The 72,089-nt window shown below is 33.4% G+C and overlaps 5 protein-coding genes and 2 long non-coding RNA genes across 7 annotated transcripts in view; 4 read left to right on the forward strand and 3 right to left on the reverse strand.

Moving 5' to 3' along the window:
• The first annotated feature begins 14,580 nt into the window (after positions 1 to 14,580).
• Positions 14,581 to 15,330, forward strand: LOC123673307 (secreted RxLR effector protein 161-like). The gene has a single exon (XM_045607794.1). It carries the CDS (start codon positions 14,581 to 14,583, stop codon positions 15,328 to 15,330), a length of 750 nt encoding a protein of 249 aa, XP_045463750.1.
• A 271-nt stretch (positions 15,331 to 15,601) lies between these two features.
• Positions 15,602 to 21,743, forward strand: LOC123672399 (probable serine/threonine-protein kinase cdc7). Its single transcript, XM_045606508.1, has 2 exons — positions 15,602 to 17,082; positions 21,347 to 21,743. Exons 1-2 carry the CDS (start codon positions 16,358 to 16,360, stop codon positions 21,741 to 21,743), a joined length of 1,122 nt encoding a protein of 373 aa, XP_045462464.1. The 5' UTR covers positions 15,602 to 16,357.
• Positions 21,744 to 26,094: 4,351 nt separating this feature from the next.
• LOC123672413 (general transcription factor II-I repeat domain-containing protein 2A-like) lies at positions 26,095 to 26,976 on the forward strand. The gene is made up of 2 exons (XM_045606523.1): positions 26,095 to 26,279; positions 26,673 to 26,976. The coding sequence occupies exons 1-2, from the start codon at positions 26,165 to 26,167 to the stop codon at positions 26,915 to 26,917; spliced, it is 360 nt and encodes a 119-aa protein (XP_045462479.1). The 5' UTR covers positions 26,095 to 26,164; the 3' UTR covers positions 26,918 to 26,976.
• A 3,907-nt stretch (positions 26,977 to 30,883) lies between these two features.
• On the forward strand, positions 30,884 to 31,534 carry LOC123673308 (piggyBac transposable element-derived protein 3-like). The gene has a single exon (XM_045607795.1). It carries the CDS (start codon positions 30,884 to 30,886, stop codon positions 31,532 to 31,534), a length of 651 nt encoding a protein of 216 aa, XP_045463751.1.
• Positions 31,535 to 34,910: 3,376 nt separating this feature from the next.
• On the reverse strand, positions 34,911 to 36,525 carry LOC123672436. Its single transcript, XR_006746296.1, has 3 exons — positions 35,374 to 36,525; positions 35,149 to 35,314; positions 34,911 to 35,089 (listed from the first exon to the last, which is right to left on the reverse strand). It is a non-coding gene; the product is annotated as an uncharacterized LOC123672436 (long non-coding RNA).
• Positions 36,526 to 40,815: 4,290 nt separating this feature from the next.
• LOC123672430 lies at positions 40,816 to 41,251 on the reverse strand. The gene is made up of 2 exons (XR_006746287.1): positions 40,992 to 41,251; positions 40,816 to 40,935 (listed from the first exon to the last, which is right to left on the reverse strand). It is a non-coding gene; the product is annotated as an uncharacterized LOC123672430 (long non-coding RNA).
• Positions 41,252 to 54,465: 13,214 nt separating this feature from the next.
• The window catches only part of LOC123672377 (centrosome-associated protein 350-like), a 73,417-nt gene continuing 55,793 nt past the window's right edge, over positions 54,466 to 72,089 (reverse strand). Inside the window, exons 8-9 of the mRNA XM_045606466.1 lie at positions 63,143 to 65,703; positions 54,466 to 55,336 (exon numbers count right to left, since the gene is read on the reverse strand). Coding sequence (XP_045462422.1) covers positions 54,579 to 55,336; positions 63,143 to 65,703 — 3,319 coding nt within the window. The 3' untranslated portion in view covers positions 54,466 to 54,578. The remainder of the gene's footprint in view (positions 55,337 to 63,142; positions 65,704 to 72,089) is intronic.

Consider the following 72,089-nt stretch of genomic DNA (forward strand, 5'->3'; position numbering starts at 1 on the left):
TCTTTGACTTGTACATATATTTTAACCGAAGATTCTTGAGGTCAAAAGAAACACTTTTTTGTTTACTATATAGAATTAATTTTAATCATGATTCAAAAGTGATGAAATTTTGCTTACTTACTAATTTTGGGTCCTAAATCACGAATCCGGTGACATAAATTCCTCAATCCTGCTAGTTTTTTTTTTTTTTAAATTGTAAACTTGGCCTAATGAAGGTGAGGTTATCCACATTAATAGATAGTTTTCTTGTATTTTATCAACTGATTCCCGTTAGAAATGATTGATTAATCACATTTCAAGCTTTTCCTGAAAAAAATGGCTTTTTTTGGTCAAAAACTACTATTTTATTCATTGTTTATATTCGGTGGCGGTCATTATGTTCAAAACGTAACGTCTGTGAAATGCGAAATAATCAGCAACGTTGCCAGTATGCCAGATCTTGATGCTGATGGGATCGGATTTGTAGCTGAATTGAATGAGATTATGACTTATTAACAGGGATGGAATTTTCGCGGCCTTTTTGCAATTGAAAAATTGGCAAGTGCATTATATGTGAAGATCTTTGTTAATTGGTTCCAACCATATAATAACTTCTGTTAGCATGGGTGGTGCATCCTATAGAAAAATTGCAGAGACTTTAAAAAAGCTCTTATGATATATACATTCTTAAAAAAAAAAGACCACAAATAATTCGGAGATCACCTTCTTCGTTTATTAATTTGTTTACATACTTAATATATAATTTAATAATATGTAATTATTAATTTAATTAATATGTAATATCATGGGAACAATATGGTACAAGCTAAGCGCAACTTATAATTACAGAAAATCAACTCTAATTTCTCCACAGCACTTTTGACCACGAATTTTAAAGAAAGTTCGTTAGTTTGAAATCTAAGAAAGTATCAAAAATGAATTGAAATTGAACACAGAAATGATTTGATCAAGCAAATAACCACGAATCAATCAGATTAACTTAGTGTTTAATTCAGAATGAGAGAAAAATTAGGGTTTATCTGAATGTGTGTTCAATGTTTTGATCATATGATTTTGACGTTGACCCAACAGGCTCTATAGGATACGCTAAAACGGACCAGTAACCTATACTGGGGCCAGAGAGCTAATACATTGATAGACAACCAACCAACAGAAGAAATGGAGATTCGTCGTGGTGTGAGACAGGGATGCATTCTGTCGCCGCTTCTATTTAATCTCTATAGCGAAGCTATTTTTAGGGAAACCTTAGAACAAGAGTCGGCTGGAATAGTCATAAATGGAGAAGTTATAAATAATATGAGGTACGCTGACGACACCGTCTTGTTAACGGGTAGGCTTGAAGACACACAACATCTTCTGGAAAAATTAAACGATCGATGCATTGAATACGGTCTTAAGATCAATTTTAGGAAAACCAAGCTGATGATAGTAACAAAGTGCCCGCAGAAGCTCAATCATGTGAACCTGACGGTAGCGAACACCACAATAGAGAATGTGGCAACATATAAATATCAGGAACTTGGATGGAACAGTCGGGTGACCAAACGAGAGAAATAAGAACGAGGATAGAGATGGCCAGATCGACATTTGTGAAGATGAACAAACTGTTTTCTAGTCGGGATTTGGGTCTGGATCTTAGGATGAGGATGCTGCGTTGCAGTGACGGCTCGTCAGGGTCGGCAGGGTCGGCCGGGCCGACCCAAAAATTATCAGGAAATAGAAAATAGTTCTAGATATTCAATTCATTCAAACTCAATCGGAGTTATCGATTTCGATATCCAAATTCCCTCGGTAATGAATATTTCCACTCAGAACAGGAAAATATAACTTATACCGGCCAATATTTTTTTTGGACCCACCTAATATTCGATTTCCAAAGCATCCAGCGTTGTTATTCCCTTTCATAAATTGTAACAAACCACAATCGTAAATGGTTACTTTTCGTAACATCACCCCAAACAAGTTATTCCAGAATTGTACGTAACACCTTAACATTAGGTCTGAAATGTAACACAAATGTTACAATTATACAATTGCAACTCCTGGAATATCACTGAAAGCATCTCATCACGTTAGGTCGGCCGAGAGCCGATGGCGGAACCAGCGCTACCGAGAGCGCTACGTAAAGGAAAAGATACTACGACATACGCCCAGAATACGACCACTCAGTAGAACGGCACAACAACTCGATGTAAGGTCGCTTCCCAATACACAGGGTCGGCTGGCCGGTTATCCTATTGCAGAGCGTCAAGCAGCAACTTTTTACAGTTTATTTCAAATATTTGATAATTAAATGAATGGTTAATTATGAGACATTATGTTCAATCAGAAAAGAACTTATTTATGCCGTTCGATAGTAGCTATTGATTTTCAGATCATGAAAATATAATAAATATATTCAAATGAATGGTTGATTATGGGATATAACGTCTTAATCAGAAAAAAACTTATTTATGCCGTTCGATAGTAGTTAGGTATTGATTTTCTGATCATGTACTGGGACAATGCTATCTTCGGCAATTCAAATATGCTGAATGGTATTACGGAATTCATTTTCTCAAATAATATTGTTTCCGATGTTCCTGAATTATATAAGTTATTTTGTATGATTTTGTCCCTGCCACCAACATCCGCGTCAGTATAAAGAAGTTTTTCAGCGCTCAAAAGAATAAAATCTTTCAGTAGGAACATGATGTCTCAAGACCGTTTAAATAACCTGGCACTGATATCAATCGAAAGAGGTTTAGTTAAAGAACTAGCCAGAGGAAACATTTTTTTCGAGAAAATAATTGATGACTTCGCGACAAAGAAAGATCGTCGAATTGATTTGATCTATAAAAATGAATAAAGGGTAAGCAAGCTCATACATTTTCGACCAGAATACATGCGGTCATTTCCACAATATTTTTTGTGGTCTTTATAAGATTTTTTTATATTTTATACATTTATTTATATGTTTTCGTGAGAGGTTTTCTCTATGTTTATTCAAATATATATTTGAAGCCTTGAGGCTGGTTGCAAATAAGTGGATATCAAATTTCTCACTATCATCTGTTTTGTTTAACTGCCCATGTCCGCCTTAAATATAGGTTCATTTTGTTCGACTTTAGTGAAATAAACCAGGTTTGACGAATTCTTTATGAATTAGGCTCAGTCATTCTTGATTGTTCGTTCCATGAGGTTATACGCCGAGTTCCCTTCTTTTGAGAATTTTAAATAAATAGTTTTTGTGATAGAAAATCTAAATAAAATTCCAGGTGAGTAAAATAAGATATTAGAGAGAGAGAGAGAGAAATTAAATTAATTGATAAATCAAATGGCTATCGACCACAGTCTTCCAGCCAGTTGCATACATTTTTATATTACATATTATTAATAAGTATTAAAAAATAAAAATAAACATCATCCTAGTGATTCCAAGTGTTCGAAAAGTGGCGAAGCTGGTAACTTTTGCCTTTGGTGTAGTTGCTCTACTGTAATGAAGTGAGGAAATAATAAACTGTAAGACCAGACTCGACTTATTACATGTTTGTAAGACTTTTAATCATGCTTTCATGAAATCTTACAAGGAAGTTAAAAAAGAATATGACGAATTGTTGAGAAAAGATAAAAGCAATAAATTTAAACAGCATATTCTAAATTCTGACAACAAAATGAAAACCCTTTGGAAAACAGTTGCAACAATTAAGAATAATTCTAGTAAAGAGATTCCTGAAAATCCCACTGAAATGGCACAAAAATTCAATCTGCATTTTGCAACAGCAGCTGAAGAGAAAATAAGTCACCAAAAAAATATACCATTTCAACATGACCTCGAAAGAAATGATAATAAATTTAATTTCCACCCAATAACAAAGGAAGAAACATTGAAGTTAATAGGAAGGCTCAAGAATAAAAACAGTTCAGGAATAGATGATATTCCGATGAAAACCGTAAAATTCTGTATGGAAGAGATAGCGACTCCACTAACCTATCTCATTAATAATTCAATGAAATATGGTGTTTTTCCGGAACTTTTGAAGCAAGCCCTCATAAAGCCAATATACAAAAAAGGTGAAGAGGATAAACCTGAAAGCTATAGACCTATCAGCATACTTCCTACCTTCTCAAAAATAATAGAGTTGGCCATCTGTGAACAACTAGTGACTTTTCTCATGCAGGAGAAAATCCTGAAATCATCACAACACGGATATGTGAAGGGGAAATCAACAACTACAGCCGCATTCGAATTCATTCAAAATGTACTTAATAGCTTAGAAGACTCCAAAGTAGTGATTGCCCTGTTACTGGATCTATCTAAGGCCTTCGACACTTTAACCCACGATTATTTATTGACAAAAATGGAATACTATGGCATAAGAGATACAGAAAAAGAATGGTTTAGATCTTACCTATCTAATCGTAAGCAAAGGGTCGCTATCGATGTAAATGGCACAAAAACTATATCTGAAGAAGCATGCATACAACTTGGTGTTCCACAAGGGAGTATCCTTGGTCCTATACTCTTTATCATCTTCATCAATGACTTATACAACAAAGTTGAACATCATATGATAAACTATGCGGATGATTTCAACTTAACGCTGAGTGCATCCAGCTTCCCCGAAATTTCAAATATTGTTCAAAGCACTTTGGAACAAACTATGCAATGGTTCCAATCCAACAGACTATGTATGAACGTAGAAAAAACATGTGCCATTCTTCTGAAGACTGCTCATTCCGGTTTTCTAACACCATCACAGATCCAACTCAATAACAACAAAGTCGTACTGCAAAATTCTGGACGCTTCCTGGGTCTCACAATAGATGAAAATTTAAACTGGAGCGAACATATATCATCGCTATGCACCAAGCTAGCTTCCATCTGCTACTCACTGGGTGTTTTAAGAAGATATTTAGACTTATCATCCATTAAGATAATCTATCAGGCTACATTTGAATCAAAACTAAGGTATGGAATTGTATTTTATGGAAGTGGAAACACTATGGATCGTGTTCTGAAGATGCAGAAGAGAGCTGTTAGAACAATTATGCGAATGAAAAGTAGGGAATCATGCAGAGGAATATTTCGGAAAAATAGCCTGCTAACTGCAATTGCAGTTCACATACAAGAGTGCCTTATATTTGTATTCAAAAATAAAAACTACTTTCAGAGTAAAACTACAACAAGCTATAACACAAGGACAACTAAGTTGAAATATCCACATCATAGACTTACATTAACGGAAAAGGGACCAGAATATAGTTGTATTAGATATTACAATAAAATTATAGATTACACAAAAGAAACAACCACCCTCAAAAGCTTTAAAAAGCAAATTTTTAAGCTTTTAATACAAATCGAACCATACACGGTGGAAGAGTTTTTGATGTATGATGTGAGGAGCTGGAACAGGACCTCTAATCAGTAGATGATTGAAATTTTTTTTTTTGACGCTATTTCATTTCAAGAAGTTATGTATCACATCTCTTCTTTACTTGAAATAAAGCTTGTTATTATTATTATTATTATTAATGTTGTATCAATGGCTCCATTATGTTGATATTATTTTGGTTATTGATGAATTTTTTACTTAGTTTTTGCATTCTTTCCAGTATTAGTTCTATTCCCGTTGTCTGATATAAAAGCTGATTGGATGGATTGTGCAGTGGGTTGTTGGGATGTCTCATTTTTGTAATCTTACGTAAGCAAGTTCTTTCCGCTACCTCAATTGCATTCAGAGCTGTTTTTGTCGAATTTGAGAAGATTATATGTCCATAGTCCAATAAAGGTCTGCATATCATTTTATATATGGTACTAGCTGTTTCAATACTGCTGTACTAGCTGTTTTAATACTGATTCCTGAGATTTAAATCGGTTAAAAACAACACGAAAATATACACAACAACTCATAAATATCCAGATGTCGTGTAAACCCTCTCACAGCTGTTTACTGTTTACGAGATATTGATGCTAAAAAACACATGTACTAATCAGGCGTGTCGGCCTTCTCTTTGCTACACTGCTCAATTTTATTGCTTTATTAGGGTAGCCGGTGGAAGGTATTTTTCTCTACAATTCTTCAACCAGAATGCCTATTCCCAGATGAATGCAAAATATACGAGAAACGTTTCCATTTCATCATTTCCATCTCATCCTTTCTAAGAAATACATATCTGAGAAGTTTATTTTATTTTATACCACGTTCCATATTATATAACAATATTTTTTTGATCGTACTGTATGTGCAAAGTGAGTGTTATATTCTGAATTTTTCGATTCGCCTTTGGATTTAAGGATTTCAAAGTAGATTACTGAAGGCAAGTTCTATAATTTTTTATTTTCATCATTTCCTTATTTTTATCATTTTTCGGCACTGGGAAGTACTACGTTCGAAGCGTCGGATGATGAGATAGACTTAATAGAAAAAATCATATTCATTTATTTCAAAATAAGTATAATGTTCCTAAAGAAATATGATCCGTGTTCCTTTCAGGTACGTTTCCGGGGTGGTAGTAGTGCGCCCCAAAACTGTCCAGGCGCCCCCTGGAGAAAAATTGGGGCGCTTAGATTCAGTTACGATATTCTACTTTATGAACAAAAATTCACATGTTCAAAATGTAAGGTACCGAAAGAGAAAACAAAAATTTCAAGATAATATTTTTCTAAAACGTTCTCATACTTCCCTCGCCCGGAACTTTCAATTGCCCCTTGAAGAACTTTTTCTTAATTAAATACTGAATCAGGGCCCGCTCTGGAGGCTGGCTAATTGGCATTTTGCCGGGGCGGCAAATATTGGAGGGCGGCATTTTCAATTTTTTTCAGAAATCCGAATTCCAAGAAGAAAGTGTTGAATACTTTTTTTTAATTTCAAAGAATTTCACACATGATTTTTTATCAAATTAATTAGTTTTGGGGGTGGGCGCATTCGAATTTGAAATAATGGTTCATCCGTATCATCCGATTGTTACACACTATCATCTTAAAGATAAAAAACAAAATGTTCATGCGTTTTATAAAGTCGGAACTCAGCAGAAGAACCTGAGACCGCAGAGCCTGTTCTAGAGGGGCGGCAGATATTTCGGTAGAAGACCCCGATAACCCAAAATAATTATTTGCATTCTGCAGAGTTGACTGTTAGGGCGGCAATTTGGCTAGCGACGGCCCTGGAAGTGAGTATAGTTAAAGGGTGCACAGTCGATGTCTTCTTTTTGAACCCGAATTGACATGGTGGTATATATTTTTCTATCTCATTGCATATTCTCTCTGCCAATATTTTTTCCCAATGTAGAACTAGGCCTGTAGTTCTCTATGTTAGAATTATCTGTATTCGCCTTGGGGATGGTAATCAAAATGCCTTTTTTCCATTCACTTGGAAAGAGGGAATGAGAGAGACAATAATTATAAATTTTGATTATAATATCGTGAACTAAAGGGTCTAGGTTCCTCAGTATTTTTCTTGGAATGTTGTCATAGCCAGGTGTTGTGTTCTTACCATGGTTGAGTGCCGTATAGTATTCTTCTTCTAGGATAGGTTCAAATGTTATCTCTGATGGAATCTGGGGTAGTTCATTTTTGTACCAATTCTCTATTTGCTTCCTATGCTCCTCATTGAATTCTTTGTTTGCGGATTTTTCAAACAGCTTTTCAAAATGTTTTGCGAAAGCATCAGCAATATCTTTATCCTTAATGAGAGATTCACCATTGACTTGTATTGGATTTGAAAGTTGATGGGTTGTGTACTTTGCAAGTTTTTTAATTGTTCTCCAGTATGTCCTGCCTTTTTGATCTTCGATTTCTTTGCAAGCCTCTAGATATTTATTGGATCTGTATTGCAAGATCATGTTATGAATATCCCTATTCAATTTGTTGAATTTTCGTTTTAAACTTGGATCTTTGTTAGTCTGGTATTCACGAAACAATTGTTTTTTTGTTCTTATCAACTTTATGATGTAGGGAGGAAGGGTTTGGCCGAAGTACCGTTTTTTGAGAGTCGGTGTTTCCTCTGTTATTATTCTTGATAGAGTGTTGTGGAAAAAAGTTATGTACTCAGGGGTCATTTCAATTTGTGGTTCAATCACTTCAAGCATTCTTTTATTCACTTCTTTAATGTTGCATTTTTCATAAAGTAATTTGGTCTCTTGAGTGCATTCTTCAGGCTGTTTTTTTGTATCAATTGAGAATTCAATTCCAAGGTGATCGGATCCTAAGTCTGGGGTAAGAGTTATGTTCTGAATATTATCTTTTATATTTCTTGTACACATTAGCAAGTCTGGTGTGGAGTCTGGGTTGTTTTCCATTAGGAATGTTGGTGGTGTATCCAATTTGATGAAATCTGAGTTTCTGAGGAAGTTGTTAATTTGAGTTTTTTTTCGGTTGTTCACGTTGAAGTCTCCTAGAATAATGGAATATTTATATTGTGATGCTTTCACCAGTAAATTTTCCTCAACAAGTCGGCTGGAGTGGTGTATGTAGACCAGAAACATATGGATTTTTTCGTTATTGAAAGGAACAGTAAAATGCTGAACATCGTTCCATGGGTTATTGAAGTGGGGTGGGTTGTTTCTACCAATTTTCACTCTGTTAGAAGCCTGCACTATCGCACCTCCTCTGGTGTTTTGGTTCAATATACTTCCATGTTTGAACAATGTCCTCCAATCCCTGTATTGAATGTTGGTGGTTGCTTTAGTTTTAGTTTCCACAAACATTGTGCAGTCCACATTGTTATGCACAAGATAATATCGGATCAACTCTTTTTTGTTGATATAGTTGTTAATGTTTGCATACAAAAATTTAAGCATGAATGTCCCCATATAGCTGCACCCCCTCCGCTGGCTCTGTATCCACTGTTTTGTTTTCATTCTCGAGGTCAATCATGAGTACATAAAGTCTGTTGCCAACAAAAGTGGGTACCGTGCTAATATTGTAGCTGTCGATGAAGCGTCTCTGGAGTTTTTGAATCAGTTGTTGTCTTTCAATATTTTTGGGTTTGTTGATTTTGTGTATGTATGTTTCTATGATGTGATCATGTATTGTCATGGGCGCCCGCAGAAATTTTTCTCAGGGGGGGCAAAATGAAAATAATTGAAAAACAATAAGGCATCCATGATTGTCGTAGGCGACATCAGTATTCCGTTTCTTTCTATTTCTGTATTTATATTCATCACCAGCGTCTACTCTGAATTTCAAAAGATCACTAAAAGTGGTACAGGGTGGACAAAAATACAATACTTTCATGTGTGCTCATAAAATAACGCATAATATTCTTTATTAGTTAAATTAACAATATTATCAAAAATACTTATTGTCTAGCGCTAATTGGTTTGAATGTAACACCCTGTAGTTTGTTACATTTTTAGATTAATAAAAATGAACTGTTTCCAAACATGTTCGGTACTTTTGGTCTAGCAGACAGAATATGAAAGAAATTATTTCTTATTTTTATACATTTTTATCAATCTAAAAATGTAACAAACTACAGGGTGTTATATTCAAACCAATTGCCGTATTTTTGATAATATTGTTAATTTAACTAATGAAGAATGTTACGCGTCACTTTATGAGCACACACAAACCTATTGTATTTTTGTCCACCCTTTACCAATTGGAATCAACATGTGATACATTTTTGGAATCTGCTCAGCTAGAGTAATCGGAAAATTGAGTCAAAATGGGGGTATTCCATTAAAAAAAATGACGCTGACGTCATTACTCGAAAGTAATTCACCCTGTATATTAGATTATTATTTTAAAATACTGTAAATTAAAATAAAGAATCGACATGTTTCAGGATTATTCCTTAAAATGGTCTGTTTAGCTGAAAATGAATTTTGTTCCATACTTAACGGTTACGGACGCAGTGTATTAGATGAATTTATAAACAAATTGACACGCATGGAGTGCTTTCGGTTCCATGATTTTTCTCCACCCAAGAAGTGCTCAACGCGCCTAAAAAAGTTTTTAATTCAAAAAATACCTCTGCCGATTATGGATTATATGTATAGTATGTAATTCCATTGAAAACCGGAAAATAGTTGTGAATCTATTACTTTCCTTTTTTCCTTGCCCTTTGGATTAAGAAAGTAATATTGAGGGTGTTGTGCTGAAAAATGAGGCATCCAAAAGCTCAGCATATCAGCTGATTTTTTGTTTATTGATCTTATTTTGATGTTTGGAATACCTTCTATGGGCTTAACTGGTCTTTTTGGGCATTTTATGGACCATGCTACATGCTCTGTGGATTGACACGCAGTACACCTTGGTGGTAAACTTGTTGTACATTCTGATTCCTTGTGTTGTTGTCCACATTTGCTGCAAATTATTGGTGAATTGCATTTGTCCGTTGTGTGGGTAAATTGAGAACATCTTGCACAAGGGACTGGTATTGGATCAGGTGGGTAGCTTGGCTTGGCAATGTAGTGTCTGCATTTGAAGAAGATGCCTTCATTAATTAGTTTTTCATATGATTTTACTTCACTGGTTATTATGCGTATAAATAAGGATGGTTTGTTTGTCTTCTTTGAGATAACTCTCTTACAATATCGGTGTGTAATTTGGTTTTTCTTAAGAAAATTACTAATCTCTTCTTCTTTTATTTCTATTTCCACCTGTGAGATTACGGCTGAATATGATTCCAAGTGAGTTCTGGGCTTGTTGTGAACTGAGGTGTTGGTTGAAGTTTCACAAAAGGTGTTGATTAGTTTCATTTCCTTCATGTTTTTAGCGCTTTTGTGAGATTGTCCTTGGAATTATTTGATTTGACAATAAATCCCTGTGTGGTTTGGGTAATTATATCGCGTCCATCTGGGAACAATTTTATCCATTGATCGGCGACTTGAAGTCTTGTTGTGTTAGGAATAGGTGTTATGTGAAACAAATTCGCATATGTTTTGAAGGAATGTTTTGTTGTTGTTTTTGTTTGTGTTGGGGTAGGGTTATTGATTTCAGATGTTTCCATCAGGGTATTTGATGACTCATGTGTTATTTGCGAAATTGTTGGCAGCTGTGGTTCTTCAAATCTTATCTCTGGCAATTTCTACTATATCACAAACAACTGAGTCACTTTAATTTTATTGCGTTATATAGGAAATCTGGGCACATAACCTGTTGAAGATTAATATTGTTGGCAGTTAACTTGCAATAATTAACACTCCGTTTGAAATAAATGTACACGTGGTGTAATGAAGAACTGAATATATTGAGTTACAACAACTGGTACAACTTACTCGTTACTCTGACCGAACTAAAAGAGAGAGAGCAAGAGGTACATATCATATGTTGAATATATATACAATCTCACTAGAAGGTGAGGTCAACTATTTCTTTCTTCTTTTCTTAAGTTATGTTTCTGTTAGTTTTCTGTGGTTTTGTAACTCAACCTTTAATTCTCGATGAACTTGTTAATTGTAATAAGAAGCACATGCTGAGTTGGGTTGAATAAAAAATGTAAAAGTATTTGGCAGTTTTATAATTAAATCAAAAGTGGTAGCAGAGCGTGGTTTGAAGAAAAAAAATCCATGAGATGACTGCCAGGGAGAAGTATAATTTAACCCCATTTGCTGGAAATAACTTTTCAGCGTGGGAGTTTAGAATTAAAAGTATCCTGCGGGATAATGGAGTTCTGGAAGCTGTAACCAATAAAAATTATGGAAATATAGAAGAGAATGAAACTGGCGAAGCAAAGACACAAGCTATCCTAATAGGAGGCATAGCTGATACACATTTAGAATACGTGAAAAACATGGAAAGTGCATATGATATGTTTTCTAACCTGGAATATATATTCAAACAGAAGGGAGTACGAAGCAGATTATTCATAAGAAGAAGCTTAAATGAAATCAAGTTCAACGATAAAGAATCCTTACAAAGCCACTTCATCAAACTAGAAGAACTGTTTACCCAACTACAAGACTCTGGAAGTGAGGTAAGTGAGGAGGAAAAGATAAACTATATATTAATGTCCATGCCCAAAAGTTATGAAGCAGTGGTTACTGCAAATGAAACACAGCCCTCCCTAGAAATGGGCTTCGTTAAGAATCGACTACTAGGTGAAGAAGAAAAGAGAACGAGACCGACTGCAGAAACATCAAGTTCATTAAATTATGCTTTTTCTTGTTGCATATGTGGTAAACGAGGTCACAAAAAATTCCAATGAAGATACAGAAATAAAACCGAGAATACCTACTCAGGACGAGGAGAAAGAAATCAAGATAGGTCTACCCAAGGTTACACGAAGAATAAAAATGAGAATTGGAGAGGCCAAAATTCAAATATGTATGGGAGGAATAAATTCCAGAATTGGTCAAGAGAAAGTTACACAGCGACAGCAGAAAACAAGGATGAGGATGCCAAGGTAGTATTTATAGCAGAAACAGGATCAGGTGAGCCATTTGAAAATTCTTATTTGGCTGAAAACAGTTTAAAGTGGTGTGTTGACTCTGGATGTTCAGATCACCTTGTGAGTGATTTAAATGTTTTTTCTGATTATCATGAATTTAAAATACCTAAAAAAATTTCAGTAGCTAAAGGAGGTGTGTATTTAGAAGCTAAAGGTATAGGTAATATAGATGCAGTCAGTTTTGTTAAAAATGTAAAAGTTTCATGTCAAATTAAAAATGTTTATTATTGTCCTGATGTCAAAAAGAATCTAATGTCTGTATCAAAACTTGAAAATAATGGTTTAACTGTAACATTTGCACACAATGAAGTGAAAGCGACAATTAAAGATAGAGTAGTTATGATTGGTAAAAAGGAAGTCTCTTTATATTTAGTTAATATGAGAGTAGAAAATTCAGCAAATTACTCCATCCACAACTCCTTAAATTATAAAGATAATTTAATCGATTTATGGCATAGACGTTTGGGACATCTAGGTATTCAAAATTTAAAACAGTTAGGAAAAAGTCATTTAGTAGAAGGTATGGGTAAATTGAGTGTGCTGGACAATACAAATTTTGAAAAATTATCATGCGAACCATGTATAATGGGAAAAATGACGAGGCAACCCTTCAATGGGAAGGGGTATAGAGCAAATAAACCTTTGGAGGTTGTTCACACCGATGTATGTGGACCCATTTCTCCAACAACTTGGGATGGATTTCGCTATTTTGTAACATTCTTGGATGACTATACTCATATGGTTGTAGTCTATTTGTTGAAAAATAAATTCGAAGTTTTTGAAAAGTTCAAAGAATATCATGCTTACGCAAGGCATCATTTTGGAGTGAATATTTTAAATTTGAGATTAGATAACAGGGGTGAGTACACTTCGAATGAAATGAGGAATTTTTGTAAAGATCAAGGTATAAGGATGAAGTTCATAGTACCATATAATCCGGAAATGAACGGAAAAGCTGAGAGATTGAACAGGACGTTGGTAGAGAAAGCTAGAACCCTTTTGATTGATTCAGAATTACCAAAAGATATGTGGGGAGAGGCAATTTATACTTCAGCTTATCTAACTAACCGAAGTCCAACAACAAATATAGATAAAACTCCTATTGAAATGTGGGAAGGTAGAAGACCAAACTTGGAGAAGTTGAGAGTATTTGGAAGTATAGCATACAAACATGTACCTGATCAATTAAGAACAAAATTAGAAAATAAGGCAAAGAAGTTAATCATGGTAGGATATGGGCCTAATAGCTCTTATAGATTGTGGGATCCTGAAAGGAGAAAAATTGAAATGGGAAGAAATGTAATGTTTGACGAGAACAAGTTGAACACACCAGATACATTAGAAATAGAGAAACTTAAATATAACAAAGAAATAGTAACAGGAAAAGGAATTATCGTTGAAGACATACAGGAGGAAGTTAATATACAGGAGGAAGAAAATAATCAGATGGATCAGGAAAGGACTACACCAACAAAGAGAAATAGAAATAAGCCTAAATGGCACAATGATTATATTACAGATTTTGAAACTGAGGAAGAAGCAATGTTCGCTTATTTACTAGAAAATACAAATGACGACGTTCCAAAAAACATGGACGAAATAGATCAAAGGCCAGATAGAGAAAAATGGACAAGAGCAATAAAAGCAGAAATAGATGTGTTGGAAGAAAGTAAAACATGGATACAAGTTAAGAAACCTGAGAACATCAAAACCATTGACACTAAATGGGTTTTCTCAAGAAAAGAAGGGAAAGATAAAGAACAGATTTATAAAGCCAGACTCGTCGTTCGAGGTTTCCAACAGAAAGATAAAATTGAAGACACATATGCACCTGTTCTTAGACTCCAAACTTTGAGAATTGTTTTAGCAATCGCAATATAACGTAATTATGACATACATCAAATGGACGTCAAGGGGGCATTCTTGTATGGACGTATAGATGAACACGTGTATTTGAATCCACCTAGAGGTGTTAATGTGGAAAAGGGTTTGGTATTGAAGCTCACAAAATCACTATATGGACTTAAGAAATCACCAAAATATTGGTATGATCGTTTTCATGAGTTAATTACTGAAATTGGGTTCTCGAGATCAGACAATGATTACCTATTGTTTATACATCAAAGCAAATTTATATATTTTGATATATGTAGATGATCTATTAATTGTTGGCAACAGTGATCAAGAAATAGCAGAGCTAAAGATGTTTTTATGCGCTGAGTTTAGAATGAAGGACATGGGTACTAATAGTTTGATTTATTTGGGAATTTCCATATTGAAATTAAAAGATGACATACTATTGGATCAATCATCTTATTTGAAAAAGGTATTAGTTAAATATGGTATGGAAGATTGCAAGCCTATAGATACACCAATGGAAGTTAACTTCAAAATCATTAGCAAGGAATGTTCAATTGATTATACTCTTGAACTTAGATGCAGATCATTAATCGGGTCATTAATGTATGTCACTGTAGGAACACGACCAGATTTAGCTACCGCGGTTTACTATTTGAGTCGTTTTCAGTCTAAACCTTGTAAAGAGTTATGGATGGCATTAAAGAGAGTTTTAAGGTACATAAAGGGTACTCTAAATTTGAAACTGAAATATTCAAAAACCAATGACTGCTCTATTTTAATTGGATACGCTGATTCAGATTGGGCTAGAGATGAAGACAGAAAGTCTACATCTGGATATTTATTCAAAATTTATAATAATTCAGTTATTTGGAGAAGTAAAAAACAAACTTGTATAGCTTTAAGTACGGCAGAAGCCGAATTAGTTTCTTTATGTGAAGCTGTAAAAGAAATGATATGGATCATTAAATTATTAAAAGACTTCAATTTGAATGTTGATCAGGTCACAGTTTTCGAAGACAATCAGAGTACGATCAAATCAGCAAAGAATCCTGATCAAAAATCAATGAAGCATTTAGAAAAATGGTTTAGTTGATTTAAAATATATATGTACACAACAGCAATTAGCTGACATCTTCACAAAACCTTTAAGTAGGGTAAATTTCAGATATTTTGTTAGTAAATTAGATCTAGTTTCGATTGAGGGGGAATGTTGAATATATAATTACATAATACGACCCCATTCTGATCATACGACATATTTTCGAATCTTCATTTATTACTTTATATTTCATGATAGACTATTGTTAACTCATCAATCTCAAACACGGGATAATGTGGGTGGAATGAATGCCTATTGTAACTATAATACATCCTTTGTTCTTACAATGTAATTTTGCTATTTTAGCTATTCTTTGTGTGACGCTTAGGATCACGCCACATTTTGCATTAGAGATAAGTAATGTTATAAATTCTCAGATGCATTGTTTTTTTAGTCAGTCATAACGGATAAGTCAATAATAGATCAGTTCATGACAGATAGTTTTGATTGTACCTTTCGTCTTTTTCTTGTAAATAAAGTTTTTTTTTTTAAAACAAGGTTTTCCATCTCAAAAACATAATTGGCGACGAGGATGGGATCTCTTTAAATATTCCGGAAATAATAGCGCGACGAGAAAAACGCGACGTATTATCTGAAATATTGTGCCGGTCGTAGAAGTGACAAAACAAAAACTTTCTTTCGACTATCAGTTTCAACTGTTAAGGTGAGAAGCAACCCTGAGAAGGAAGCCAAGAAGCCCTGATCTTTGGAGTAGCGCCCAAGACGACTTCACTACAAGGAATACGACACAAAAAAAAAGGTTAGCAATCCTACCCGTTATTGACTCCCAGTTTACCCTATTCTGGACAAAAAATAGTCACCCTTTTTCCCAAAGTTTTGAGTGTAAAACTTGTAGAACAGTTTTTCCTAGGTTTCTTTAAAAAACCGACATAAGAGTTTTCCCTAGGTTACTCATTTAAAAAACCGATTACTATATTTTACTTTATTGCATTAATAATTAATCAAGATTACGTCAGTAAAGCATTTTAAAGGTAGAAAAGAGCGTAAAGAAAATAAAAATATGGCTCAAGAAAGAATAGATTTAACATTGCCAGAAAAATTTGGAATGTTATTACCTAGATTTTCAGGAAAAGAAAATGAGTTGCATTCGTTCTTACGTAGCGCAGAACAATTTTTATTCATGTTTACAAATGAAGCCCAAATAATTAAAGATTATTGTTTCGCAGTTGTAAAATCGAAACTTACTGATCGTGCATTAGCAGAGGTATCTACTTCTGATATACCTAACAATTGGGTCGTTCTTAAACGATTCTTAAATACGAAATTCGGAGATCAAATAAATTTAGATGTATTAATTCATCAATTGCAATTTTTAGCAAAGAAGCCACATGAAGACATGTTGAATTTCATTGATAGAATAATATCGTTGAAAATTCGAATTAATTATAGAATAGATTCAGATCCTATGCCTGATCCAGAGAAATTAATTTATAAATCGAATATTTTAAAAATATGTAAAACAGTATTGATATCGAATTCCCCAATGGAATTACGAACTTATTTGATTACTAACAATGCATTTAACTTTGATAATACCGTAAACGCTGTAAAAGATTATTTATGTAATATGGCTCAGTATGAATTATTAGACAGAAGTCGAAATAAAAATCCTATACATGAAAATGTATCGAGAAATAATTATTCCGATCATCGCAATAATACAAACAAATACAATCATTTTTCAAATAATAATTATCGAACGCAGCATTATGAAACGCAGCATAGATTCTGTGAAAATGTGTGGATTTTTCTGGGATTCTTCAATTCTAATAAGAACAATCAGCAACACTAATATTGTTTTATTTCCTTTCTTTAACATCGTTACATCAACTTCACTACGGAACATAGAAGAACATAAAATGTCATGCTTGAACCATAGAATACAAATTTACTTACAATTTGACACACCTCCTTAAATTTGTATTACAATAATATTTAAACTCTTATTTCAGGCCTAATGCCTTCCTAAATTTTTCAAATTTAACATAGCCTAGAGCTTTCGTCAATATGTCTGCAGTATTATTCTCTGAATCAATCTTTACTACATCTATAAGTTTGTTCAAATAATTCTCATTAACAAAATGAAAATGTGTTTCAATATATTTTGAGTTTTTCGTAAAATTCCCATGTTTAGCTATACTAATAGCACCTGAATTATCTTCAAAAATTTTTATTGGTTCAGAGAATTCAACTCCAAAATCAAACAAAATATCTTTTACAATTTTTAACTCACTAACACATTCAGATAAAGCGACATACTCAGCAGACGTAGAGGATTTTGTCACACTACCTTGTTTCTTTGACTTCCAAAAAATTACATTGTCATACATTTTAATTAAGTAACCAGTTGTGGACTTTCTGTCATTTATATCGCCTGCCCAATCGGCATCTACATAACATTTTAATATTTCAGAATTTTCATTTTTATGATACATCAACTTTAAATTTTTTGTTATCTACTTTGGAATCTACTTAGGTAGTTAACACTGAAACTTATATCAGGTCTTGTACCTGAACTAATGTACAATAAAGCTCCTATCAAATTTCTATATCTAATATTTTCATTTTCTGATTCTGCAGGTAACAATTTCAAATTTTGTTCCATTGGCGTTGCAAACAATTTAGAATTTTTTAGATCATACCTTTCCCCTAATGAATTTATATATTTGGTTTGGTCTAAAGACAGTTCTCCAATTTTGAAGTCATAATCTATATTAATACCTAAATATGTCTTAATAATGCCTAAATCTTTCATCTTGAATCTCTCTTGTAACAAGCATTTTATTTCATTCAACCTTTCTTTATCTCTACAACAAATCAGTAGGTCATCAACAAAAAGAATTATGTAAATATCATTTTCTTGTTTCAATGTATACAAACAGTTATCATTTTTGCTTCTTTCAAATTCTAAATCTCTTAAATATTCATCGAAACAGTCATACCATGCTCTTGGACTCTCCCTTAGACCGTATAAAGCTTTATCAAGTTTTAATACTTCATCCGTTCCATCCTCAAAACCTGGAGGTTGTTTTACATATACCTCAGATTTGACTTTGCCATTTAAAAACGCTGTTTCCACATCCATTTGATGAATAATTAACCCATTATTACAACAATACGATAGAAGTATTTTCAATGATTGCATTTTAGCAACTGGTGAATAAATATCATCAATAAACTCACTTTGTTGATATCCCCTGACAACTAATCTTGCTTTATAAACTTCACCATTTTTTATAGTATAAACCCATTTTGTATCAAGAATTTTTTTGTCTTTAGGTTTTTCAACAGATACCCATGTTTTATTATTCAGCAAACTATGCATTTCCCTAGTCATGGCTTCTGTCCATTTCTCATGATTTTCATTTGTCATGGCTTCATTATATGAATTTGGAATGTTCGCATTTACATAATTAACATAAACAAAATCATTATCATAGACAAAATTGTCATCGTTAAATTTAGCTGGTTTTCTTTTTTCCCTAGTTGACCGTCTTAAATCATTTTCCCTGTTAGTACTATCCTCAGAATGTTCATTTTCATTTAATCTAATTTCACTAATATTTTCAAACTTGTTTTCTGAATCAAAATCTATATATGTTGTTCCTTCTTCTATGAAATCAACATGTCTAGCCACTATTATTTTATTATTCACTAGAACTCTGTAACCAACATTTTCATACCCTAACAAAATTCCTAAATCCGCTTTTCTATCCCATTTTGAATTTCTTTTTTGTGCTGGCACTCTCACAAAAACTCTACTGCCATAAAGTTTCAAATATTTTACACTAGTCGCAGTTTTGATTACCTCTGGCCAAAAACGATTATGTACTTTAGCTTCATCTAACAAACATCTTGCCATATCCCTTATATCTCTATTATATTTTTCTGCTGTACCATTCAATTCATGAACGTACGGTGGACAAGGTTCAATATGAATCCCTTTCTCGCTCGCAAATTTAGATATGTTACTATTCAAGTATTCTGTACCGTTATCACATCGTAACTTTTTAATTTTTTTATTTGTCTTATTTTCAATCAAATTAACGTATTTGACAAAGCAATCATAAACTTCATTCTTTGACTTAATAACATAGACTTGAGCAACCTTACTGAAATCGTCAATGAATGAAGGTTCTTTCATTGTTAAATGATAAATTATGCATTTTATTTTTCAAACATATACCGCATTTAAAAATGTCACATTCTAAATCACTTGGTAGACCTTCTAATACTTGTTTTCTACACATAGTTTTCAAATAATTAAAATTTACATGTCCTAATGTTCTATGAAATCTTTCTTCTACAGAAATATTATTATGGCTGAGTCCTAGCACATAGTAAAGGATATAAGAAGAAGAAGAAATATTATTCTTCGATGTATAGTTTATTTCCACTTTAATTATTTGGCTTGTCATATGATATATACCATTTGTTCTGTATGCTACAGCAATAACATAACCCTTATCATTGTAAATTTTCGAGATATTACCAATTGATACAATTTTGTTTTTCTTTGTAACTTTTCCATAACTAATTAAATTTTTATCCATTTCTTTCACATAGAAAACATTCAACAATTTATTTTCAACTATGTTTCCAAAAACATTGAATCCATGTAAAATAGTACCTACTTTAGTTGCTTTCAATATACGACCATCAGCTACTTTGACACTAATTGGTGTTTTGAGAACAATACATTCATGAAAATATTCATCATTATTAACGATATGGTCTGAACATCCACTATCTAACAAACACTCGATTTTATCAGTGCAATTATTTGCTTCAAGTAAAGAGTATTCTGAATTAGATTTTACCTTAGTAACCTCTGTATTGAAACTGCTCATACCAGCTTCTGGATTTCTCTGTTGCCAACCACCTGTTCGATGATGTTGACCTGCACCTCGACTATTACTGTTGTAACGACTACCTCGACTACTACCATTTCCTCGGTTCTGCCAATATTGTTGAGAACCACCTCCTCGATATTGCATACCTCCCCTTGGCTGCCAAGAATTTCCATCCGGCTTCATATTTGGGCATTGAGCTTTGAAATGTCCATACCTTCCACATTTGAAACAGTTTCGTTCTTTTTTTCTTTCGGTCTTGAATACGCTTGCACTGTGTTTACCAGTTTCTTCTTGTTCTTTTAGTTCCATCATTCTGATTTTACTTTTCACAAAATCTACATTTTGTTCATCTTCTTTCAACACATCGACTAAGTCTCCAACATAGCTCAATGAACTTGGTAACATTTTGATCATATAGCTCAGCTTCTCCTTCTCGGTAACAGTGGCCCCAGCACTCTTTAACTCATTTATAAGTTTTTCAAATTCGGTGAACAATGTAGCAGTATCTTCAAAGTCTTTTAACCGCAATCTTTCTAATTTATTTCTCACACAAATTTGTAGAGCTGTCGATTCCTTCAAATACATCTCATCAAACTTCTTCATGATCTCGAATGAAGTTTCTTTATCTTGGATAAATTGTAATTGATCATTACTAATTCCGCTATATATTATATTGATAGCCTTCAAGTCCTTACCATTCCATTCATCTTCTTTGTCGGTCGTTCTAATTCTTCTGGATACGACGTCTTGACAATTCTTCATTTTCAGGATCATTTCAATTCTTCTCTTCCAGCATCCATAATCTTTTCCATCGAAAATGGGAATTTTTATAATTTCATCGGCCATTTTGTCGAAGCGTCCTTCTGGAATATTCTGATTCTTGAACTGAACTAAATCTGACTTTACCTTCAACTATTCGATTAATTGTAATGACATTTTCAAACCACTGCCTGCTACCATGTGAAAATGTGTGGATTTTTCTGGGATTCTTCAATTCTAATAAGAACAATCAGCAACACTAATATTGTTTTATTTCCTTTCTTTAACATCGTTACATCAACTTCACTACGGAACATAGAAGAACATAAAATGTCATGCTTGAACCATAGAATACAAATTTACTTACAATTTGACAGATTCCCTTCGAGACCGATACAATTTACGCAACGTCAAGTAAATACTCATTATCCTACGCAACGTGAAACGTTTGGTGTTCCAAGTACGTCGAGAAATCAAAACGTTTTTAAACCGAATCCAAATCAAAGAATAACTACCCCACCTGAAAGAATGTCAGTACAGACACGAGTTTATCCACAAAAAAGACCTAATTATTCAACCCAATATCAAAATAATCCCCAGAGAAAATTCTATAATAATAATGATAGAAGCCCTGATTTTCTCGTAGAAGAATTAACTAATATTGATATAAATCCTAATAAGAGAAATTCTTTCTCACAACCTTCTACATCGAAAAGTAACTTCTCAAATAAACAAAATTTTCAAGAAACAACCTTAGAAAACGAATTGACTTAAATTCTACTTTAGATAATACTAATCAGCTACCATTTATTGAATTTAAAAACCCTAGATGTAAGTTATTAATTGATAGTGGTTGCTCAGTTTGTTTGATTGATCCTAAATTTGCATACAATTATTTCCCTGAAAATATTTTCAATGAATCAACTACATTAACTGCTTGCATGAGACAAGAAACTTCGAATGAAAAAGTATCGTTACCATTGTTTTCTGAATTTAGAATAAACGATTTTCATCCTTTCATTCTTTATAAATTTCATAAGAATTATGACGGACTTATAGGAGCAGATTTCTTAAATAAGTATGGATTAATGTTAGATTTCAAAAATCAAATTTTAAAAAATGAATTTTGTCAAGTTCCTTTTGAATATCAACAAGTTTGTCAAAATCCTATCAAAATACCAGTGGACCTTAGCCATCTGGAATCCAAAATAAGTAATCAATTAATGAAAATTTTACAAACTAACAAGGATGCAATTCAATTGCCGGGTCAACCCTTGAATTTTTCTAATAAAATTAAACATAGAATTCGAACGATAGATGAAGTTCCCGTTCATTGTAAAATTTATCGATACCCAGAAGTACATAGAGAGGAAATTAAGAAACAAATCGATGAAATGTTAGAAAAGAAAATTATTAGACCAAGTATTTCACCATGGTCTTTTCCTGTTGTTGTAGTTCCAAAGAAACAAGATTTATCACAAAAACAAAAATGGCGTATAGCAATTGACTACAGAAAATTAAATGAAAAAACTATTGATGATAAATACCCTTTACCGCAAATCGATGCAATTTTAGATAAGTTAGGAAAAAAGAAATATTTTACAACGCTCGATTTAGCGTCCGGTTTTCATCAAATTGAATTAGATAGTGACTCTATAGAAAAGACCGCCTTTACAATTGAAAATGGTCATTATGAATTTTTACGAATGCCATTCGGATTGAAAAATGCCCCTGCTTCTTTTCAAAGATTAATGAATATAGTATTGAGAAATTATATTGGAAAAAATTGTTATGTTTATATGGATGATGTTGTTATTTTCTCAGATTCAATAGAACAACATTTAGCAGACATCCATAATATTCTCGAAGTATTTAAAGAAGATAATTTGAAAATACAATTGGACAAATGTCATTTTTTCAAAACAGAAATAGAATTTCTAGGACATATTATAACTCCAGAAGGAATTAAACCTAACCCTAATAAATTAACTGTTGTGAATAAATTCCCAATTCCAAAAACTCAAAAAGAAATCAAATCATTTCTTGGTTTAGTCGGATATTATAGGAAATTTATACCTAACTTTGCAAAAATTACCAAACCTCTTACAAATTCTAAAATCAATATAAATGATCCAAAATATGTTGAAGCCTTTGAAGTATGTAAACAAAATTTATTAAACCATCCTATATTGCGATATCCTGATTTCAAAGAACCCTTTGTTTTAACTACAGATGCATCCGGATATGCAGTAGGTTCAGTATTATCTCAAGGTCAACCGCCCAATGATCTTCCGATTGCTTTTGCGAGTAGAACTTTAAATGAAGCTGAATCTTGATACAGTGTGATCGAAAAAGAATTATTATCGATTGTATGGTCGTGTAAACATTTCAGGCCATATTTATACGGAAGAAAATTTACAATTTATACAGATCATAAACCTTTAATTTGGCTATTTTCTCTAAAAGAACCTAATTCGAGACTAATGAGATGGCGAATAAAACTTGAAGAATTTGATTATGAAATAAAATATAGAAAAGGCTCGCAGAACAATGCAGATGCATTAAGTAGAATAGTTATGGAAGATGACCTAACTTACGAAAATTTTATAAAGGCGCAAGAAAATAACGATATCAAAGATTCACCAAACATTAAAGAAAAAGAAGGAAATTTATTCAATTCTCAAAAGAATTTTGCATTAGCACATTGTGTTTCACGAGATTTCCATATGAATAAAGGAATAGCTTTAAGTTTCAAAAATAAATATGGCGAAATTGAAAATTTAAAATCTCAAAATAAATCTATAGGCGAAGTTGCCGCGATCCGAAAAAATAATCGGAATATTTACTATTTAATCACAAAAAAATTTTACTATGATAAACCTAAGTATGAAGATGTATTTCAAGCGATTTTGAATCTCGAAAGATTATGTAAACAAAATAATGAAAAATGTTTAGAATTACCGCGCATTGCCAGCGGCTTGGACCGATTAAAATGGTCAACGATATTCAATATGATAAAGTATATTTTTTTCAATTCAAATATGAGAGTGATTGTATATTATTTATTATCAAATTGAAACATTGAATTCCCAAATGAATGATTTTAATGGTATTGAAGATTTAAATGGTATTGAAGATGATTTAGTTTCAGTGATTAATCAAGTTACTGACGAAGAACTTGATGAATGCTTAGAATTATTAAATGCGAGTGAATACGAAAATAATGATAATGATGAATTTACTAATGAAATTGAAGATGATATAATTGACTTCGAAACTCAAAATGTTATTATTCATGACAATATAACTATACATAGCAATATTGAAAATCCAATTTTCGAAATACCTTATACAGAAAGAAGTATTAACTCATCTAATTTACAAATAATATTCAAAACTGCATCTAATTATAATGTTATAAAAATTAAACTATTCGGAGAAAAACTCAGATTTATTGTTTCCATAAATTCAATTGAAAGCGATTTATATAAACTTATTAAAGAATATATTAGACCAAAAAGTTCCTATACATTATTTTTTAAATCACCAGAATTAGAAAAACCGCTTATACGAATTTTGCAAGAGAAATTTGATTACAAGAGTTTTGATTTAAAAATTTCAAGAATTCTGTTAGAAGATGTGGAAGATATAGATCATGGGTGCTCAAACAGTCGATCGCGATCGACTGGTCGATCGCGAATGCTTTTTGAGTCGATCTCGTGAAAAAAATCCGATATAGAACTATTCACAGATTTTGTTTTAATAGGTAGGTAACTAAACAAAATGTTATGAATAAACTACTAAAATTTATTCGATCCACATAATTATGTCAGAATGACCCCCTCATCACTTTGTTTTATCGTGTGTAAAAGTCCGCTGCTAGCGGCAAAAGGACGCTTTATCAAAGGAACGCGGTATTTGTCAAAGAAAAGTTGCGTCTTTGATTCCCGCCGCATTTTCTAGGAACTTCGGGCGGCGAGTTTGACGGGAACATTCAAGACATCGTTCGCGGCGATATTAATGTTGCGATTGCAGGGATTTGAATTTTGAGTCAGTCTGAGTAGCAACTTGAAAGCAACACGTCGATATTGTTGAACAGCGCAAAATGAGTGCGGTGAAAAAAAGTAAAACGTATCATTTTAATAACGATTGGGAGGAAGAATTTTTTTTTTTGTATGGTGAAGGATAAGTGCATCTGTCTCATTTGCCGTGCGTCAGTAGCAATGCCTAAGCGTGGGAACTTAGAGAGGCATCATAAAACAGTTCATAAAAACTATGAAAAGGATTTTCCGTCGCAGAGCGAATTAAGAAAACGAAAAGTACGTGATTTGTTAGCTTGTTTGAAAAAAGAACAAGCCATGTTCACAAGACCAGTGAAACAATCAAAAGCTGCAACGATCGCGTCATTTAAAATATCTCATATATTGGCGAAACACAAGAAACCATTTGAAGATGGATCGGTTGTGAAGGAAGCATTTATTGAAGCGGGAGAAACTTTATTTGCAGAATTTAAAAATAAAACTGAAATTATATCTGCTATTAAAGAACTTCAGTTATCTCGTGCAACTGTCACGAGGCGTGTTGAAGTCATGAGTCAGGACATGGCAGATCAACTAAAACATGATATCATGAAATCTACATACTTTTCTTTACAGTTCGATGAATCCACCGATATTACAGACACTGCCCAGCTATGTATTTTTATTCGAATGGTTTTCAGTGACATGTCAGCCAAGGAAGAGTTTTTGACAATGATTCCTCTGAAAGGAAAGACCCGTGGCGAGGATATATATGACGTTTTTTTCAATTTTGTAAAATATTATAAGCTACCAATATATAAATTAGTATGCATTACAACTGATGGAGCACCAGCAATGATTGGAAACAAAAACGGTTTTGTGGCATTGTGTCGAGCTAATGACGATTTCCCTTCATTTTTCTCCTTCCATTGCATTATACATCAACAAGTTTTGTGTTCAAAAGTTCTAAATATGGAGGAGATTATGGGCATTGCAATAAAAATTGTGAATTCCATCCGTGCACGTAGTTTGCAGCGGCGGCTTTTTACATTGCAGTTAGAAAATAGTGAGTTGGCTGAACACACTGATTTAGTTCTTCTCACAGACGTCAGGTGGTTGAGTCGCGGAAAATTTCTAGAAAGGTTTCAAGAATTATTGCCCGAAATAACCGCTTTTATGGAAGAAAGAGGTGACGATACTAAGATGCTGAAAAACGAAAAATGGTTGACTGATTTGGCATTTTTGACAGACATCACAATGCATTTAAACACCATCAATTTTCAGCTTCAAGGTAAAGGAAAAACTATTATTGATATGATTAGCGCAATAAACGCATCCAAAATTAAATTGCAACTTATGATAGATCAACTGAAAAGAAAGGATCTGAAACATTTTCCATCTTTGAAAGCAAGGATTCCTCTGTTAAATTATGATATTTATGAGGCAGAATTATCAAATATTTTGGGACAATTCGAAATACGTTTTTATGATTTCAACAAATTGGCAAATATCGCATCATTTATGAGTTATCCTTTTTCGTGTTCAAACATTGAGGAATTAGCAACTGAAATAGCAAGTCAGTTTAACATGGACTCATGTTCTGTTGAAAATGAGTTAGTGCAGATTATATCAGATATACATCTCAAAGCCACAGCATCTGACACAAAATTCTGGTGTTTTATAGCAGAAGATAAATATCCGAATCTGAGGCAAATTGCCCTTCAACTGACGACAATGTTCGGATCAACTTACTTGTGCGAGTCTGCATTTTCTGAAATGAAGATAATTAAGTCAAAGTATCGCAATCGACTAACTGACGAACATATGTCATCATGCTTGAGATTAGCACTCGGTAATTATGTACCATCTTATGAAAAGTATGCTGAGGACATGCAGTGCCACGCTTCAACATCCAAAGTTACTCTTTAGTTAAGTTTAACACTCTTTTGTTTTGTAATAACCAATAAACTCATAATTTTAAATAACAATGAGTTTTTCATTTCAGAGCAGATCTTTATTTTATTTTCCTACTCCAATGGTGCAGCGGTAGTGACGCAGCTTAGTTTATACTTAGCTTAAGACTAGATAGGATTGTGTAATTGTCTTCCAATATTTATTTATTTCATTTTGCATTTTTAGACTTATCTTGACTAAACAAATGCATATTGTGCGGAAAACTAATATCTATGCCATGATACACCATATCTAGACGACAATCCTTCATTACACATACTTGCAGCCTCTCAGAGTCGATCGATCGTAGTCTAACAATATTGAGGTAGATCGCCAGCAGTTCAAGTTTGAGCACCCCTGATATAGATGAAAGACAGCTTAGAATCCGTCAGTATCATGAAACCAAAACGATACATCGAGGATTAAGAGAAAATCTTATTAGTTTGAAACGGAAATTTTATTGGCCGAATATGAATAAAGATGTTCAAAATTATATAAATTCCTGTGAATATTGCCAGAAAAGCAAATATGAAAGAACTCCAATTCAATTACAATATAAACCTAATCCTGTTGGTTCTAAACCCTTTTCTCATCTTTATTGCGATACAATACGATTTGGTCAAACATACTGTTTAAGTATAATAGATTCATTTTCTAGATTTGGACAATGTTATCCATTACTTCAAAAGAACGGATTAGAAATTGTAGACAAATTAATAATTTATTTCAGCCATTATGGTATACCTAATAGAATAACATGTGACAACGGAATTGAATTTAAAAATAATGTAGTACAAGATCTTTGTAAAGTGCATAAAATCGAAATTCATTACATTACAAATTACAACCCAAATTCGAATGCTTTAGTGGAACGATTTCATTCAACACTTGTAGAACAATTACGAACTATTGAAGGTAAAAACAGTACTTTTCAAAATAAATTAGCTCGAGCTTTATTAAGCTATAATAATTCAAATCACTCAAGTTTAGAAATGACCCCCATGCAAATTATTAAGGCAGACTTAAATTACTCATTACCTATTGAACGTACGCATAACGAACAAGTTCAAAATTATGTAGAAAATTATATTGAAAATTTGAATGACATCACGAAACAAATAGAAAAACAACGAGATAAACAATTAAATCGCTTAGAAAAAACGAATTATAAGAGACGTGCGAAAGAAGATCACCCTCTCAACAAAAACCCGACCTATATCAAAGCTCCAATTACAAGAAAACTTGATCCTGCATTCAAAAAGATAGATGCGAAAGAAATTGATTCACATCGTATACAAGATAATAAGAATAAACATATTTATCATAAAAAAATTCTGAAACAACGGAAAAAGTAAATTTTAATTTTTATTTCAGATTGAAAATGAATTATTTCATCGTGACACTCACACTACTTGAGATTATCATAGAATCATTTGCCTTAGAAATTATTCCTATTGAAAACAATATTTTACCTATACAACTTGGAAGAGCATTTATTACAAATAGAAATTTCCAATTAATATATCATATTGATTTAAGTAAGATTGAAAAAGTAATTAGCGAATATCAGAAAGAAATTGAGAATATTAGAAAAGAACCACTAGGTTTTGCACAAACAGCGAATTTTAAATATTTACGACATTCCAATGAATTGAATATCAAGGCCCTTGAAGAATTATTAAATGAAAATATAAAAACAAAAAGAGGACTTATTAATCTCGGTGGAAAAATATCAAAGATTTTATTCGGAACTTTAGATTCAGATGATGAGGAATTATTTAAGAATTATTTTGATGGCATAAAGAAAAATGAGAAAATACTCATGAGGAATCAAAAGAATATTGCTACTGTAGTTAATGACTTAAAGAACAAATATTACGATAAATTTCAAAAAATAACTGAAAATTTGAAATTATTACAAATTGTACCTGCACTCCAAGAAGTCGAACAAATGCATCTTATGACATTTCAAATTAAAGATATTAAAAATACTATTGATGAAATTCAAACGGCAGTCAGTTTTGCTAGATTACATCTTTTACACGAATCTATTCTGCCTTACAATCAATTTTCTGAATTAATCAAAAATGTTACGATAATCCCTGTTCATCATTTGAAGGATTATTATCAACTTTGTTATACGAAAGTTATTTTCAAAAACAAGATGTTATTGTTCTTAATATCGATTCCAACTATTTATGAAAAGGAATACGAGTTGTATAAGTTTTACTTCCTATCACAAAATAATGAAACCCTTCCTTACACCGATTCCTATTTGCTATCTCAAGAAGAAATATTACAATGGTCGACAAGTGAATGTCATCCAGTTGAAAAGGACTTCCTATGTAATCAAGAATCCATGAAGAAACCTCCAAGATGCCTCATCAACGTTTTGAAAACCCATAAAGAAAATTGTACCAGAACAACATCAGTTCCCTATTCAGATTTGAAATTATTAGAAGATGGAAATATTTTATCTCTAGACAATAGAAAAGTCATAGAGAAATGCCCTCACCAAATTAAACATTATTTTATTCCGCCAATGGCCCTGTTGCATTCTAAATGTACTATAAGTAATTCACAAAAATAAATTTTTCCTCTAACCTTCATAAATGAAGAAAAATATATTATTCTACCCAAGCAGACCCATTTTATCAAGAATGATTCTCAAGAAGAACTTATCAAGAATGAAGATATTCCAGACATCGTTTTAGGAGAATTAGAGCAGTGGAATCTTCAACCTATTGGAATAACATTTGCATTTATTTTGACAATACTTATAATTATTATTGTTATTGCTTTTGCTTGTAGATATTTCAGAAAAAATGTATCTTTAAAAGCTACACCTCAGCAAGGTGATACCTTTTTCCAAGAAGGGGAGGAATTACATAATACGACCCCATTCTGATCATACGACATATTTTCGAATCTTCATTTATTACTTTATATTTCATGATAGACTATTGTTAACTCATCAATCTCAAACACGGGATAATGTGGGTGGAATGAATGCCTATTGTAACTATAATACATCCTTTGTTCTTACAATGTAATTTTGCTATTTTAGCTATTCTTTGTGTGACGCTTAGGATCACGCCACATTTTGCATTAGAGATAAGTAATGTTATAAATTCTCAGATGCATTGTTTTTTTAGTCAGTCATAACGGATAAGTCAATAATAGATCAGTTCATGACAGATAGTTTTGATTGTACCTTTCGTCTTTTTCTTGTAAATAAAGTTTTTTTTTAAAAACAAGGTTTTCCATCTCAAAAACATAATTATATATACAATCTCACTAGAAGGTGAGGTCAACTATTTCTTTCTTCTTTTCTTAAGTTATGTTTCTGTTAGTTTTCTGTGGTTTTGTAACTTAACCTTTAATTCTCGATGAACTTGTTAATTGTAATAAGAAGCACATGCTGAGTTGGGTTGAATAAAAAATGTAAAAGTATTTGGCAGTTTTATAATTAAATCAAAATCATAGACCTAAACTTAGCATCATAGAATAACATGAGTGAGGTTTTCTTCATTGTTAAACTTTTGGTACATATTTACAATAGTAAATATCTCGACAAAATTTATAACGTCGGCGCCAGAGATCAGAAAATTTGTGGGTATTTTATTACACATGTCAGTGTATAATAAATACCCGAATACTAGAGAATATTGGGCAGAAAATTCCTTCGAACCCATACGTCAAACTATGACAAGAAATAGATTCGAAGAAATTCGTCGCTTCCTTCATTTCAACAACAATGATGAAATTTCGTCAAAAAAAGATGATCCTAGATTCGATGCGATATATAAACTTCGACCGATTGTTGATTATTTCAACAAACGATTTCAGTTAGTGCCTATGAATCAACGCCTCTGTGTTGATGAACAAATGTGTTCCACTAAAATGGCATCCCATTTACGGCAACAAATGTGTTCCACTAAAATGGCATCCCATTTACGGCAATACATGCCAGCCAAACCTCATAAGAGGGGCATGAAATTATTTGTACTTTGCGACTCTTACGGATTTTCATATGCCTTCGAGTTGTATTCTGGCGCAGGTGATAATAAAGTCCCAAGTGGAGTACCAGATTTGGGAGCAGCATCCAATGTGGTATCAAGACTGTCACAAATAATACCAGATCATAAGCAGCATATACTTTATTTCGATAATTATTATACGGCAATACCATTGATGATTTATTTGTATAGCAGAGGCATATTTTCCTTGGGAACAATTCGAACGAATCGAATTGCCAATTGCAAATTATCTACGGACAAGCAAGTCCAAAAAGAAAAACGCGGATATTCTGAAGAATATGTAGCTTCTTGTCAGGGTGTCGATATTTCCACTACTCTTTGGAAAGATAATAAATGTGTGAGATTAGCATCAACATATGTGGGGATAAAACAATTCATCAAAGATAATGAGACTGAAGTAGAACAGAAAATCGCACGATATGATAGAGTGCAAAAGAAAAGGATAGAAGTTGATTGTCCAACTATCATTCGCGAATATAACGCCCATATGGGTGGTGTAGACTTGATGGATGGTCTTATAGGGCGCTACCGAATCAAAATGAAGACTAATTAATGGACTAACCGAATATTTTTCGACCTGATAGATATGGCTATGGTTAACGCATACCTGCTACATAGAAGAATAAATAGAACATATCCAAAAGAATTGAAGCCACAGCTACCTTCTTTTAGGAAAGAGGTAGCTGCAATACTTTGTAAGCATCTCAGGGAAGATATAACGAAGAAAAGTGTTGGTCGTCCAAGAGCTTCGCCATCTCCTCAAGTTTTTAAGAAATTACCCAAAAAAACGTATTTACCAACTGATGACACAAGGTTGGATGCATTTGATCATTGGCCTGAGTGGCTTGATCGTTCCGGTAAGCGTCAGTGCAAATTACCTGGGTGGAAGTCAGAAACTCAGTGTGCCTGTTCTAAATGCAAAATAAATTTATGTTGCACTGCTGCAAAAAATTGTTTTTCATTGTTCCATTCCAAATAAGTAGCATATGTATCTTTACAGAAATAAAATCTCTATAAAACATTTGTATTTCAATCTTGCCTCCATCTGAAAATATGATCAAATATTTTGTCCTAAATGCTCAGATCCGCCTTGAGGCGGCCACACCTTAATCAGGTGTAAAACTAAATCAGTTAACTTTTTGCGGGTAAAAGATGTTGATTATATATAAACTATGTTGAAATCAAACGAAAATAATTTTTAAATCGAAAAAAAAAATTTGGGCATTAGAGAGTTAATTATTTTATGTGAATTAATTTATTGTTGGTAATAATGGATTGAACTTTAAGAAATTGTATTAAAACATCTAGAAATGCATTTTTAAAAGTACTACTAGCTTATTTCATATTAGGATTAGTTTGACATTTCACCTTGATAATAATTTCAAAATTTAAATCAATGTGTTATGTGAAGGATCAGGGCAAGAAAAAGATCATTTCAGATTGTAGCATCCCTTATATTATTATATATAGATTGTTCAGAAACCACTCGTGAATCTCAAAAAATATTTCTCTTGGGTTTTCAATACAGAATAGGGCAATATCATTCAGTGATTATGGTTAAGTAAACACTCGGGACAATAATAAGTATATGATTAATAAAAAAAATGGAGGACCAATTTTGTCACTTGTATCATAATAAATATGAATTTAATATTTCTTTTTTTCAATAAGAAATCCAAATTGTTAATTTTTAGGTTTTTTTGCACTCTATAATAATATACTGAATAGTTTAACGATATTACTGGGCAGATGCTCCATGACTAAAAATGCTAATGAGGTCATTTTATTTTCAGATTAGGATATAATGGAAATATAATAAAGTCTGTATCAAATTCTTTGCAGCATAGAGAATTTTGGCTGTTCAATACAGTTAAGAATACACTTTCATTGAGTTATTCTCAATCTACATTACTCACTTTGATAAAATTATGGGAAATGAAATAGTATAATCCATACAGGAAGTAGTTTATTGTAAGAAAACTTACAGTTGTTCAAAATTATATACAGGGTGTCCCGTAAAGACCAATTCAAACCGAGGGAGAATGTAGATCAAAGGATAACCCACCTGTTATGACAAAATTCCCATTATAAAAGTCTTACCGTTTTCGAGATATTTATTTTTTTGAAAATAATGAATTTTTGCCACTTTCAATGGTTTTGCCCTTAACGGTTGGTACAATTTTACATCTTTCTGGTTAATTTTTTCTGTAAAATATTGCTGAAGAATGATTTTAACGTTTACATTGAAAACATCCTCCGAAAATTTTAAAGGGGGGCTATGAGAAATATTTTTATTGGAAATTTTGGTAGTGGATTATTTTGTTCATGAAGTTTAGCCCATCGTAGTGAAAAAAAAATGTACCGAGCTACTGCTGCACATTACACCAATAAATTGTCTATTTTATAGTGATTTCAAAGAGGTATTACACAAGTCATTTGTTATTCGAAGAAAAAAGATATGGCTGTTTTTATCCAAATAGGTACGTTTCTGACAAAATCAAGTTTGTCAATTCTGTTAATAAATCTTCGATGTTGCATTACTTAGTGAACAATGGCAATTGCTTACGTGCGAAAATATTACTCGCATAATTATTCACCTCAACGAAATTCAATTTTGCCGGCAAATTTTGGAAAACATCATGCAGATCCAGATTTTTTTAATAAGATCATTTGAAGCGACGAGTCTTCCTGTACCAAGGATGGGTACATGAAGACCTAAATCCTCTGGACTTTTAATATTGGGGCTGCCTAAAAGACAAAGTATACGCAACACCCATACGTGATGAAGCCGAATTGCGGATGCGTTCTCTCAATTCGGCTTCATCATGTATGGGTGTTGCGTATACTTTGTCTTTTAGGCAGCCCCAATAATAAAAGTCCATAGGATTTAGGTCAGGTGAACGAGGAGGCCACTGAATTTCTTCTTCTCTTCCAATCCACCGGTGGGGATAAGTTCTTTTCAAATGTGTGATAACTTCGAGTCCGTAATGTGCTGGGCATCCATCATGTTGAAACCACAGACTACGTCGCAGCGCCAGTGGCACATCTTCCTATAAAATGGGCAGCTGGTTGGTTGAAAATTCCAAATAATTGTTTGTGTTCAGTGATGGCGGCAGTTCGATCGCACCCAAATTTGCACCATTAAATATTCCAGTCCATAAATTGATCTTGAATCTATATTGTGATCTATCTTCTCTCACCTCGTGTGGATTTATGATATTCCAGCTATGCAACTTGTGGAGATTCATGTTCCTTGGTACAGAAAGACTCGTCGCTCCAAATGATCTTATTAAAAAAAATCTGGATCTGCATGATATTTTCCAAAATTTGCCGGCAAAATTGAATTTCGTTGAGGTGAATAATTATGCGAGTAATATTTTCGCACGTAAACAATTGCCATTGTTCACTAAGTAATGCAACATCGAAGATTTCTTAACAGAATTGACAAACTTGATTTTGTCAGAAACGTACCCATTTGGATAAAAACAGCCATATCTTTTTTCTTCGAACAACAAATGACTTGTGTAATACCTCTTTGAAGAAATCACTATAAAATAGACAATTTATTGGTGTAATGTGCAGCAGTAGCTCGGTACATTTTTTTCCACTACGATGGGCTAAACTTCATGAACAAAATAATACACTACCAAAATTTCCAATAAAAATATTTCTCATAGCCCCCCTTTAAAATTTTCGGAGGATGTTTTTAATGTAAACGTTAAAATCATTCTTCAGCAATATTTTACAGAAAAAATTAACCAGAAAGATGTAAAATTGTACCAACCGTAAGGGCAAAACCATTGAAAGTGGCAAAAATTGATTATTTTCAAAAAAAAATAAATATCTCGAAAACGGTAAGACTTTTATAATGGGAATTTTGTCATAGCAGGTGGGCTATCCTTTGATCTACATTCTCCCCCGGTTTGACGTGGTCTTTACGGGACACCCTGTATAATTATGTTATATTATTATATATAATATATTAAATTCATTAATTTATGTAAAGGATGTATATCATATTTCATTTTGATATTGACTGGTTCTTCTATTCACATTTGAACATTGTACGTCTCTCATATATGTGACATGGTGGTTCAGTTAGTCTCTGCTAAAAATGAAAAAAGAATATGAATTTATAGAAAAGTCATTTTCATAGAAGATGCATACTATTCATTTTTTTTCTTGGGAAATAGATTTGATTCTCAATTTTCACTTCTTAAATGTTCTTATTATTGATCTTATGTTTGGAAAATTTTCCATTGATAGTTGCAAATAATCTCCTCATTCCTTATGGATTGAGAGTCTTCAATTGTTTTACACATTTCAGCAAATCCTAAAACAGTTGAAATAATGAATTATTCAAAAACTTGAATTGAGCTTGCTTTAACTTACATTTTCTGTGTCATTGCTTATAGATGTGAAATTTCATGGTTTCATCTATAAAATGTCCCACATCTTCATTATAGTTAACTTGTTGATGGCTCATTGATTTCTAAATTGTTGTCGTCATCTTAAACAGAATTTATTCTTTGTCCGAACATAGTAACAGCATGCAAATGCTTGCACAATATAACTTTGATGCTATTAGTGGAACACTCACATTTATATTTGTGCTAGCATGTTTAACAATGACTACAATATCCTAAACCACAATCTGGATCACATGATGATATAAATTGTGTATTATAATATTTATAATCATATACAGACCTCCTCTATTAAGTCTTTAATTGTTTCTGTTAGAGTTCACCCTGTGTAACTCTTTTTTTAAACATGCCTACAACAAATCGATTAGTCCATCTAGCGGCAGCTAGATGAACTAGATTATAGAGGACAATTGGTTCATCTAGCGGTGAATAGACGAACTAGCGTATGAAGGACGATCAGTCCTTCTAGCGGCCTATAGACAAACAGTCATAGAGGACAACTAGTCCACCTGGTGGTAACGGTTAATGACCGTTACGGGAAATTTCCATGTTTCATTCGATGACTGAAAGTGGTGGATGTAACTCACGTGTTTTTCGATAAATCTGGTTGAAAAGAAAGTATAGTTAATGGTGTTGAATACGAGATATCTAAGTTGGTAGCAGAGCGAATAACTCTTAATTTTTGACAACAGTATTTTTGTCGATATCATTGTGAAATAATTGAAATAAATCCCATATAATAAAATGGATAACAACCAAGAATATGACGTTCCCATCAATACAGAAGCTCAAATTGAAGACCTTGATTGGATGGTTACATCTCCACACCAAGAAGAGGCAGTGAATAATACAGATTTGGCTACTTTAATCAAACAGCAAGTAGATGAAACTCTTGCCAATGAAGGGTTAGACTTTAACTGGGACTTCGTTCATTGAATCTACTAGATTTCCTAACTGAAGAATATGGAAGTTTGTCTCACAATATGCCTTTTGGTAATAGACTTCTTCATGATGCTCAAGCAATGCAATATTTAATATCAACACTATCTAAGGGGATTGCAAAAAGTCTGTTGAAAAGTAAAATCTGCTAATAGTAAATATAAACAGATCCTAGAAATGTTTTCTGGTCAAAAACATCAAGAATTTATTGTTATTGAAGAAAACTATAATAAGTTGCATTTTCGTAATTATGACTGTCCTATAAAATTCGTGACAGAATTTCAAAACAGTATCGAAGAATACAGAAAACTGGGAACAGTATTTGAAGATCTATTGCTTGCTAGATTCTTGGCAAAATTAAAATTGAGAATTGATATGAATCTGGAAATCTATATTCTAATTATTATAATATGATGAGAAGCTTGCCAGAACACCTGAGAAACTTCAATACTCGCATCCGAAAAAGGAAAAAATGAGAGTGAAGAAAGTTAAACATGGAAGAGAACACACAACCCCAATGAAGGAAATGAAGCATAATGAAAATCAGAACCAAAGAAGAAATATTGATTTCAAGAAAAGAATAAGCATGACTGATTTATTCTCCAAAGAAGAAATAGAAAAATGGATACCTATAGAATTGAAAAAAAAAAACCAAGGTGAGAAGTGTGGCACCTACTTCCACACTCAAAATGTATGTCCCTATCCAGGGTAACTCTGCTATAGGTTATAGGTATGTAAAGAAAGTGAGTATGAGAAGGATTTATAATGTATGATAGTGACTCGAACAGTAGAATCGGAGGGGGAATTGTGGCATGAAAGGTGTGCTCACATTTCCTCTACGTACTTGAATAAATTACCGAATGTGTCATCAGGTATGACGGAATTTATTTACAAAAAAAAAAAAAAAAAGCAATGGAAAAATCCTCCACATGCTCTCTATCGAAATTAACTAGGAAAACGATAAACAAAGCCAGAAATGGGTCAAATAGATCATGTGAAATAATTCACACAGATTTAATTGGTCTAATCACACCAGCCACATTTGTTAACAAGAATAAATATATTCTAACCTTTCTTGATAATTATACTTGCTTTTTGCAAACTTTTGTATTAAAATCCAAAATACAAGTACCTGAGTGTTTAGAGCAAAGTTTAAGAACTTTAAAATCAATGTGTTCTGAGAAATATTCATTTAAACTTATAAGATGTCACAATGGAATAGAATTCACAGGCAATGTGACTACATTAATACTTGATAAGTACAATATTGAATTACAAACAGCTGAACCATATACTCAGAACATAATGGTACAATTGAAAGATTGAATCGCACTTAAGAAGAACGCATTCGAGCTTTACTTGTAAGTTCAGGATTTTCACTATCTTTTTGGGGCCTAGCTACTCAATGCGCAACTTATTTGTACAACAAAACCCCTTTTAACAAGAGCAATTTACTTACTTCATTAAAGCACTGTTTATGTTGATGTACTTCATTGCCCAAAATTACCCTTATAAAATAATAATCTTTATTCTCTGATCAGTAATGTTAACATAACTATTCTAGATATTATTGGATGCAATATGAAACTGTTTTTTATTAGGGCTGAAACTTATAAGTAAGTAAGTAGGTGAGTTTATTGATAAATAGGAATAATAATAATTATAAGTTGTCTTTTCAGAGAAATCTACCACTTGTTTGTGTATTCGAAGCGATCTGAAACTCTGTTTCGAGAAAGCTACCACTTGATTGACTATTCGAGCTATCTGAAACCATGTTTCGAGAAAGCTACTACTTGATTGATTATTCGAGCTATCTGAAACTATGTTTCGAGAAAGCTACTACTTGATTGATTATTCGAGCTATCTGAAACTATGTTTCGGGAAATCTACCACTTGTTTGTGTATTCGAAGCGATCTGAAACTCTGTTTCGAGAAAGCTACCACTTGATTGACTATTCGAGCTATCTGAAACTATGTTTCGAGAAAGCTACTACTTGATTGATTATTCGAGCTATCTGAAACTATGTTTCGAGAAAGCTACTACTTGATTGATTATTCGAGCTATCTGAAACTATGTTTCGAGAAAGCTACCACTTGATTGACTATTCGAGCTATCTGAAACTCTGTTTCGAGAAAGCTACCACTTGATTGATTATTCGAGCTATCTGAAACTATGTTTCGAGAAAGCTACTACTTGATTGATTATTCGAGCTATCTGAAACTCTGTTTCGAGAAAGCTACTACTTGATTGATTATTCGAGCTATCTGAAACTCTGTTTCGAGAAAGCTACTACTTGATTGATTATTCGAGCTATCTGAAACTATGTTTCGAGAAAGCTACTACTTGATTGATTATTCGAGCTATCTGAAACTATGTTTCGAGAAAGCTACTACTTGATTGATTATTCGAGCTATCTGAAACTATGTTTCGAGAAAGCTACCACTTGATTGATTATTCGAGCTATCTGAAACTATGTTTCGAGAAAGCTACTACTTGATTGATTATTCGAGCTATCTGAAACTATGTTTCGAGAAAGCTACCACTTGATTGACTATTCGAGCTATCTGAAACTCTGTTTCGAGAAAGCTACCACTTGATTGATTATTCGAGCTATCTGAAACTATGTTTCGAGAAAGCTACTACTTGATTGATTATTCGAGCTATCTGAAACTATGTTTCGAGAAAGCTACTACTTGATTGATTATTCGAGCTATCTGAAACTATGTTTCGAGAAAGCTACTATTCGAGATATCTGAAACTCTGTTTCGAGAAAGCTACCACTTGATTGACTATTCGAGCTATCTGAAACTCTGTTTCGAGAAAGCTATCACTTGATTGACTATTCGAGCTATCTGAAACTATGTTTCGAGAAAGCTACTACTTGATTAATTATTCAAAGCGATCTGAAACTCTGTTTCTAGAAAGCTACCATTAATAATAATAATAATAAGTTTATTAATTTCAATGATTATTCGTACAAAATATTGAAATATTACACAAATAAAAATGAAACGAGTCACAAGAAAAAAGAATATAATAATAATGAGAAGACTTATTTAGAACAATAAACCCTGAACTCCTCGACTGAGTAAGGTTCACACTGCACAATTAGCCTGAATTATTCTCTTAAAGGTCCCGTGATTAGAAATGACCTGTAGATGTTTCGGTAATACATTAAATAACTTGATTGCCATGTATTCTGTACCCCTTTCACGTAAAGAAGAAGAATGAATAGGGAAAAAGTACGGAACACTTTGCCTTGTATTATTAACATTTTTGAATTCTACAAAATAATTTTGATTTTTATGGAAAAATGTAAGTATTTTGTATAAATATAGTCCATAGAAAGTGAGAAAATTATGTTTTCTAAATAGTCCACGACAAGAATGCCTATTGTTGAGTCTTAGCATAGATCTAAATGTCCATTTTTGGCAAATGAAAAGGTTATCAGAGTGGATGGAGCATCCCCAGAAAATTATACCGTAAGAAAGTAAAGATTGGTAATTAGCAAAATATAGAACTTTCAGGACATGAAAGTTAACCTGATCTCTCAGCATGAAAAGAGTAAAAGAGACTGAATGCAGCCTTTTTCTAAGCTGATCAATATGTATGTCCCATCTCAGACTCTTGTCTAAAGTAATACCAAGGAAACTCACTGAATCCCTCACCGGTATCTGGTTATCGACATCACCAACAAATTTCGGGAAAACAATTTTTGATCTGTATGACCGGAAAAAAAAACACTCGCTTTTTTGTAGATTGATTTTTAGTTTGTTGTTGTTTGTTTGATTGGTCGGAAAGATCTGAAAAATATGACTAGAAATATACCACTTGATTGATTGTTCGAAGCTATCTGAAACTCTGTTTCTAGAAAGCTAATACTTGATTGATTGTTCGAAGCGATCTGAAACTATGTTTCTAGAATTATTATTAATTATTAAGAACAAAATGAAACTGTACTTTATTATAGCTGAAACTTATAAGGTTTATGTCTTTTCAAATAAAGAACCAACTCGATTTGCAGCGAAATAGTATTCTGAAGCGAAAATTCGGATTAAAAAAAAAGAAAAAAAAAATAAAAAAGATTTTAATGAATTTTCTCTCTTTTACCTTGTCGGCATGGGAGGGGGTGTTAGAGTTCACCCTGTGTAACTCTTTTTTTAAACATGCCTACAACAAATCGATTAGTCCATCTAGCGGCAGCTAGATGAACTAGATTATAGAGGACAATTGGTTCATCTAGCGGTGAATAGACGAACTAGCGGCCTATAGACAAACAGTCATAGAGGACAACTAGTCCACCTGGTGGTAAAGGAACGGTTAATGACCGTTACGGGAAATTTCCATGTTTCATTCGATGACTGAAAGTGGTGGATGTAACTCACGTGTTTTTCGATAAATCTGGTTGAAAAGAAAGTATAGTTAATGGTGTTGAATACGATATATCTAAGTGTTTCTGCTTTTTTGTGAGATTCTACAAAAATTTTTTATTGATAGTTGTTGGAGTTAGGTCTTTCATTTCTCATAATTTTCATCCACATCTTCTCATCAACTATTTCTTCCAACAAATCTGATAGCTTTTCAACTCTAAATTGTAATGTAATGTAATTTGATAATTGCAAGAATAGAATTATGGATAATACCTTATTTTCTTTTCCTTCTATTTTATCAGATTTCAGATATTTATTCAAGCTCTCTATCGCCATATTTGTATGAATACCTGCTCCTATTCTTTAACAATAGGCCACATCATTATTCTCTGTTGGTTTTGAAAGTAATGATTAGTTTCTTTAGAAACAATCTGCCAAATTCTGCTTACTTTTTCAGATAATTTAGGAATTCGGGTAAAATTTGTTCTTCCTCATTAACCAATATATTTGTATGAATTAAGCATAGACCTAATATCCATATATTATCCATGGATATTAGGTCTATTGAATTAAGCAATAAAAATTGCTCTTTAACACTTTTTCACTTGAAAAATTCGAATATACCCAAATAGAGGCAAATGTATTGTCAGTGTCACTGTCTATTCATGATCACAGAATACTAAATATATAAGAAGTGCTAACCATTCTGTTCCTCGGCATTTACTGAAGTATCAAATTTATAATCATCAGCCCTATGATTGTGGAACTTCCCCAAATGTTTCTTGTATGGAAAATATTAATGATTCTTGTTAGGGTTTATGTTTTGTGGAAGCAAAGTAATATTTTAAGATATTTATTATTAACAAACTGAAGACTTATTACAACGCTATGTCATTACATTACTGAACCTCCATCTTGTTGTTATGTCAATTGTCAACAGTGTCAACCATAGAAAAATATATATCACTGAATTGTCTCTTCTTCTAACACTCCCCCTCGATTTAAACACTTTTCTCAACAAAAGTTTTACAATCGTACCTAGTATTCTATGATATTTAACAATTTGCATATGTTTACAAATTTTTCTTTACATAGGGGTTTTGTCAGAATATTTGCAAAGTTATCATTTGTGTTCACATATTCTATTTTGATTATCCCTTTATTAGTCAAGTCCTTAATGAAATGTTCTTTAATGTCTATGTGTTTAGCCCGTTTTGAATTTTCGTAAGTTTGCGCCATTGAAACCGCACTCAGATTGTCCATTTTCAATGTCGCACACTTCACTTCACTGAACCCCTTCAGGTTAACCAATTCTTGAGCACTGGCTGCGGCTGCAACGTATTCAGCTTCTGCTGTTGAAAGTGCAACGCAAGTCTGCTTCTTGGAGAACCAGCTGATTGGATTTCCCCCATACAGTATTAGTGATCCACTAGTGCTCTTTCTATCACTTCGATCACCTGCCCAATCTGCATCCGAATAGGCTTCCAGTTTTTCTGGTCCCTTTTTGTATACAAGTCCTTTGTCTGCTGTAGATTTCAAATATCTCAATATTCTTTTCCCAGCCGTAACCAACTCTTTGTTGGGCTTATCCAAATATCTACTAAGATATGATACTGAGTACATAATGTCAGGTCTTGATGTACAGGCTAAATACATCAAAGATCCGACTAACTTTCTGTAGGGAAAATTTGTCGATTCTGTATCAGGAGCACTTGAAGGATCTATATTGAATCCTGTAACCATTGGTGTGGATACACCTTTGCATTCCATCATATTAAAATGGCTTAAAAGTTTTTCAATGTAATTTTTTTGTATTATCATGAGTTCTTCAGCTGTTTTAGTTATTTCCATTCCAAGAAATCTTTTAACTTGTCCCATATCCTTAGCATTCAATAAACTCTTCAAAGATTTTACTGTCTTCTCAATTTCTACATCTTTTCCGGTTATAATTAGGTCATCAACGAATACAATTAACCAGCAATCCTTCTTGCAGTACATGCAAAAATCGAAATTTGATCTTTGAAAGTCCAAGTCCTTCATAATTTTGTCGAATTGATTATTCCAACATCTTGGACTCTCCCTCAATCCATATAGAGCTCTGTTTAGTTTGAGTACTTTGGATTTCCCTATGTCTAATCCTTTAGGTGTCTTAATGTATACTTCGGATGTGAGCATACCATTTAAAAAAGCTGTTGGAATATCGAGTTGTCGTAAATTCCAATTTTCTTGTAAAGACTTTGCTAATAACATTCTTACGGTAGACATCCTCGTAACAGGTGCATATATGTTATGTGGATTCTCTTCTTGAATTTGGAAACCCTTCGCAACTAGTCGAGCCTTCTTTGTTCCATCTTCTTTGGTTTTGAATACCCATTTTGTATCAATGGCTACTTTACCATCCGGCAATTCGCATGTTGACCATGTTTGCAACTTCTCTAGAGATTTCAATTCTTGTTCAATTGATTTTCTCCACTCTTCATCAACAATTGCTTTTTTATATGTCTGGGGATCATCTGAAAGTATAAGGTGATCATAAGTAGCATAAATTTCAAAATCTTGTAAATATTTGGGTTTATTTACTCTTCTCCCTCTACTTGATACAATTTCTTCTTCACCTGTTGATGAGCTACCCCCTTGTTCATCTGTCGTTTCTAGTTCATCTTGCTCAGATTCTTCGTGGACTGAATTTTCTTCAATTGTTGCTGTATCTTGATTTATTTTCCACAAAAATGTGTTGGATTCATCCTTTATTTCATCTGATTTTAATTGTTCCATTTTATCCTCGAAAAATACAACATCTCTACTGTATATTACCTTATTTGTATTTGGGTTGAGCAACCTATAACCCTTTTTGTTTTCACCATAACCAACAAATATGAGTCTTTCTGATTTAGCATCCCATTTTTGTCGTAGTTCATCCGGGACATGTGCCATTGCTTGACAACCAAAGATTCTAAGGTGTGCCAGGTTTGGCCTCCTGTTATACCAGGCTTCATATGGTGTTTTCCCTGAAATAGCCTTTGTTGGGGAACGATTCATCAAATAAACTGAAATTTCGACTGCCTCAGCCCAATACTTCTTATTTAAGTTTGCTTCTGATAACATGGTTCTTGCCTTGTCTACAATAGTTCTGTTGGCCCTTTCACTGACCCCATTCTGTTGAGGATTGTACCTCACTGTGGTTTGGTGAACTATACCTGAAGATGTTAAAATTAGTTTCATCTGTTTATTGACATATTCAGTACCATTATCTGTTCTTAAAATTTTGATCTTGCTATCAGTCTTGTTCTCTACTAAATTTTTGAATTCTTTGAAAGCTTCTATCACTTGACTCTTTTCTGCTAAGAAATAGATGTGTACATACCTCGTATAATCGTCAATGAAAGTCAGAAAGTACCTGCTACCACCTATGGATATTGTCTCCATGGGTCCACATAAATCACTGTGTATTAATTCCAGTGGCCTTGTAGATTGTGTTTGACTTGTTTGGAAAGGCTGTTTTCTTTGTTTTCCTTCAATGCATGACAAACATGATGTTGTTGACACCTTGAAGTCCTTATCCATTCCAACTGTCATTTTGGTTAGCAAATTCATAGATCTTAGGTTGAGATGTCCTAACCTGCGATGCCACAAATTTTCCTCTGGTTGTGTACAGAAGTATGCTCTGTTTGATTGAACTGTGTTCAATTGATAAATTCCATTTGTCTCAAAACCTCTTGCTATTAGATAGTTATTGCGATTGAAGATTTTCGCACCATTCCTATCGAATACTACTCTGTGTCCCTTTTCCACAATTTTATGTATGGACAATAGATTTACTGCAGCTTCGGGGGCATACATAACCTCTTTAACCTCAATTGATTCTTGTTTACCGTCTATATGCACTTGAATTGAAGCAGTTCCTTTTTCTTCGATAATCATATCATTACTATTTGCAGTTTTAACCTTGGCTTTAATGTTTGTTGCTTCATTTAGCCATTTTCTGTTTCCTGTGATATGTGTTGATGCACAAGAGTCCAAATACCACACATCTGTTTTGACGTTTTCAGACGTTAGAAATGCTGCATACGCTGTGGAATCATTTTTGCTTGTTTTCTTATCCACCTTTTTCTTTGAACGGCACTCTGTCTTAAAATGACCCATCTTTCCACAATTGTAACATTTAACGTTTTTCTTTGGATTACTTTTAGTTATATTACCTTTAGTGAACATTGCCAGATTACTATCCACTGACTTTGGATCTTGTTGAGTTTTTACATCTTGCAATAGCTTTACCTTGATGGAATCTCCACTTATTTGTGTACCACTGCTTTCTAGTCCCATTATCATCGGACGATATTCTTCGGGTAGACCTGCCAAAAGTAAAGTTCCAACCCATTCATTTTCCACTTTGAAATTCATCTCATTCAGTTTGTGAGCAGTTGATATTATTCTATCACAATATTCTTCTGTTGATTTGCAGTCTTCCAATTTTGTGTTGATGAGTGATCTCAGGAGTCCTACTCTTCTTGTCAGTCCCGAGTCCTCGAAAGCTTTTTCGAGGTTGGTCCAAGCTTCCTTCGATTTTGTGGCAGATTTGATGTGGGAATAATTTATTTTGTCGACAGAAAGTATTATTTTGGACAGAGCCTTTTTGTCCTTCTTTTCGTCAGTTTCTGTACCACTGACTACATCCCACAGATCATCTAATTCTAGAAGAGCTTTCATAGCAAATTTCCACTCACTGTAGTTGTCCCTTCCTATTAGTTTCTCAACAGACATGTATTAAGAACCAGCCATTTTGTCTCCGCGTGTTAGCACAAAGATTTTATTTTTGAACAAGAACAACTTCCTTAATTACTTTTACTTGCCGTGTATGTCTGGGCACCATAACCTGTTAGGATTTATGTTTTGTGGAAGCAAAGTAATATTTTAAGATATTTATTATTAACAAACTGAAGACTTATTACAACGCTATGTCATTACATTACTGAACCTCCATCTTGTTGTTATGTCAATTGTCAACAGTGTCAACCATAGAAAAATATATATCACTGAATTGTCTCTTCTTCTAACATCTAACAATAACCATCTACGTGATCCAGAATTAACATATCAAATTAAAATGAATTACCTTCTAATTGATCGCTATTTATAATCTTTTTTTTTTCATATCCACCTACAATCTCCAAATGAGCTGAAAATGAAGTAGCAAAGAAGACCTGTGATAATTAAAGTGAATTACGAAATGAGCACTGTAACGCAGGAAGATAGATTAAACCAACTGAAGATTTTTATCTTTCATGTATGTGTAGAAATTTGAATATTGCTTCAGAAATGTATCAATTCAGTTGTTCATCACATATAATTTTATAAAGTAGGTATAAATAGGTATTTTTTTTCAGTCAGGTATAGTGTAAATATTATGTATATTATGTATTGATTTTTATAAATAATTATTATTTTAAGCAAATATGTAAATTTTCCTTGTAAAATAAAACTTTTCAATGATATTTTTCTGTTTTAATTCGAAATTATAACAACATAACCTAAAATAAATACTAATAATATTCCAACAATTTCAATGAATTGTCATACCTTCATATTCAAATTTTCCCGCCATATAACACTTAGTGATGGCGGACAAAGTATCGGCCATATTGTTGCCTTGATTTAACACGGCGTTAGCACTTCTTATATATTTAGTATTCTGTGGTGCTAACGCCGTGCTAAATCAAGGCAACAATATGGCCGATATTTTGTCCGCCATCACTAAGTGTTATATGGCGGGAAAATTGGAATATTAAGGTATGACAATTCATTGAAATTGTTGGAATATTATTAGTATTTATTTTAGGTTTAGGAGGAACACTAGCGGTTTCACCCCCCTGGTTGCAGTGCTCGGGAACTCGAGGATGTACGACGCAGCAGATTCACGAAGATACCCGAATCATCGATCGGGTCCAAATATTTGGTCCGTTTTAGCGTATCCTCACCACAGAACACTAAATATATAATCCCTTAGAACATTAATTTAATCTATCTATATTCTAAGTATAATCCTCACGTTCTGTCTACTTGCTAACAACTTGCATATGTCAAGAACATAGAACGTTATCTTAACCTAAAAATACACTTGGCGGTTTGCAGCATAAAGCCCATTGTCCACTGGTAAACAAGGGGTATACTACACCATCACTAACAAAAATAGAGTTCGATTTTGTAATTTGTTTCAATGGAACAAATGACAAATCCAACAATAGTGATTTTTTTTTTTTCATTAGATGATACTTTAGTTTAATTATTATGAACTGAAATATGTAAATAATTATTAATGCTTTCTTGCTTTTATTCTCATATGTTCCATTTAGTTCAAGATAGGTAAGTTGATTCTCTTATCGAAATGTATTGCTTGTTGTTAATTAAACTAAAGGTACCTAAATGTAATACAGATCCGACCCAATAAAAATTGGATAAGGGTCAAAATCACCTGAAAATCAACTTTGAATGACATTGTATGATATATCGTTGAATTCAGCGTTAAAAGTTATTTTGAAAAGTGTCATAAAATATGCAGGTCCGTATTGAAAAAAATGAGGTTGAGGGTGGCCCAGAGAGTACGAAACGTTGGATACGGAATCTGATTCAAATTGCGGATAATATACTGTCGAATAAAAAATTCTTGTAACATTTTTTGATAATATTTGAAATAAAGTGGGAAAAAAAGAAAAATCAGAATGACAGAATTTACTTTTCTTATGATATCTCAATAACCGGCCCTGATAATCTCGAATGTTTGAACTACTTGATAATGCTTCTATGCATGCAACTTGTTCTCCATTTGACCGACCTTCTAACTCTTATGGTTTGAAAGTTACCAATACAATCCCATTAAAAAAGTGGCCACTCTGTATATAAATTCATAAAATCTCGAATAACTCTTGAATTATTGAATTTGGGAGTATAATCATGTTTGGACACTACGCTTATTTTTCTCCTTAGAATCCAACGCAATCATAAAAAAATAGCGTTCTAATTTGAAAATCGAAAGATATGATCAAATTTTGTTCACAATTTTTGGCACAATATTAGAAACACCTTGTGATGATATTTTTCAAGTTCAAGATATGCATGATATTCCTACATCATTCTAGTTTGAGAAAGTGAATCGAGTATATTCACAGTAAAAAGAATTCAGGCAATAATGACTATGGAAATTCTATCTTTTTTTGGTTTTTTCTTAATATTTTGAAAACTATGAGGATCAACGCAAAAATTTTAGTAAGGAGTAATTGAGAATAGAAATCTCGATAATATTTGAGACATAAAATGAAAAAAAGTTTTTTTTTAGATATTTTTTTCATTTCTTGTATAACCGGAAGTGTCGGAGCTTCGAAAATATTTTAGCTGCATAGGGCATCATGAACAATGTCAAATTCCGATTTTTCAGATTTCACCCTCCTGGTTTCCACCTTAGAACATCTAAGAATCTAAGGTTCTCACCAATATGACCCTTCATCCCATAGTATGTGATTCAGTCACGGCAGGCTTCGACACGTTTTTTTGGTAAATAGTCAAATTCGTTTGATGACAAGAAAAGTGAACAGTACTGTACGTCTAGTTGCAGTGGCTGAGAAACGTAAAAGGTGTTCTTTATCAGTCGTAGAATAGCGAAACATCATTAATCAAGGGCGGTCTCAGCCTTAAATTTTGGGGGAGGCGGTCGCCGTTATGGGCTTCAAGTTTTTTGATGGGACCATTTCATACATTGTCTGCTTGAAACGTATATTAAGTGTTAGGTGGTTCCATTTTGGATGGGGGGGAGGTCATGAGCCCCTTGACTTCCCCCCCTGGGACCGCGCTTGTCATTAATTATGTTGACAATAATCCTAAGATGAAAAAATTAGACATAGCTAATAAATTCTGGATACCCCAAGCACATTGGCTACAATTTTAAAATTCAAATATAAGTTTAAATCAATCACACACTTTTTTCTAATGAAGATAAACCAAATCAAGATCAAGCTACCATAACCACATTGTTGATTTTTTACCTTTAAATCGTGACTTTTGTTGTGCTAATCTTTGAAAATAACATTAAATAACCTACATAATTTATGAACCCACCTTGATACCTCCTTTAAACATTTCACTGCATTTAATTTTGATTATTGAGTTGATAAACCATTTGTGGTTGCTCCTGCTCCCGATTCGTACAACCAGGTGATGGCCAATGAGCAAATGATCGCCGAGATGCTAGAAAGATCTAAACGTTCTTGCAACATAATTATTCATCGCGGTGTTGATGCTGGCAATACGAGGCAGGATCAGATTCGCGAGGATGCAGTTCTGGTTCAGGCTATATTACATGAGTGTGAGATTGCGGACCATGATGTGAAACCAATAAGGCTTGGAAAGTTTGACCCCACAGGAGAAAAAAGTTCTTGTCCAATAAGGATGCGTCTGTCATCATCCGAATGTGTTCCCGTCATTCTCCGTAAGTTTAAAAAGCTTAAATCCAGTGGTAAGTTCAAGCAGCTGTCGCTCTCTCCTGATAGAACACCACAGCAAGTGTCCGTTTATAAAAGTGTCAAAATGGAGCTGGAACGACGCTTGAGTGACGGTGAGATGAATCTGCGAATAAAATACTTTAATGGGTTACCGACAATAATTCAATCTAATTCAGAAAACTAGTTTATACCAACAGGTTTGATATGGATGATATGGCTGTCGGATTTAGTTCTTAGTTGTGTGTTTCGTTGTACTATATCAGAATGCTAGAGGACTCAATACTAAGTTAACACAGTTTTTTAAATCAGTATGTGATTTCAATTATGATATAGTTTGTGTGAGCGAGACATGGCTTGGTGAGTCTGTTTTTGATGGGGAAGTTGTACCGTCGGGTTATACCATAATTCGTTGTGACAGACGGTTTCATGATGTTCGTAGATCTCGCGGTGGTGGTGTTTTCGTTGCATTTTCTGATAGCATTAGCTACAGGGTTCTGGATAATACGTTCCTGAGGGATTTAGTTCCTCTTATAGGTGTCGTACTTTGCAGCTGCACCAAACCTTTTCCCTTCATTATTTGTCTTGTATACATTCCACCTGATGTACCTGCTTTTCAGCTTGAAGTCTTCACGTCTGCCCTAGAGCAGAGTTTTTTGAATAAAACAGTTTTAATGTTGGGGGATTTTAATATTCCTAATTTTGGTGACGGTTCCTCGAGCTGTCCAAGAGCGGTGGAGCTACGCGATTTCTGCAATCTCCTTGGATTTAGTCAGCATAATTCAGTGTTGAATAATAATAATAGAATCTTGGATTTAGTATTTGCCTGTGATGATGATATCGATGTCTTTGTTGACCGCTCTGATCTGCCATTCGTTCGTGAAGATCCATACCACCCTGCTCTAAATATAATGCTAAAGAACTCCTACAAACGTCAGGCAAATTTTCCAATAGCGAATAATGTATTCTATAACTTCAAGAGAGCGGACATGGAAAGCTTACTTTGATCTATTGATAGTTTCAATTGGGACGAACTGAAGAGTTTTGATCATGTAGATGATGCGCTGGACTTCTTCTATGAAAAGCTCTTTCAAATGATTGAAGATCATGTTCCAAAGAAAAAATACACTCCTGCCAATAACCTTTTTCCTGTGTGGTTTACTGCGTCCATCAAGCGTAACATCCGCTTAAAAAATTTTTATCGTTCAAAATGGCTGCGGACTCGAAATCAAAATTGTCGTGGACAGTTTGTACGACTAAGAGCATTGATCAAGTCTGAGATTTCTACGGCTTATGATGATTATGTCACATCCATCATGGAAAAGATGAAGTTGGATCCGAAAATTTTCTGGAAATTTATCAACCAGAAGAAGAATTGATCTAGAATACCAGGAGTGATGTATGTCGATGAAGAACCCCATGATGATCCTCAGGCAGTTGTTAATATTTTTGCTGAACATTTTTCCGAATTGAACCTTGAAGCTGCAGATGAACCGGAGAATATTCGGTACACCTCTGCTGATCAGTATCCTCCTGTAATTGTACCTGAAATCTCTGAAGATGAGATAAAATCAATTATGTCCAATTTTCCCAACAAAACAACATCTGGAGATGACGGTATCCCATCGCTTTTCTTAAGAAATTACAGTGCTGTTCTTGCTAAACCGTTGACTATCATTATCAACTTCAGTCTGAAGAATTGCATTTTTCCTTCTCAATGGAAGAGAGCACGTGTGGTTCCGATTTTCAAGAAGGGGAATAATGCACATGTCCATAACTACAGGCCAATATCTATCCTGTCAAATTTTGCGAAGGTGTACGAGGATGTGTTATACAAGGACATATATTTTAGTGTTCATTCATATTTTTCCACACAACAGTACGGAGGTGTACGAGGAGGTGTTATACAAGGATATATATTTTAGTGTTCATTCATATTTTTCCACACAACAGTACGGATTCATTCGAGGAAGATCTACCGTAACTAACCTGGCAACAATTTCACAATACATCACGGAGTGCTTGGACGAGGGTGGTCAAATTGATGTTATCTACACTGACCTATCTAGAGCGTTTGATACTGTTGACCATAATATTCTGCTGAGGAAATTAACATCACTGGGTTTCAGTCCAGCATATGTGAGGCTTCTACGATCGTATCTCAGGAGAAGAATGAATTATGTTTTTTACAATGGCTTCAAATCGTTTGAGTATGATCTTTCATGTGGCGTTCCCCAGGGATCAAATTTGGGGCCATTGTTGTTTGTTATATACATCAATGATCTTCTCCCCTCACTTAATGTCCAGCATTGGCTTTCGCAGACGACTTCAAGCTCTACTTGAGAATCCGTGATGTGGCTGATTTGCTGTTTCTCCAGTCGTGCTTGGAATATGTTCATGGTTGGTGCTTATGCAACAGGCTTGTGTTAAATATGGACAAATGTTTCAAGGTCACATACACTAGAAAGTCAACTCCTTTATCGTATGGCTATCATATTGCTGAGAGATTTCTCAGCAATAAAGATGAAATATGTGACCTCGGAGTTTTATTTGATTCCTCATTCAGGTTTATTCCGCATATAGATCAGCTTTGTGCATCAGCTAGTCGAGCTTAGGATAATAGCTTATCTTGTCGAGCTTTAGGCTTTGTTTTTAGATGCAGCAGTGAGTTCGGGGATTGGTCGATATTGAGGAATTTCTATTTCGCGCTGGTTGTCAGTAAATTGGAGTATGCTTACTTGGTGTGGTTCCCTATTTATGACTGTCATCTGTCGCGATTGGAGCGTGTTCATAGGAGATTTTTGAAATACGTGTTGTTCAAGAGAACAGGGCGGTATCCTGAGCGTGGTGCAGACCTTTCTGATGTTATGGAGGAGTTGAGGATATCCTCGTTACTTGATAGACATGAAGAACAATGTGCCAGGTTTGCCCGTGGATTGTTAGCCAACAGGATAGACTCACCATATCTTCTGTCCAAGATGTCTTTCAATGTGCCGAGACTAGCAGCGAGGTCGACACCAGTTTTCTATTTACCTACGGCTCGGACTAATATTTCTGAACGATCTCCAGTTAACCGTATTTGTAAAAGTGCTAATAAACTAAAGGAGGCCCTACACTATCAAGCGGCTTGATCAAATTCTTGAACCTCCGATTGATGGGAACTTCAAGCATGCTTCAATCAACACTTCAATCTTTTGATCAAAACTCTCTTGTCAGTTGAAGCAGAGAAGTGGAACAGTGGATTTTGCGATCGTGCTTTCGCTTTTCTGCGTTACAATGGTGTCGAATTCAGATTTGGCCTTCCTAATCACAACATTGGTTGCCGTGAAGCAGAAAAAGAAGGTGGTCTAAGTAGTGGTACAAAATGAGAAACCGCTTCACTCATGAACATCTCCTAAATTTCCTGTGTGATTCGGAGCCAGAGGACTACAGGATGTTGACGCCATGATTTCCAAAGAGTGACTGACTCAATGCTTGACGAAAATTGCCCTACACTATCAAGCCGCTTGATCAACCGCTTGAGTCATTCAAATTTTCTATCAATCACCGTCAACGCTTGCTTCAAGCGTCAAATGTGCTTCTACACTATCAATCACGCTTGATACAATCAATTTGCTCAAGCATTTGATCAAGCCGCTTGATAGTGTAGGGCCTTCTTAAGAGTTAATGTTTTTGGTTGAGTTTCGGGAAGTGAATTTTCAAGTGGGTAATGCATCATGTTGATGTGTTGAATTATTTTTGTGTATTCTGCACTGTATATTGTTTATTATTTTTACCCTGTAATTGAGATATTCCTGTTGGGTAATAAAGAAATGTTATTATTATTATTATTAATCATAGGAAAAAAATGTTGTTTTTCACATTGTTTTTAAATAGAAAATATGTACCGGGTTTTTCACCATAATTTGACCCCCCTTCAACTTTGTTACAAGAAGAGGTACAAAAAAATGTTTTTCACAAAAGTTTCACGAAATCGACTAGTGTTTTTTAAAATGATTTCACAAAACAAAATATATACAGAGTGGGCAATATATTGATAGCAACTTCATTGTTTCAAATGGAACACCCTGTATATTTTACTATATTTGACTAGCTATTTTTCCCCTGATTTCGAATATATAACATATGTTTGGCCTATCTCTCTTATTCTGTGTTCCAAAGAGTTTCAAATTCTAAGAACCACCTGGCAAGCTAAGTAATTGTTTTCAATTGGAAGGCTGCGATATTCAAAATGCCCTTTTTTGAGTTATCTCGTTGGCTACGATATATAACATACGTTTGTCATTGAATAAAATTATTCATCGCATATGCACTACACAGAAGCGGAAAAATTTGAAATATTTTCGCTTTATGTGGAGAACAATAAAATAAGAAAGCTACAAGGAGAGAATATATGGAGTTGCATCCAAATGATCCAATTCCAATTTAGTGAAAAACGTATGTCATATCGTTGCCAACGAGATAACTCGAAAAGGGCATTTTGAGTTATCGCAGCCTTCCACTTGAAAATTGATTACTTTTGCCAGGTGGTTCTTAGAATTTGAAACTCTGTGGTACTCAGAATAAGAGAGATAAGCCAAACATATGTTATATATTCGAAATCAGGGGATAAAGAGCTAGTCAAATATAGAAAAATATACAGGGTGTTCCATTTGAAAAAATGAAGTTGCTATCAATATGTTGCCCACTCTGTATATATTTGGTTTTGTGAAATCATTTTCAAAAACACTAGTCGATTTCGTGAAACTTTTGTAGGAAACATTTTTTTGTACCTCTTTCAGTAACAAAGTTAAAGGGGGGGGGGGGGTCAAATTATGGTGAAAAACCCGGTACATAGATTTGATAAAAATGTGTTCTCATTTATAAGTAGAAGTTGTTCGCTGAAACAAGATGAGTACGTAATATTGAGGTGAATAAAACTACAGTGAAACCTCGATATAACAAATTTTAGACCAATATCACCTCAATATAACAAACCTCAGTTTAACGAATTACTTGATATAACGAATTTTAACTTGTTTCCTTCTGATTTGTTATATTGAGGTCCAACTGTAGTTGTCATCATCATTTGAATGACCATGCACTAATTAGACTCTTTTGTTTTCCTGTAGAAATCAAATTTGATAATTTAACATGATACTCCCAAAAAGTATTCATGCTTGATTCAAGCGTCAAAAATAGACCCAAAGATTTGCGCATTTCAAACATGGACCAGCAGAGTCAGGAGTAGATGGTATCTGAAGAGTAATGCAAAATAACAATTTGAATTTATGATTTTTATTAAAAATTACAAAACACATAATACTGATTAAAAATATTCAACAGGTCCCAAGGTCAAATTCTCAATAACAGAACAGTTTATAATATATTTCATTCAAGAAAATATATTGTTGAAAATATTAACTGTGTCACGCAATAAAATATCAAAAATAGCATCAGTAACTTCATTTTTAACCATTAACTCATCATTATCATAGTTGAGCCATTCCTGTTCTTCTGCTTGAGACTCCAATACCAAAATCTCATCAACATGATCTTTCTTCTTCGCCCATCTCACAATTGAATTTTCCTTAATTCTCTTTTTCTCAAAACCCAACATTTCTTTTACTTTCATATGTATGTGATTTTCTAGCTGATGACAAGTAAAAGGCTTGCCTAGAATCAAACAAGATTCCTCTGGAAGTTTCAACCAAAATGGCAATGTCTTAGATTGATAACGTTTATAGTGGTTTTCGGCTATTTCTCTACATAAATCGAAAATAAACAAACAACATTCTTTTGTACACTTTGTTTGGTTGATAGTCTTCAAATGTGTTTCTGAAAATGTCACTGCATGCATCTTATTTGATAAATAGGCGTTATACAAAACTTCGGCAGAATACCGACATATTTCTTTCAAGTCTTCAACTGTGCCTGGTAATATTGTAATATTATTTTGTGTAGAAGGGGGTGTATAAGGTGGTGGCGGTTTGTTAGGAATTTCTCTTATATACACAAAAGGCAATTGCTCTTTCTGTTGTTGTTCCAAGTGTTTTATTTCCAGTTCTATAGCCAGTTGCTTTTTCAGTAATTCTTCAGCTTCATTATTGAATGTACTAAGGGAAGCCAATTGATTGGACTTGACTGGTGATGCTGAAAATTATTTTTTTTTAATTTTTATAATTAATATTACATTAATATGGTCTAAATGAAGATTCATACAAACAGCCATTCTAGTCATTCATTGTGTACAAAAAGCTATCCACTCTACGTCACTCATTTCTATTGTTACATATTGATGCTTCTACAGTGAATATTTTCAAAAATAAGTACGACGTAATTCCCCCGGTGATTCTTGATGATTGGATTGAGTAACTCATCCAGGACACTTCTAGTTCCAAGCCCGGATAAAGGAGGAGGTTCACTAGTGAGGCTAGTAACCTACTTGTGGTAATAACAATTAGCGCTTCTAGGACTGAAATGTTGGCTTGGATGTGATTGATAAATGAGATAACGAATCGGCGAGAAAATGGAAAAAAACTTTTAAGGAAATGGAATATAATACAAAGAGGATGCTGGAGTCATTTAACAACAAGGATCAGGAGACCGATTTAACGAGCGAAACCTTCAAAACTACATTCTACGCAGCGTGAGACGTTCGAATTATTGATAACTCATAATGAGATCTTTCAGCCGTTCCTTTGTTTCGGTTTCAAATATATTGATCATTAATGCACATAAATTGAGTGGTTAAACACGGTTTTCAAATTTGTCTTCCAAGGTTCAACAACTACGCAGTTATGATGATCTAATATTGTCAAACGAAATAATTCTTCTGAGAAAATATTTGTATACAAAATGAAACTGCTTTTAATTCCCTCAACTAAGCCCCTCTGTGAGAAATCAATTGGGATAAATGGATTAGAAAAATAAAACAGTATCGATCGGGGACTAGAAAGTCAATAATAACGGAAAGAAAAAAGTAGTATCGATCGGGGATTAAAGAAAGTCAATAGAAACGAGCAACGGGGAAAAGTATCGATCAGGGACTCAGGGAATTCGTTAGAAACGTAGAAAAAGAAAGTATCGATCGGGATCTCGTGGAAGTCGGTTTCACGGATGGCTCTGTTTTCGGGCAAAGAAAAAAATCAGTTCTAAGTAAAATCTAATTTTTTTTTGGCGAAGTGAAAATATTTTTTTCTGTTTATCTTGAGTGAAACAAAATTAAGGATTATCTAAACCGGACGAAGAGGATTCCGGTAACGAGCGAAAAACAGGTCAAAAAATTTTTAATTTACTTTTACTTAATACTGTCTAAAGTTCTCCTGATTTTGAGAGTAACAAAGAAAAGAACAAGTAAAAAATTCTAAAGTTCTGAATTCTCTGAACTATTAGACATATTTTGATAATTTTTTTTTTGAAAAATTAGTTAGTCCAAAGAGGTTTTCAGTATGTGCACTTCATCATGGCTCATTCACTATGAGACGATGGTACCTGATGAAATTTGTCACCGAATGAAAGTCGACCATTACAGTTTTGTTCATGCACAACTTTCAACCCCCTCACGTGAAAAATTTAATTGTGTGAAACACTGGGCTTCAGTAATGATCGTAGGTTTGTTATTAGTACGTTTCTACTGAAGTTGAAACCGAGGTTGAAACTTTTAGATAAAATGTTTCAATTCAAAGAAAGATTTCTGACAACGCAATGTCATCAGTGTTATGAATGTGTTACCAGGTACAACCATGTAGAGATTTGAAATTTCGAAGTAATAAAATTGTTTTTCATGTTCATGGCTGAAAAAAACGTACATAACATGTGGCGTTCAAAAGCGCTCATCTGACACCGCTCGATTTTTTCTTATGGGGTTACCTAAAATCGAAAGTGTACGAAAGGCACGAAAATTCGGAAGACTTGAAAAACCGAATAAGGTTCGAGATAGGTAGGATAACTCCTGAAACTCTCCAGAAGGTACAGGAAGAATGTGTCAAGAGCTTTGATTATTGCATCTAGAACGATGGTGGTCATTTTGAACATTTAATTTAACTTATCTTGTAATGCACAATGATTCTCCGGGTGGTACTTCAATAAATTTCAAATGTCCCTCCATTTTTTTTCTCCATTAAAGGGTTCGTAGGGGTTGAAAGTTGTGCATGAACAAAACTGTAATGGTCGACTTTCATTCGGTGACAAATTTCATCAGGTACCATCGCCTCAAAGTAAATGAGCCATGAAAACCTATTTGAACTAATTTTTCAAAAAAAAAATTTTTTTTCTTGAAAATTTCTGCATGCCTGTAAAGAATATACAAAAACCTTGCCAAAAAAGTACCACATGACCTACTTTCCCTATTCAAAAAATTAAGAGGGTTGATGGGGATGGAACAGGGTGCAACAAAAATCTTTAAAAAATGCATAAAAATTTGATAAAAGTGGAACAAAAATTGACTTGCTTCAAATTTTGTTGTCATATATTTTTTTCTGAGAAAATGAATTTGTTGCATAATTTTGACGCGCACTGTATACATTTGGTAATTGATAGATTTACTTCTTTTTATGTGCAAAACATAGCTTCAATTAAACATTCATCACTTCGGTACTTGGAATCCTAGAAAGCTGAAATTTCGGACATGGATTACCAATATCCCCTGTATCATTCAAGGGGGAACACTAGCACGTGTGTTTCTCCGCATCTCTCAAAGTTCACCTATACCGCTCCCCCAGCCCTTCTGAGAAGAATTCAGATACGTTTGACATCATTTAATTCTTACATATGAGCAATGTAAATGCAGTAAACTGTTGAAAGGTTGTTTGAACATTTGGCAATGCTGCTTATTCCGAACTCAAGCTCTTTTAGGGATAGACCAGATGTTGTGAAATAAATAACTCGCTTTTTACGATCATCGACAATAAAACCGACTCTAGAGAGGAATGCGAAATTGTGAGAAATATCAGTTGGGGTCGACTATTTTCAGATGGGTTCGGAAAAGATCTATATGCTAAATTTATTCAGATTCCTTCATTATCACGAGAGTTTATTTGATTCAAAATCGTATTCAGTGGAATAAAAAAAAATCAAAACAGACGTACCTACCGGAACTTTTCACATTAGCGGGTCACATTCATGGAGCAAAATATTGATTTTACCTACTCATTTTCGTTGGCCAAATCAAAATTAACCATCAATATGTTGGTTATCAAATATGATATCGGATAAATGATGGAACATGGGCATGGGAAAGTTCGTTTGTTTCCATGTATATGCTAAATTTATTCAGATTCCTTCATTATCACGAAAATTTATTGAGTATTCAGTGGAATCCGAGTTTGAGTTCCAATATTTTGAATTTGTACAAATTGAATAGAGGCCAGCCGAGATAAAGAATAACATGAACATGTTTACCTTGTTTTGCATTCAATCTGTATTGTTATTGTATCATCATACATCTGCTCATAAGTTGAAATTGTCATTTGACATGTGAATTTTCCATTTCATATTTTTAAATGTGATGTCTGTTCTAATTTATTATTTTAATTGTCAATACTTGACAAAATTTTATTTATACACTGTGTTTTCAATGGTTTGTGTATTACATCGTCATCCGACAACAATTAACTAAGGGTGAGCCACCACCTAAAGTTTTTCAAAATTTCTGTAATGGTCTATTATTGTATTCTAGCTGTGAAGAAGTCTGAATACACAGACGAAACATCGCTCAGTTGAAAAGTTGTGATTCACTGGCTGTTCCTACTTCCCATTAACCTTGTTCATTATAGTAATACGATCTATTAATTTTAAAGGCAAAAAAGGGACTCAAATTTTCAGAAATTGACTAAAAAAAAATCAGTTGTTATATCGCATTATCGCGTTAATTCCCCATGGTCAGCGTTACGATCCATTAATTTTGACGCAAAACAAATTATACCTTATTAAAAAAACTAATAGTTATTATTAGAACGACCATGCACTAATAAGTTTCTTCTTTTTTTCCTGCAGAAAGCGAATTTGAATTTTTGAAGAATGAAATTTACATGATACTCCCAAAAAGCAAGAGAGGAGTAGGGTCAAAACACAGGTGCGTCAAGTTGGTGTTCCACTCCCAGAATATTGGTATCAAATTGTTTTGGGTATTTTGTGCCCATTTTGAGCCAATTTTTGCCGTATAAAAAAATTTTTCGACATATTTCGAGTTTTTTCCTGTGAGTCACCAACTTGACGCTGTGATTCATACATGGAAATTTTCAAATTTTTCTATTTGGGTATTTTGTGCCCATTTTGTGCCAATTTTTGCCGGATAAAAAATTTTTTGTACCCATTCAGTTTTCAAGATATTTCTAGTTTTTCCCGTGAGTCACCAACTTGACGCTGTGACTCATACATGAAAACTTTCGAATTTTTTCATTTGAGTATTTTGTGCCCATTTTGTGCCAATTTTTGCCGTATAAAAAAAATTTCGAGATATTTTGAGTTTTTCCTGTCAGTCTCCTACTTCTCGAACGAAAATTTCCTTATTTAGATAAATTGTGCTCATTTTGTGGCGTATGGTATGGATTTGTTCCCCTACAGTTTTCGAAATATTCGTACTTATTCCAGTGCGATGGATAAATGTAGCACACTTTATCGACGAGCATTGTATTAAAAAATTATGCTTCGGATAAATCTGCATTTGCTTAACCTCATATGCTAATGCGTATAAATTTGTGTCTCAAAGGAGATATTTTTGCCTTGTAGTGCATATTTACTGATTTTCGGTTTTATTTGCATATTTTCAAGATAAAATTTGTTTTCAAACCAATAGAAACAAGCCAAGAAGAACCGTACGTCGAGAATATATTTGACAAATCCCAACCAACTTTTATGAGCTATTGACTACTCAACCCCTAAGGATTGGAGTGTTTGGAGAAAATATTTATCCCGATTGCTAATATAACTAACATCTGGTAAGCATTACAAGGGAACACATAATCGATGTTAACTTGGTCAACTTCAAAAACAAAATAGTCGAACAATGGCAGAGCAGATGGAACGAAACTGAAAGTAAATTAAGATAGTTCAAACGATGTTCAATATCTTTAAGACAAAATAAAGACGGAAAAATAAGTCTGACAAACACATGTGCTTTCGATCCATTGATTCAAGGCCTTGCAACAAATTTTTGTGACAGTAAGTTTCTCACTGAAATCAATCAAGATGAATTGAACAATATACAGGGTGCACACTTTTAAAACGGCCTAACTTCAAGGGGAGATTATACAATATTCTGAAGAGAGCAAAATGAGTCATAACTTTCCAATTGTTTTATGAATGAAAAACTATGAATGGGAATATTGTTGAAATAATTTTGAGAGATAATACTGAATGAAAAATCGTAGTTTCCAGATTAATAATCAGACCATTGAAGCATTTTTAACTATTAACTCCTCAACATCTCGAATTGATGTGAGTGTTTTAAGTCATGTTTGTTGTTTTTGTTTTGCTGAATGTAAAGGGTGTTTTTTTAGAGCAATAGAACTTTAAATTCCAATAAAACAACGATGGATTATTCGATTGACATGAATTTCATTTATCCGCAAGATAATCTTGTGGCATTACATTTCAAATATGATTTCTGGCATATGACCGCCACGGCTGGCTCGGAAGTAGTCCAATCTGGACGTCCAATTTTCGATGACTTCTTCCAACATTTGTGGCCGTATATCGGCAATAACACGGCGGATGTTGTCTTCCAAATGGTCAAGGGTTTGTGGCTTATCCGCATAGACCAATGACTTCACATAGCCCCACAGAAAGTAGTCTAGCGGTGTTAAATCACAAAATCTTGGAGGCCAATTCACAGGTCGAAAACGTGAAATTAGGCGGTCACCAAACGTGTCTTTCAATAAATCGATTGTGGCACGAGCTGTGTGACATGTTGCGCCGTCTTGTTGGAACCACAGCTCCTGGACATCATTGTTGTTCAATTCAGGAATGATAAAGTTAGTAATCATGCCTCTATACCGATCACCATTGACTGTAACGTTCTGGCCATCATCGTTTTTGAAGAAGTACGGACCAATGATTCCACCAGCCCATAAAGCGCACCAAACAGTCAGTTTTTCTGGATGTAACGGTGTTTCGACATACACTTGAGGATTAGCTTCACTCCAAATGCGGCAGTTTTGTTTGTTGACGTAGCCATTCAACCAGAAGTACGCTTCATCGCTAAACAAAATATAATGGACGTAGTGCGCGATACGTATTCCGCACAGAACCATTATTTTCGAAATAAAATTGCACTATTTGCAAGCGTTGTTCAGGCATGAGTCTATTCATGATGAATTGCCAAACCAAACTGAGAATAAATCACTTGACAGTTGTTAAATCGGTCGCCATCTTGAACAGTAATGCCAACTTAAAGTTATATTGTACCTCGAAAAAAAAACACCCGTTACATAATTATTTGAAGAATATATTTTTCCTCCGAATAGCTAGTCCTTCGCTCTTATTCGGAGGTTGCGGGTTCGAGTCCCGCTCGGGGAGTGACTTTTTCCGGAATTGAAAAATTTGTCTGCACGCCGAAAAACTATTTATCTTATATTTATTATACAGACGATACAATCCATCATTTTCGAATTATTACTATTTGGCATAATTAGTCCGGTTGGTCGGAGGGTTCAGATACCAGAATCAATAAGCCGAAGTCGAAGAAATTTGACGACGCTAGAGGAAGGGTAAATGGAATCGGGATGATCACTGACGTTATTCGAGTATATCCTAACATTTCAACTTCACAATCCTTACGAATTGTTATATAGTTTCGTAAGATATTACATACTAACACTCAATTCTGGGATTAGTGGTTCCTCGTTGCGGAGAATCTTCAATCTCCTCGGCAGCTCAGTTGGTAGAGCGACGGACTAGTTATTCGGAGATTGCGAGTTCGAGTCCCGCTCGGGGAGGTACTTTTTCCGGAATTGAAAATTTTGTCTGCACGCCGAAAAACTATTTATCTTATATTTATTATACAGACGATACAATCCATCATTTTCGAATTTAAAATTAATACCTTGTGCAATAGGATATTGAATGAATTTATAAATGGTATTATCAGATTTTGTGATACCTAGTTAAAAACAATCTGTTTTTTTAACAATCACAGATATTCAATAATGCAATTATTGAATATTATTATTATTAATTATTATTCATAAATATTTAACCGTAAGAATGGAGCATTTGACAAAATATGAAAAAAAAATGAAACTGTTAGTGTAAGGCATTTTAATAACAAAATTGTTTTGTTTAAAGGCCAATAAAATCTTCAAGGAAATTTTTCCATAAATCCTTGTGTAATACAAAATCTATACATAAAGACAAATTTCGAAATTTTTCCAATATAAATAACATATTTTTTTAATTTCACAATGCTGCTTGTTACAAGAGCCTACATCTGATTGAAAGTTTACTTAATCCGAACCTAATCTTTCTCCAATTTCAGTGATAGAATTAGCCCCGCCTACTGGTCACGTTTTTTCCTAGCACGATAACAGCTCATAGCGTCTTCTCTCTATTCTATTTCGATGGCATAAACATACTCTTTCTCTCTTATTCAGCAGAAACATCGGCCTTTCATTTCGCTGTAATCGATGGACTCCGATGAGTCACCAAACGATCCAGCGCTGAATTCAAGAAACCGATGGTTCCCATCGTATGCTAAGCTATCGTTAATTTACGAACGCTCTGTTGACTTCCCACTTAATGCGCATTCGACAGCGCTGACTTACTGAACTCGCGCCTATAGGCGCGAGTAGCTTATAAGCTACGTAGCGGAAACTGATAGAATGCGTTCAGTAGATAATTTATAGGATATTGATAACTGTTCCACAACTTGAGTCTGATGGACGCGTCCATTGAATATATACCAAGTGTTAGAGAAATAAGCATGATACTTGTTATTCTATTTTATAATAAACATATTACCTGATTCAGGGGAATTAGCTGGTGTTATATCTTCATACGCAGTGACATAGTAATCACGATCTCGTGTGTTTCCATCTATTGGGCATTTTTGTGAACCAATTTTGTTTTCTAAAATTTGGGAAGCTCTCTGTTGAATAGGTGATTTCAACCTATCATTCTCCTGAGTAAATGAGTCAATTTCTTGTATTTTGTCATGATCAGAAATCTTATTCAAATCATCTTTCACTATAACTATTTTTGCTTCTGTTGAAGTTGTGTCCATTGTCAGTTCTATTTTGACCATGAGCACATCATGTTGATCAATTTCAGAAACATTTTTATTTTCTTCTGTTTTTAGGGTTGAATCTAATATTAATTTATGAGAAGGTTCTTGAATTAATGAATTTTCATCTTTATCATCTTCAAAATCATCTGTATAACTATTGGAGGAACTATCATCTCTGATTGATTTTTCCTCTTCTATCGATGTATAGTTGTTTTCAAATTCATCTGACACTATGACTTCTTGGTTTTCCTCTATTTGCGATTCTTCAGCCATTTCTTCTTGTATATTAATAACCTCAATCAATGAACTCTCAATACTATGGCTGTTTTTATTAATTCCATTTTCAATACTTTCTTGTAATACATTATCGATTAATGTGTTTTTGGATTTATTTCCCAAATTCCCATCAGCTACAGATAAGTTAAGATTTTGATTTGCACTAAAGTTTTCTTCCTCAGATTTCAATTCAAAATTTCCCTTATTCAAATTTAGTTCATGTATATCGTAATCTTTTGATGTTTCATCATTTTTTATTTCAGAACCATATATCCCAGAGTTATTTTCAAATGATGATATGTCTTGGAATGTTTCTTCTTTATCCAATGAGTGAAAATCTTGATTATAATCATTGGATGATAGTGATAGGTTTTCTGTTGTTTTGAATTTTACCATTTCATTTTTAATATCTTCGTGCAAAGGTACTTTATTTTTTGGAGAAACTTTCGGATCAATAAGAGGCTTACTCATTTTATCTTCTATTCTCGTTTCTATTAGAGATAATTCATTATCAGATGAAATAATATCCTTAGACGAATTTTTTTCGAAAATTATTTGTGGTACTGATTCAATTGAAGTAATTCCTTCAGATTCCTCACTGTTCTTCTCAACTTCGCTATACTCATCAAACTCGCCAACAATTTCTGTAGAGACACTTTCTTTTTCGTTTGATGACTTCGAGTCAGTACTATTAAATTCTTTTTCTCCATATTCGGAAACAATCAAATTACCTATTTCACTGATATCGCTTCCAAAAATTATTTTGTTAATATTTTTTTCATTCTCCTGTTTCAAAACAGGTGTATCAATTTCTGCCAATGAAATAACTTCACTGCTTTGTGAAGGTATCATTTGGGCTCTATTATTTTCTTCATCTTCAATTTTTGATTTGAAATGAATTGATTTATCTGAAATAGTAGTTTTTTCCGAAAACTGAATTTGGTCTGTAGAAACGTTATGTTGCTTAAGAGTATTTACATAAATTTCTGGTATTACTTCTGAAAGTGAAAGTACTTCCAATAATTCTTTTTCATCAGAAATTTTCAGAGATTCAGATTCTATAATACCATTATTACTCTTTTTACTTTTCTCATTATTTTTCGATAATTCCAAAAAAATATTTTCAGTAATAACGATTTCTCCGCTTTTTTTAATGAGCGAAATTTCTTCCAATATTTTTTTTTCTGGTTGACTGAAACTTACACTGAATTTACTGGAAGGCTGAAAATCATGGATACCCAAAACTTTTTCTTCAACTTCATTGTCTGTATGGCTATGGCTAAAGGTTGCAGTCTTTAAATTTTTGTGAGAATCAACTGAATCCTCCTTGGACGCTGATAAGATATTCATGGTGTTTTTAAGATTGTCTAACAAAGAAAGTTGAGAAGAGTTTCCTATTTTTTCTAAACTAGCACTGGTATCTAATGCAGTTTCATTGAACTGTTTACTGAACAATGATATACCCTGTTCAATTTGTGTAAAATCTTCAATTAATTCACTAATTGAAGAAATATTATTCTCATTAGATTCTGTGTCAAAGACATGTTTTTCTGATTCAAAATCTTCTAAATATTCTGTTTTGAAAATACTGATTGTACTTTCGATTTCATCTTTCTCATTTTGTTTTATCTTCATTTCATTTATGGTTGCTTCAGTATTATGATAAAAGTTATTGAAACTGTTTTCTATTTGTGATGAATTTGTATTAATTGATATTTGATTTTTATCTTTTCTCTGAGAGGCATTTTCGTTTGATTTTTTCTGTGAAGATAATATGTCTCCCGACTGTTTATTTTCAGAGAATGATATTACATTTTGATTAATTTTTTTCGAATGAATTTGAATTCTGGGTTTTCTAGTGGTAATTGATTTAGATGGAAGCTGCATAATGATGGCGTTAGCTTGCATTTCTAACTCCTTTATTTTTTCCTCTTCTTCTAAGAGCTTTTTATGTCTCTTCAAAAGATCTTCCACAGCTTTACGTCTCTTCATCAATGAAGCTTGTCGCTCCAAAAGAGCTCTAAAACAGAAATAAAAACCATTATAAATGCAGTGCCAATTATTTTAAATCGAATATTTTTTATATAAATATGTTGATTATAGGCACACCATATACAGGAGCTAGGCCCCTGAAATCCTTAAACATTTCTCCCATATTGAATTCCCCAGCTTGCATTCAAAGGAAGAAAATACAAGATACAATACAAATAATGAATTTCTAAATTTCAATTTTTTTTAATTTTAAATTAAAATTGTGAAACGTCAAGCCAAGTGTTTTATTTTATCTTCTTTTATTAATATTAGAGTTATGTTTCACCAAGCGATATGAGAGGAATCAATTTCGATTATCAAGAATGAATTTCTGAACAACAATTCTATTTTATCATTTTCGTTATTTTTGACCTAGTATTGCTCAGTTAATAGTGAAAATAAGAATAATGCAGCTTTTTTTCTAATAGAGGAATACTTGATTTTACATTGTGAAACCTTGAAAAGAAATAGTGGAAATAAAAAAAAATTACAACTTATACGTGATAATCTAAAAATTCCCTAACTGAATATGATTCAATTTCTTATAACAACTGTAGCAGTCGATTGAGTATCGCTGAAAAACTACTAAAATTCATAAATTATGGCTAATAAGTTGGTATTAACAGAAAAATAAATATAATACTTTTGCTCCTTAGCATCAATTCTAACGTTGGAAATTTAGGAAAATGTCCACAGATTTTTTTTTATTAAATTTTGAGATATTGGTTCCAATCATTTTTGTTTGTAATATAAGAATTATTATTTCGAGTAATGAACCATCTTATAAGGAAATAATTTTATGATGCTATAGCTCCAATGTTTGTATTGAAATTGTAGCAAAAGGCCAATGGATTTTTTTTGTGAAATATATTTCATATTTGTTGAATATATATCGAATATTATTTCCGATTATTTCTCTTCAACATATCTACGAAATTCGGTTTGAAACCATGATAAGCCATAAAAGAGATTCTAATGGTGTCTGATTTTTTCTATTTTCCATTGTTTCAGAGACAATTTTTTTTCTTATGAACGCCATATTGATTATCCTTGTGGGGTGATGAAGACAAACATTGCGAATTCAACAATGTATCACACTCAACAAAAATTTCGAGTCTGGCTACGCAAATTTGAATTTCTATTTATTTTTTTGTAGTAGTAGGCTGGTGCCAGAATTGTCAAATAACTTGTTACTTTGTTGACAGTTGTTATGTGAAACCATCACTTGGTTTTCATAATTTCTACAGACATTGCTAGTTGTACGCTTTGTAGAGTTTTGATATCGGTATGATGATGTTATTAATAGTACGTTACTCATTAAACAGAATTCAGGTTTTTACAAAACTCAAGTGATAGTTTCACACAGAGGGGTGAACCTGTGGGTTCTATGATCACGCTCCAACCAAAAAATGGACGATTTCCGGTTGCTGTTGGAGAGCCGGAAATTAGGAATGACATAAGTCATTAATGTTGTTTTGTTCCTCTTCCGTGTTGATATCAAACAAACACAACTAAAGCATCATGATGAAATTGAAGCAGTATATTTTTTTGAACTATTCATTAATATGTCTTTTAGTTGCAAAGATTTCACAATTATTAAATACCGAGGTGAGTTTCAATCGGTAGATTAATAAATATCTCCAATTTTATACAAACATTATCGAAATTATTGGTAAATTATTATGATAGATAATCTAGTTCTGATGTTACTGATGATAATTTTATTAACCTTTTTTTTTAAGTAGGTTAATCTATCACTGAAGCAAGGGATTATTACCATGAAGAGTTTTTTAGTCAAGAATTAGGGAACGACCTATTGAAGAATGTTATATCTATTCTGATACTTCAGTGACTGGGTAAATTCTACTATAACTTATGACCAAATTTCTCATCTTCCCAATTATATTCTACATTTAACATTCCAAAAACTTCAGTAGTATTTCCTGTTGATATGTACATATCATTTAATTGCAAATTTCCATTCTGTAAGAGTGCTTTTTACTGCCATGCTCCTACTGGTTTCAAGCAGAAAAAGTTCTTCTCATTTCCAAGAGATATTTTCAGAGTAACAGCTTGGAAGGAGGCTTGCTCTATCAGTCTCTAAAATCAATAACTATCGTCTATGCAGTGATCACATCTTACCATCAGAATATAATACTCTGATAGAACATGAACGTCTTAATCATAAGGCTATCCCTAGATTTTCACCCAATTTATGATGTGGTTACTAGGAAATTTCTTGTGAATAAAATTTTTTTTGTTTATAGTATATTTTTTTTAGTCTCATCTCTCTCAAAATACCTTGGCCGGTTTCTAGATATGTGAATCAGAGGATGAATACTTGGTTAATTCAAGATCAAACATTTCCTACAAGATGCATAGGACGAGGAGTCCCAGTGCTATGGGCCACACAATTTGAATCCTTTGGACTTTTATATGTGTGGTTACATATTTCAGAAGTTTAATGTATGCAACGTCTATCTATAACATCGAAGTGTTGCAAAATCGGATTGAACTATCCTGTAAAATGATTTGAAAACAACCAGGTCTGTTCAAAAGATTACATAATTCCTTCATGTGACAATGTAATGCCTGCATTTAAATGTACGGTGGTCATTGTATTTGGTTGCGCTAGTAATAATTTGAAAACTGAAAATAGCTCATATCTCCATAACGGCTCATTTGGGGACCCATTTTTATGGGAAACTTTTTACTTATTTTGAGGTCTAAAATTATGTCCCAAGATATTGAAACTTTTTTTTTTAACACCTAGTATACAGGGTGTCCCATAAGTGGCACGTCACAGTGACACCGGAGGTAGGTCAGCTAAAGAGGGACCTAACCAGCCTAACATGACCCCAGTAAAAGTTGCATGGTTTTCGAGTTATTACCAAATTACGTTTTTTAGTGAATTTTCACCTTTTTTAACATTGTCAGGGTCAGAATTCTGCTGGAAAGCTCTCGAAGCTTATTTTTTTTGTTGTAATGGAATCTTAAATAGTTATTTAAGATGACATGAGTATGATTCTGTCAAAAAGTTATGTGGATTTCCGTAAATTAATGGATAAATCTTGATTTCAATTGCTGGCAAAACGAGAACTTCGACTTTGGACACCTGCTGTGAAAAAAAAATCCTTGAAAAAAAACGAGCAAGTAACATCAAAAAATTGGGCATTTTAGACAGATTTAGAAATGGTACAATACACGAATCTTATGCCCATAAAACTAGGTATTTTCATCATTTTACCGATGCCCTACTTAACTAAGTTGAAACTAGGAACCCCGCTATCAGGTAATTTTGCCGCGTGCTATGACATTACATTTGATACCGGGCTTTGTTATTATTTGTTAAAGTCACAATAGGGAAAAAGATGGATTAGGGGAAGCGAAAAAGGAATATTATTGAAAAAAAAGGTAAATTAATTAAAAACAGACTTAACTTTCGATTATTTATTTAATTCTTAAATCTAACTTACAGTAAATGTTCAAACTGTTTCCCTCGGACTCTAATGCATAAATGACACCGTTTTATAAAATTACGATTCTATTTTCTTAAACTAATTTCCGATATGGTCCGGGCTGCGTCGAATACGCGTTCACGCAATTCTTCCTCGCTTCTTATTGGTTTTGCATACACTTTGTCCTTTAAACATCCCCAATAAAAAAAATCCAGTGGATTCAAATCCGGGGATCGCGGTGGCCACAGTATGGGTCCTAATCGCCCAATCCACCTGTCGGGGAATGTGTTGCTGAGGTGCTCGCGAACCCGCCGAGCGTAGTGTGCCGGGCAGCCATCTTGCTGGATTAGGACCCATACTGTGGCCACCGCGATCCCCGGATTTGAATCCACTGGATTTTTTTTTATTGGGGATGTTTAAAGGACAAAGTGTATGCAAAACCAATAAGAAGCGAGGAAGAATTGCGTGAACGCGTATTCGACGCAGCCCGGATCATATCGGAAATTAGTTTAAGAAAATTGAATCGTAATTTTATAAAACGGTGTCATTTATGCATTAGAGTCCGAGGGAAACAGTTTGAACATTTACTGTAAGTTAGATTTAAGAATTAAATAAATAATCGAAAGTTAAGTCTGTTTTTAATTAATTTACCTTTTTTTTCAATAATATTCCTTTTTCGCTTCCCCTAATCCATCTTTCTCCCTATTGTGACTTTAACAAATAATAACAAAGCCCGGTATCAAATGTAATGTCATAGCAAGCGGCAAAATTACCTGATAGCGGGGTTCCTAGTTTCAACTTAGTTAAGTAGGGCATCGGTAAAATGATGAAAATACCTAGTTTTATGGGCATAAGATTCGTGTATTGTACCATTTCTAAATCTGTCTAAAATGCCCAATTTTTTGATGTTACTTGCTCGTTTTGTTTCAAGGATTTTTTTTCACAGCAGGTGTCCAAAGTCGAAGTTCTCGTTTTGCTAGCAATTGAAATCAAGATTTATCCATTAATTTACGGAAATCCACATAACTTTTTGACAGAATCATACTCATGTCATCTTAAATAACTATTTAAGATTCCATTACAACAACAAAAAATAAGCTTCGAGAGCTTTCCAGCAGAATTCTGACCCTGACAGTGTTAAAAAAGGTGAAAATTCACTAAAAAACGTAATTTGGTAATAACTCGAAAACCATGCAACTTTTACTGGGGTCATGTTAGGCTGGCAGGTCCCTCTTTAGCTGACCTACCTCCGGTGTCACTGTGACGTGCCACTTATGGGACACCCTGTATAATGGACGATATGAGATAATTTTAGAAAGTTTTTTTGAGCTTTATCTATGAGGCAATTCTATGATATTGTTCATTTGTAGTACATATTTTATTTCTTGCTCATTTGTTTTACATATTTTATTACTAGTTCATTTGTTATACTTAATTTATTTCTTGTTATATTTTTGCGTTATTTCATCTGATGTTTTTATCACTCTAGAGGTATTTTTGGAGCTATTTCAAAATTGGTCAATATTCAACTTTATTTTGTTTGAAATTTTTTTTAGAGTTGTTACCGATTATTTAAGAAAAAAAATTGTTTAATATTCAAATAAATCGATTTGCTCTGATCAATTTTGTTAATTTCTAGAGATTGATTGATGTGATCATGTTTTCTGAGCATACTATAATGAAATTCACGATCCTCACAAAATGTTTTTGTATTTTACTTATTCATATTTTTGAACAAACTCACCATTTTAATTCTTATCACTTATTGATGGTTTTTTTTGAATGGATAATTCAACTGTATAAATGCTGTTCAAAGAAACATCTTCATATTTGTCGAATATTCACAAACAATAATTAAATTGTTGAAATTCGATTTTGTATTTAATGTCCCTTAATTTATTCATTTTTTATGTAATTTATGGCAATCAATCATAACTTCTGTAAAGGATTTATGATGAAAGCTGTGTCACATTAAGGTCAAAACAATATACGAAAGGTGGGAGTACACTAAACACCCAAGCAAATTCAAAATTCCCGCCTTCAGGTGAAGTTCAAATTTCCCACCGTTCATAATTGCTCCAACCAAAAATGGCGGCATATCTGCCGCCATATTTGTTGCCTCGGATTAGTTAGGAGTTTTAATTTCTTGTATATTAGTGTTTTGTGGTTTCACATGAATTGTATTATGGGCATTCAGTGTTGAAAAAGTAAGCGTGAATAAGGGAATTGACCAAAATTTCTTGAATGTTCTTTATTCTTCTGCCAAGCTCTCGGAATATTTTATTCCATCATCAGGGCTACTACAAAAGTTACAATAAATAGATGTATAAAACATAACTCTCAAAATAAACAAAACTTTTCACTTAGAGAATTTGAAAACTCGAAAAGAATTATAAAAATCGAACTTGTAAGGCTAAGACAATTCATCAGCATGCCAGTACAAAAGTCATTTTTTTTTTATACATTCCTGTCTTATTGAATTTCATTTATGATCTTTATATCTATGTTGTCAATATGATAAACAATGGTCTCATTCGATTTAAAAACCTAACCATACAATCTCGTCTGCAACACGTAATACACATGGGCGCCCGCAGAAATTTTTCTCAGGGGGGGCAAAATGGAAATTATTGAAAAACGCTAACGCGTCCATCATTGTCGTAGACGATATTAGTATTCCGTTTCTTTCTATTTATATACTTATATTCATGAGAGGGGGAGGACTGTGCAAAATAAAAATTATCCACTTCAGTTTTCCACTTCAACATTTTTTTAAAACATCAACAACATAGGGTGATGTAAAATAATACGGTAACTCTTTTCAAAACGAGTCACATTCAATGAAACAATTCACAAAAAAATAAAATATAAAAAATATGGAGAACGGAATAAAATAATTATTATAATTGCTAATAAA

The sequence above is a fragment of the Harmonia axyridis genome, chromosome 2, assembly GCF_914767665.1.
Source record: "Harmonia axyridis chromosome 2, icHarAxyr1.1, whole genome shotgun sequence".
Lineage (NCBI taxonomy): Eukaryota > Metazoa > Arthropoda > Insecta > Coleoptera > Coccinellidae > Harmonia > Harmonia axyridis.

Coding starts and splice junctions, on each gene's coding strand:
- LOC123672413 (XM_045606523.1), top strand. CDS start 26,165: ATGGAAGAAAGAGGTGACGATACTAAGATGCTGAAAAACGAAAAATGG. Junction 26,280..26,672: donor CATCAATTTTCAGCTTCAAG/GTAAAGGAAAAA, acceptor GGTGTTTTATAG/CAGAAGATAAATATCCGAAT.
- LOC123673308 (XM_045607795.1), top strand. CDS start 30,884: ATGGCATCCCATTTACGGCAATACATGCCAGCCAAACCTCATAAGAGG.
- LOC123672399 (XM_045606508.1), top strand. CDS start 16,358: ATGGCTCAAGAAAGAATAGATTTAACATTGCCAGAAAAATTTGGAATG. Junction 17,083..21,346: donor CATTATGAAACGCAGCATAG/ATTCTGTGAAAA, acceptor ACAATTTGACAG/ATTCCCTTCGAGACCGATAC.
- LOC123673307 (XM_045607794.1), top strand. CDS start 14,581: ATGTTTTTATGCGCTGAGTTTAGAATGAAGGACATGGGTACTAATAGT.